This window comes from Tympanuchus pallidicinctus, unplaced genomic scaffold, assembly GCF_026119805.1.
Source record: "Tympanuchus pallidicinctus isolate F22 unplaced genomic scaffold, pur_lepc_1.0 scaffold3, whole genome shotgun sequence".
Lineage (NCBI taxonomy): Eukaryota > Metazoa > Chordata > Aves > Galliformes > Phasianidae > Tympanuchus > Tympanuchus pallidicinctus.
This window is the reverse complement of record NW_026294747.1, coordinates 80,335,322-80,400,346: the sequence shown is the minus strand read 5'-3', so window position 1 is coordinate 80,400,346 and position 65,025 is coordinate 80,335,322. Positions and strand designations below refer to the sequence as shown.

Below are 65,025 nucleotides of genomic sequence, written 5' to 3'. Positions count from 1 at the left end.
GGACTTAACTGGACAAAAATAATTGTGAAGTGCAGCTTATCTTGGATGGAAATACTATTTTTTTTACTGAGTGTCATTGCACGAATAAATGGACTGCATTTAAAAAAATAGTTGGGATCTTGGCACACTGTACTGTTCAGATCTCCCAAACAAGATGGTTCTTCGCTGCTCAGAATTTCCCCTTGTGAGCATCCTTCCTTGCAATGTTTTCAGCTGAGACTCTCCAGCTTCTCTGCTCAGTTTTCATAGCCTGGTTGTGCTGAGGGATCCTGTGCCACTGCTTTGGCACACGTGTCATCCATTGCTATAGATGATTTTAAACTACACTTGAAACATCATATTAACTATGTACGAGTGAGTCCTGTGTGATCATTTGTGCTTCTACAGAAAGTTTCCATGGGCCATTTACTAGCATCCTATCTGCATACAGTTTGGTCAGTCCTGCAGCAGTAACCGCCAGGAGCCTGTGAAAGGAGCAGGTTCTCACCCATGATGTTAACTGACAAATTTAGGCATAGGATTTTTTCTTGGCCCTGCAGTTGCTGTGTGGGGAGAGTCCTTAGGACAGTGTGAAATTCTCACCTGAAGCCCTCCAGCATGGGTCTGTCACCTTGTCTCACTCAGTCCATTTTCTGTCCCCAGCTGTGCCTCATCCATGCAGGGATGGGCTGAGGAGTTCCCAGACCACTGGGAGGTAAATGACTTCAGGGCAATGAGTGTGCACACCCAGACATCCCTAACATCCAGCTACACCTCATTATGACTTAAAGGCAACTTGACTGGTGTCCATATGTCTCACAAACAACATTCCTCAACTGCTGCAACTCTGTAATTGAAAACTGTGCCGAACAGTGTTCATCCAGCAATGAAATAAGATAAGCAACTTGTGATTGCCTGTTGGATGCATTCTGCACTGTGGTTTAACTAGGAGCAGGCTTTCCCTGGGAATGTGGAAATCGGATCACGATGACTTGGTTTCTGCTATTTCAAATTACCATTGCTCTCTAAAGAAATTTGGGTGCAAATTTCCAGGATACTGTGTTTTTCCCCAGAATAAGTAGAATTGTATGTTATTCATATTATCTGTAACTATTTATGGAGTTAATTGCATGTTTTGCACTTCTCATTGTTTTTGCCTTATTACATTTCCTTAAAGCTGGAACAAGAAACACTTTGAAGAATGGCAGTCAGTTGGGGGTAGGATAAACAGGAGCATCATGAAATTGAAGAGCCCAGTGGAAGAAGGGTCCTGCTGCATTTCAGCAATGAATAACTCCACTTGATTTAAGCTATTGGTTTAGCAGATTGACAGAAAATACCCCTCGGCTGCCATTTCCCAGGCCTTATCTAACTTATGGAGGATTTATTTTGTTAAATCTGATAAAGATCAGCTAACTATTTAGCGTCAGAGTATGGGAGAAGAATTTAACCACACAGCTGCTTTCATTTAGGCCATTTTCTGTAGTGTGAGGGGTCCAGATTTTCCCTGGACAGTTCACAATCTATTACACATGACTTAATGTACAATTTAACTTGGACACTGGATCTTGCTCTCAATACAGTGCATTTACTGACTTGTCAGCACCTCAGCTTTTCTTTACCCTCTGCAACACCCTCAGATTTGGTTCAGAATACTATATGTCAGTACTACAGTTTGAAAGATTGTATCTGTTCTCAAATATTTTCTGTCCTGATTGCTTTCCATGTAGAGTACTAATAGATTTTTTTTTCTTTTTATCAACTGGAGTAATTCAAGAATTGAATGCCAATACTCTTGTTGTACTTTGACTCTATCTTCCCATCTGTCCCTTTAATTCAAGAACATTGCACAAAACTCATGGCCAGTAATTAGGTATGGATTCTAATTCCACACCACCAAAGAAAATAAATCTTTTTTATTATTTCATTTGCAGCATAAAATCGTCATTTTAATTCAGTTTAAAAGCAGGAATGCAGCATTTCAGCATGCATCACAGAATTACTCACCGTGGATCTTGATTGTAGCACTTAGTTATATCTTTTTTCCTTTGGAGGGACTGGAATACATAAGTTTCACAATACAGGCTCCCCTGTACTCAAGGTAGCGAGCTTCTGTTTCAGTACTAATAGCAGCGTAGGAATAAACCAAAGAAAACGCGTTAACTAGCTGCAATAGAGGATTATCAGTAACAAAATTCAAAACACTATAATATACCTCTGGAGGAAAAAAAAAGAATTCATTTCCAGGACCAGCCTAGAAAATATGATCAATTTTAGCTTACTAATGTATAGCAGTAATGAAGCAAATCAATCCAGGTGTATGTTATGTTATCTGTGATAGATCATACAGAAGCTTTCACAGATCCTCCTGTCCTCTCTGGTACGCTATAGCAATAACAAGATGTCATCTGAGACATCTTGTCATGCAAGAAGTTACTATTGCAGAGCTATTATGGGGATCTGGCCCCAAAGAACCAATTCTCCCAGCCTGAGAAAGCCGGGAGGTGAGCCTGGAATTCTTTAGGGAATGAACTGCCAATAAAGGGCACAGAAAGAGCCTTCAAAGAAAAGGAAAATCTTCTAGGAATAGAAACTGGCAAGGGCAACCTTTCTTCTCAGGAAGCATTTTAACTTACTTAGCTGACTTGAGAATCAAAAGGGTTCTTTCATACTTCAGTATGAATATGCTAGGCAGCTCAGAAGCATTTTTCATCAAATTTATTGTTTTCATGTTATCTAAAAGACCCAAGTTTCTGTGGTTTAAAAGAGATATAGCTCTGTGATGCATTTGAATCTTGCTTTCTTAAGTAGGAAATTGTGGCCCAAACAGATTCTGTTTTGCCCAGTGCTCAAAATCTCCAACAGGAACTCTAAGCAGATTAGTGCTAAGAGCATGAGAGAGTTACAGCTCTCAGAAGACATCTTGAGTGAGGCATATAGGCTTCAGCAGCTAAGATTAGTGGTTCTCAAGGTTCTCGTAACTCCCTGGCTAATTAAGAGGCAGCCACATGGCATTTGTACACGTACAAGCAAACTAACCAGAATCAATGTACCATAATGAATTATGAGCCCTCTAATCCAGCAAGCAGCTGACAGAAGAACTGATGAAAGCCCCACCAGCACCTCAGTATTTCTAAGCAGCAGTGCCAGAATTGTCATGTGTTGTGATTGCCTATGTGTCACCCAGCTGGCAGCCATTAGGCTGACCCTCCCAGTTACCTTCAAGGGAAATACCCTCACCTCTGCTGTTATGGAACCAAGAGCATTTGGGCATCTTTGCAGATGGCAGCTCAGAGCTAAGCAGGTCTGGAAGTGCCTGCCTCACAAATCTGAGAAAGATTTTTTTTTTGTGGCTGGGCTTCTATTCTCAAGGCCATCTCTAGGAGCAGCATAGCAGAATAGGCTGCCACAGAAAGCAACAAAATTTGTCTGATTTACCTATGGCTGTCCTGTGAGAAAAACACCCTCCCACTGGGTTTGTTTTTGGGAGGATGTGATTCCACACTGGCTGCTTGCGGAGGTGATACTTTTAAACACAGGCTGAATTTCCTGGTGAAACATTTTAGCACAGCAATAGAAGGAGCTGCTGAACTGGTTAGAGTCAGAACCGCACCATAAGTCATCCACTATGCTATCTTCAGAGATAGCATTAAACCATTCAGATCAAACCACAAGCTAAGGCAAATAGGCTAATGTTCAGATCTGTCACTTACCAGTATCAGCATGAGTTGAAATTTCTTAATGCATAGTTTAAAGCAGTGTAATCTTACCATTTAATTTAAATACTTTTATTTTTGCTTCATTCCCTTGTTTTCCTTGCCATAGCTCCTTTAAGTGAATGAGGAAGAAATGAAAGAAAAGAGAACAAACTTTGGAAAGTCTTGTATTTTGAATCATGACTTCTTCCTTGCTAACTGATGTCCCATGTTTTTCTCAAAATGTAATAAACTGTCTAATAAACTCAATGTATTAATTTTATTAATAAACACAATCAACTTACATGGAAAATTTCAGAATTAGCATAGTCTTTCTTACGCAAAATACTCCATAAAATAAACATCTCGAAGTAAAGTCCTACAAAGAATCAACCTCAGGTTCCCATCTGGCCCTTTACTCACACATTCCTGCTGCCTTTGTTGACAGTGGGGCTCATGTGCCCAGGCAGGAAACCAGATTGACTGTCTGGAAGCCTGAAAACTAAGTAAGCAGAAGAGAAAATAAATAGCAAAAGGAGCAAGAAGATGGGATTTAATTACATATTTTTCTCTTCACTAGGACAGATGCTTGGACAGCCATCTTGCCCTCGCAGTCCAGCTTCCCAGTTTCGCTCCTTCAAAGAGACTTCCTTAACCTTCATACACTCATAGCTCACTGCATTTATGTTGCCTTGTGTTCAGCATTTACAGCTCCTTTGAGTGCTGCACTCAAAAGACAGAGCTCTGTCCCTAACGACCTAATACTCAGATGAGCAAACTGACAGGAACACAGATAAGAAGCAGTATTGAAATCAGAAACCACATGCTTGCTCACCCTTGGATGAGGCCTCTTTGTGTCCAGTTTGATGAGTGCTGATACGTCAGTGGAGCAAAAACATAAAAAAAAAACAACCAATCATTTGCTGCTGCTCAGTTGTGGTGCCTGCTCATAGAAAAAGGGATAAGTAATACTACATAGCTGCTGAACTACAGATGCAAACTCAGTTCCTGTGAAATGAAGATAGGAAAACCTGCCCTCGGAGATTTGTTTTCAATGAGCAAAGATAGATGAGTTAGCTTTTTAGGAATGTTAGTACAAAAAAATGGGGCACTCCCATGTTTTGGTAGAAACTGAGTTCTCTGTTGAGTTCTGTATTTGTGTCAGCAGTCGATCAGCCCCACAGCAGCTCTCAGAACACAGGAGGCCTGTCTGAACATGGAGCAAAGGAGAAAGTGAAACCAGAGAAGCTGAGGATATCCAGGCAGTTTTTTCACCTCCTCCAGTAAGGTGTAGCACTGTCAACTGTCTTACACCGTGTGTATTCCACAAGAATTGTTCTCATCTAAACAGTACTTTCCCAAACAGATTAAGTTTACCAGAACGCCAGTTTAAAATACTAGAAGTTTACGGAGAAATTATCAGCAAGTCTCATTATGCTCATAATATCATTATCCAGACCATTTTGTGAACTTGCAGTATGGCTTCAGCATTCCTAATGCTCAGTTTGTATTTTGTCCCATGACACTGAACCCCACAGTGCTGCTGAGCTGGGAGTGGCAGAAGCAGCACACGATGGAAGAGAAACCCTACGAGCCGTTGCTGTGGCCCCGCACTGTCACAAGCTGTTTGGATGCCCAAACTGTCACCTGTAAAGCAGCAGCATATTCTCCCGCTGGCAGCACAGCTGGCATATGAGAGGGAAGGAGGACAGCTAATGCCACCACTGCTTCCCCAACACATACAAAGCTAAGCTTACCAATCTTGGAGAAAAGTGATTCCACACAGATGACACTTAGAGCCGCATGAGCAAGTTGCACTGGGTGAGTGACAGCTGGGCAAGCAGCAGAACTTACGCAGGGGAAAAGATGGGGTGTTGGCTGTGAGGCAAAGCACTGTGCTCTTCCTTATGCCACACTGCTACTTTGGCTCTGCCGTGGCACTGACCAGATTCTGGCCTGGAGCCTGCAGTATGGCTCCATCTAGATTCAGAGATGAGATTCATCTAGATTAATCATCTTGATTAAGAGAAAAAATCTTTTTCCATTTTAAGAAAAAAAGAATTCTAGAACTTTTCAGAATAAAAGCAAAAGGAAATAGTAAGTAATAGGCGTTCAGAAAGTGTCTATTTTTTTTTTTTTTTTAAAGCAGCAGGACTACAAAATTAGGGAGTTAAAAATGCAGTACGTATCATGTATTATAAACCTGTTACCTGAAATTGCTTGATAAGTCTAGTAATCAATGTCAAAGCAGGTAAAATCTTTAATATTCCAATAGTTACTGTTCTCCACAAAATTAAATGAAATAACTGGCATCCGTATGAGAATGTTTTATTAAAAATACATATCTTCTGTTTCACATAAAAAGAATCCACATTGTATGTAACACAACTTTAAAAATTGGACAGGAATCACTTGAAAAAAAAACCAACAAAGAAAAAAAACAGATTCCCATAAGCCAGAGCACCCAACCTTTGACTGCATGAGCTACAAATTAAAATCCTGTGTTCAAGACCCAGAGTGCCTGTCCAGGAAGGAGCAGCTGGCCAGAGGCTGGAGTGCCAATGGTTCCACAGCAGCTCTTCCCTGCCATAGAGAATTGCAGGACATGTGTCTGCTCCAAGCACCAGGAACGCTGTTCCTCCCCAGGCTTACTGCTGGGTACAGCAGTTACCTTAGCAAGAGACCCACTGGAGTGGCACTCAGCTCAAGCACTGCAGGTTGGCCACCCCTTCTGTAAACAAGGTGAAAAAGAGCACAGCACTTCGAGCTAACTTCACTTAGGATCCAGTGGCAACTCACATTAATAGCACTGTTAAAAGAGACTCAGCTGTGCATGAAGCAACAGCCTTTTTGATGAATATTACCTTAACTACGGCTTGCACTGGAATCCATTAACTTTTGGATTCCTGCTTTTCATAGAGCAGACTTTTGAAAAGACACAATTTACAAAGCAACAAGTTATCAGCTCAGGCAGCAGCAAATACTAATTGAAACTTTAATGCATATAAATCAAAGTTGGAATGCAAAAGAGTTGTTACAGATGTCTGCCATCTAAACTACACAGAACAAAACACAGGCTGCACTTGCTGTCCGAAGAAAGCATTGGCCTGCCAGGCTCTGAAGACATTGAAGATTTGGGTCCTTTTAAAGTCACTCACAGATGTACTCATCACCCCTCCAAAACAGTCACAATGCTTTATAAATTTAGGTGTAAAAAGCATTCCAGACACTGACAATAAACAGACATTTACTGGCCAACTCATAACTTAAGCAAGGCACAAAGAAGAAAAGACACTGGAGGAGGAAGCAAAGCGATGTGAAATCACAAAGCAGCAGTCCCTGCAGCAGCAACAATGCCTGTGGTTAGACAGCAAGAGTAACAGTAAAGCAAAGTTCCATTTCAAAGTAAAAAAAAAAAAGGTGACCTTGCATGGCATTATACATGTTCTAATCCCATACAAATAATGACCTGATTTAAAAAAATGATCCTTCATCTAACATAATATCTTGTAACAGAATATCTTCTTAAAGGATATAATGTTTGTGCAACTTCAGAGGCCTGTCTTTTTAAGGATTCTTTATCATCTACACTGATTCCTCAGACTGCTATTTCACCAAGCACACTGTCACCTTCTGGAAGGGCTTCGTAGCTCCACTGGCTGTGCTGGGAACTTACAACAGAGATCATCTTCCTCACTTGGTCCACTAGCTTCCGAGGCCTGCTGGTTTGCACAAAGAGATTCCTCTCACTACACTATCATTGGACAGACTGTAACACAACAAGATTTGCCCAGGGAAGCATTTGTTCACATTTCTATTATAAAGGAAATGAACTGATTTTCAAGACCTTACAGGAGTTCACAGAAATAGAAATAAAGATCTCTTACTTCATTCTAGCAAAACAAATTTCTTCTGAGATTAATGAAATTCAAATATCTGTTAACCTCCAGAACGCTGCCAATCAAAAGAACTTACCATACTGCCATGACATCTTAAAACCCAAACCTCAATTTGCCAAAATCTCAGCAAGTCAAACAACTGCCTTAACTGTAACAGTGCCCAATGCACTATCATCAAATTTCTGAGTAATTTCAAAGTCCATACTGAAAAGCTTTGATCCCGCAGATTTGGCCCACTCTGCATTCAAGGAGGTAAAAATGAGTTAAACATACCAGGTTGGGAATTTATAACCCTTCCTCATATTTGAAGCATCTAATAACTTGTGAGCTCACATCTTACAGAAAATAGGAACAGGACACTTTCTCCAGTTGGGATGTGGAAATGTAGGAAACAACTGGCTTTTAAAAATAGCTCAGTGGAAAGGTGTGGGAAAACAAGGCTGAAAAGGCAAAGTCTTAATCAGTAATTAAATAAGCTACAGCATGAAAGTCCTGCAACAACTGCAGACTATAAAGCTTCCTGTAAACAGCAGTGGTAAAAAATACAAGTAACAATGAGTTTGTGTATATGCACATTAAAAAATAAATAAATCTAGATTTAAAAATCTCTCCACAGGATCACAATTCCCTTCTTAGAGAGACATTGTTACAGCTTGTGTACAGCATTCTAAAACAATCTTTCACAGCCTTCAGAATTCTTCATGGTTTTCCTAATCCATCTGTAGTGACTGACATTTCTCCCCAGAACAGAATAATACTTTAAAGCATTTCAGATAGATTGTAAGCTTGTTTGACTTGCAAATCCATCTTTCAGGTCTTGAAGATGGCATCCAAATAAAACATTCAATCTTTTAAAGAAATTTTGTTTTAAATACAAGCCGTCTCTGTTTTAATCTCAAAACAGATCTAGAGAATTTACTAACTTCTTAAAAAAAGACTAGAAAAAAAAATTCACAGAAGTTTCTAGTCTCCAGTAATTCACCAATAGTTCTCACAGTTGAGAAGGACGTTATTAGCTAAATCACTTATTCCTTTCAAAAGCTACTTTGAAAATAAAAGGTAATTTGACTCTACTTTCTACCGCAGAAGATCACAAGCAGGTGGCTTTTTGTGTGTGCACTGCAAAACAGAGAGCAGTGCTACAGAACTGAATTATCCTGACAAATCCCCTTTTCCGTCACGCAATCTTAAAACACACGCGTCCAGATGAAAGCTCTGCAACCCATTTCTTAATCACCTTCCCGCTCCCACTAATAACACACTTCTGACTACGCTAGGTTATTTTCTCATCTCTAACAAGAAACTTAATGAAACTCCTATATCCATTCCCACTGTGTGCACCTGGATGATACACGGCTGCAAGGGTCCATGTACACAGCTCCTCTAATGGGATCAGAATTTAAAAACGGTTCATCAAAATAGCAAAGAGGTTCAAACCTGCTTTGATCTCAATAAGCAGAAGGATGAACAGATATGCAGGACGACCTGCACGAACAGATAATACTGTAGTGTCCTATCCCAGCATTAGCAGCAATTTTTGTGTGTAATGAGCTCAGAGGAAAAAGCGAAGAAACAAACAAACAAACAAAAATTACGAAGGCTGTTCAAGGAAGAACACATGAGAACAACAGAGATACTGATCTCAAGTCTCCATTGCACTGCATCTTGGGGAAAATGACCTTACAAATGATTATACCCAGTGCAAGGCAGTAGAGACAATCAAGCCTGCAATTTGCACGGTTTGAGTGAGCTCAAAAATTTGACTTCCAAGACTTTGTCCCTTTAAGATGTGTGTGTCACAACAGGAATGTCAATTTCCATGGCAGAGAGGCGAGAGCGTGCAGAATATGGCTGAGAGGCATAGCTGTGCATGCTGGGGGCATGTGAATAGAGGGGCTGCCAGAAGGGAGAAGGCAGGCTCTTACATGCACAATACCACAGAAATAAAAGAACAGAAGTGAAAAACAGACCACCAGCACTGGCAATGGCGATAAATACAGAGATGTCAAAGCTAAAGACAGGCTCGTATTTTCTGTTCAGATAGTTGTTGTAAAAAATGACCCAGATTGACGGAGTGAGACAAATTGCACATGCGAGGAGGAACAAGAGGCCAGCCACGAGGTGGCAGCCCGCACTGTTCACAAGGCATTTCGCCAGTTTGACGTTTGGCACGCTTGATACAAAGGCTGTGTTACACATGCCAATCATGCAGAGAAACAGAGCTGAGACAGCAGTGAACATACTCAGTGGAAGGGCAAACTGAAGAACGCGCAAATCCAGCTGATCAACCGCCGTGTACCACTGCGGGTCATATATCACACAGTCTCTGCTCCCATCAAAGCGAGCACACTTGATCCAGAGTCCAGTGTAAATGGTCACATTCCTCTCGTTCTTGTTGTACGTGTACAGTCTCATTTGCCTCCAGTTTGGAAGCAGAACTGCTGCAAGGAGTCCGGCCACTGATGCTGTGCCACTGAGGAAGGCCAGCACTGTTGCTGCATGAACATCCCTGCAGCCCATGCCTGCCCACAACACACGCCTCCTGCAATTAAACAGAAAAATAAAAAGTAAATCAGTAGGTTCAAGTTTGTTGATACAAAACTGATTACAGTTGACTTATGCTAGCTGAATCGAGTTGGTAGGCAGCAACAGTGGCACCTTTCTTGCTCCGTACACTTGGGTGGTGATAACACAACCGAGTCCCTGCATTAATGAGAGCACAGATTATTTCACAGCCCGTTATGATTGCTCAGCTGACAGAGTGCTAAATAAGTCTTCAAAACCAAAAAAGAGCACTTTAACATGCAATTCTATGCAACACTGAAGTGTGCGTCACTGTGTGGGCTTTTACAGAGGCTACCAGGAGGTCAGACACTGAGTTAGCTGATTTAAGAAGTTCACTTCATCTCAACTGGCAGCTCCCTCTCTGTACTCTAGATGCAATACCAGAGTGCATCTCAGTCCTACCACACTGCCACGTAACTGAAAGGGAACTGCTCAGTACCGGCATCATTAGGTGAGGCACGAATGCATACATGGGCAGTAACCCACAGTTTAGATGGGCCAAATTCAAAGCTGCAAGCTAGTGAAGAAAGTGCTGCTGAGTAATTTACTATGACGCTTTTTCAAAAGCAATTAAAAATTCTCCTACACAACCCCTGCTTTCCAAGCCCTGTTTCTGCCAGCCAGTCCTGCATTTTGGTTGAGTTCCTTATTTTTGAATGAAAGAATTCTGAGTGCTTCTCTTGGGGTAGGAAGGAAGAGATGTAGAAAACAGCTTATTTTCTAGTTGGAGGATATCAAGAAAAAGTGAATTTGTACGTATGTTATGCACAATTCCCCCAGCAGGGGAAACTTTTTTACAGCAACCATGTGAGCAGTAACAAATCCTTGGTTCAGACAGTAAAAAAAATATAGATTCAGTGTACTCACCAGTGGTGTATTCAAATCAAGAGAAACCTCAGAAGCTTTTAGAACCAGGAAAAAGCTGTTACTGGATCTAGAAAACAGAGCATGGAGAGTCAGCATTACATTTGTTTTATGCAATGCCAACAACAGTGTTTATACTGCAATTCACAAATATGAAACTCCAAATGTGTTTGCATTAATCCAACTCTTAGAATTTCCTCTTCCATTTAAAAAACAAAACCAAACTACTGGGTTTTTTTTGTCCTTCTCCCAAGGTTTTTCCCGAGGACTCCTTCTTATCTACCTGTCTCTGTTTGAGAAACAGATAAGAAAGGTGGAAAACAACTACTTTTCTATGGATGTTTTAAAATTCAGGGATGCTCACCAAAAAATCCATATAGTTACACAGAATCAGGTTAGGTTCCCGGCTCCACTTTCAAAACAGGGAGGAAAAGATGAATCATTTTTCATGTCAAAGAACAAAAGAGAGTCTGAATTGTTTATTCTTGTGGGTCTCTTTTCCTTCCTCTACACACAAAGGTTTGAAGGAAAAGGGAAAAAGGCAGGAAACACTGGTGATGGCTTTTTAGTACCTGCCCAGCACTGTCCTGAGAAAGAAACCCCACCTCAATTATCTTTTCACCCACATGTGGGAACAGCAACACTGAGTTCCAAAACCAGCTCTGCAGGTCCTAGTAGGAGAATCACTTCCATGCTAGGTAGGTAGGGTGTCAGATCTACAAGCATGTTATTGTGCAACTTCAAGGACCTGAAGGTGGGTTTGCTGTGCCAGCACGCACAGAGACATGAAGTTCACTTTAAATCACCTACGTCAAAACCTGAAATATAACATTCATACAGACGTGGTCTCCTGGGGTGAAGCACCAAAGAAACTTCTATCAGACCATATAGGCAAGAAAGGCTTTACAGCATTTACTCAATTTTACCCCATTTTTTTTCATTAAATAAGGAAATAAACTTCCAATGCCAAAATCCTCCAATCTGAATGCTATTGTATATGAGACACTAAGGGCAGATAGGGCCAATTCAGGCATGCACTGGACTCCAGCTAACACGCTAAACAACCACAGCTGCAGAGGCTGAATGTTGCAATTGCACAAACTACTCTGGCAGAGTGCAGAGGTCAACATCACCACGTTCTGCTCCACCAGAGCAAAAGTACAGTTTGTTAATTTTTTCTCCTTGAGTTCAGGACTCAAAAAAATAAAATACAAAAAGTATTACTGAACAGGTGGAGTATTTCTGAGCAGCTTTCAAGGTTTCTGAGCACTGTGCTATAACGTAAGCTAAGACAAACATGCAGATCTCCCTCTGGAGGTTCACACCCTCAAAAGCATCAGCCAGTGCTCACGAACAACCATAATTAAGTAGAAAATTAAGAGCCCGGCCCCTCCCATTACCAGATGGATACCTGTGGTCACCAGCTGTTGAAATGCACACATATAGCACAGGCATGGAACGTCACGGAACACCCACCTCAGCAAGACCTCCATTTCTGCAAACACAGAGTTCCTCCCCTTCTCTGTCACAATTCAGGACACCCGTGTTCTCCCTTCTCCCTCCTGGCGGTGTTGAACAACCACCAACCTCAGGCACCAGCCCAAGGGAAGAAAGCTGCTTTGGCCAGGGCAGGTGAGGCCCTTTTCTGCCTTAAATGTCAGACTCCAGGTTCTCACAGCCAACGCACCTCACAGCTCTCGTAACTGATTCGTAAGAACTACCAATCCCAGTGCCCCTCAGGGACGGATTTCACTACAGCTCCTGTTGCGAAGATCCATGTCTAAGGCACTAGAGCTGTGGCTTGCTGACCAGGAGGAGGAGCCCTGAGCAGCCCCGTTTCTCCATAACTAGAAGCGGCCGATACAAAGTAACTGCTGCCAGTCAACGCTTTTTTTCTAAAAATCTCTCGGTTCCAAGTTCCACGAGCACCCCGTTAAAAATTAAACCCTGACGCAACAGACCGGACGCAGCATCCTCAGCTAAGGCACGGGGAGCTTTAAGAAAGCCGACGGCGCCGGGTTGCGTCGACCGGACGGCGCCTGCAGCGCAGCGCCCGCAGCCCGGCCGCACGGCGCCCACCCCGCAGCCCGGCCCACGCGGCTCGTCCGAGCCGCCTCCGCCTCCCGGCCGCTCACCTGGACGTCAGGGCGCGGGACCGCGCAGAACGGGCATCGTAGCCGAGCTCCTCCCTCCGGAGCGGTCTCTTTCCTCTTCCCCTCGCGGGAGGCCCGTCGCACTGCGGGATTGCAGTCCGGCGCCGCCGCAGTGCCGGCCCCGAGCCCTGCCCGCGACTACAGCTCCCAGCGACCCCCCAGGGCGGGATCCTCCCCCTAGGGCGGTGCCCGGCCCGCCTGCCGCCGTCCTGCGCGGCACTACCGTAAAACGAGGAAGATAATCGAGCTGCTAACGATTGGTAGGAATAAAGTTAGCCCTCTTCACAGCGACTGCTTTATCAAGGTTCAGAAGGGCAGGATTGCACTGGTACGCTCACAGAAACTAGAATTAAGTTGAGAAGCACGTGATTTACAATAAGACGTGAATTCCGTCTTATTGTAATTGCAATCAGTAAAAGACATCTCGTACAACAAACGACTTTTATTTTAACATTTTACCTTTTAAATGTGCCGCTTGTAAAATCCAATCCCCAAAACACGGGGCTCTGCTGAAAAGCAGCCTTCATTTTCTCCACCACACCTCCACAAAAGGGAGAACTGCCAAATTAGGTTTGGGAATATAGGATCAGGGTTTACGTAATGAAGAAAAGTACAGCAGGCACCAGCAGGTGTGGAAAACAAACCAGCAGGCATCAGCCTTGCTTTTCCATGCTCCTACATGTTGCTTTCTTGTGACTGACTACTTATTTCTGTTCTCCTTTAGGTCTTTAAAACTAACAAAAACCTACCATCTGTCAGAGCAGCAGTACCAGTTCACCTCTGAAGCAATGGAACCTGGAAAATTCCTCCATCAGAGATTTCCCCAGGTGCCTCTGAGATTCATGACAAAAGGTACAAGTAGTTCAAGTTGCTCCTTTGCTACCTCCATAGGTTTTATTTCTTCTGTTCATCCGTGTGTGGCAAACAATATTTCAGGGTTCATCAGTTGTTAGGCAATGCTTTGAGCTGCACTTTGTTCTCTGCTTTGTTCAGTCAGTAGTCAGCACAAATCTGAAAACCTGCTCTGCTCAGCACTGCACTCTACCTAAGCACCAAAAGGAACTGAGGCAATGCAGTAGAGAACTGGGCAGTGATACTAGAGGGAACAAAAATAAAAAGGAAGGTCCATGTAGCAATGAGTTCACAAACATACAAAAATATATTAAAATCTAGTCAAGAATGCTAGCCTTTATTCATTTGTTCTCCTGAACTGTGTAAAAGTGATAGTTTCTTTTTCCGATATTCTTCATTCTCCTGCTCTGCTTCCTCATCTAGTGATCTTCTTATGCATGCTTTTAGTTCCTCAACTCCTTCTCCAGTATATGCAGATATAGGAATTATATCTCTGAAATCAATTGTGTTCTCAGGAATCGCTTCTTCCTCTAGTAAGTGTAAGAAGTCTGAAACATAACAGTTCAAGAGTTAGGAAAAGCTGATACACTGAATCACTACAAAGCCCATTGCATTTAGAAAATAAGACTTTCATCAGTTACAGTAGAAAAACATAACTGGAACTAGTGTAAGAGTACTGTTTGCTTAATTCATCTTAAAAAAAGCTGTCTCACAAGACGAGCACTAACAGAGCTCTTGCATTATCACATACCAACCCCCACATGGGCCATCGTACAAAGATGTGTACAAAGAAATCCCAAGCTGTAGAATATGCAAGATGTGTGTAAGAATCAGGAAAGCTTAAAACCATCCTTCAGGAAATAGAAAGGAATTCACTGCAATGTAACAGCAAAATGGTCAAAAGCCTACACAGAGCTGCCCAGAATCTTCACGCGCCTTGGTCAAAGCCATGTGATAAACTGTACATCTATCAGTGTCTCTAAGGGGATCCTGAAAGGTCACCACTTGGTACTCATGATACCTAAACTGGAAATTACAATTAACTCTCCCATAGCTGGGCAAAGTCTTTCAGGATCTCTATTTTAACAGCAAAGCCAGCAATAAAGGTACACAGAAACAGAGATCATCTATGTACAGAAATTTGTTTTAAAACATATACAATCTGTGATTCTGTGAAATAACAAGTTTAATAGCCAATTTCCATTAAATTTCAAACAACAACTTGCCAATGCAGTGTTACTCCAATCTTATTAGATCCGTTAAAGATAACTGTTGGAAGTTAATTTACCTTCAGGATTCTGTAATTGTTTCATAAGTTCATTCAGGTTATCTTTTGCACACGGCAAATCCATTTTATTAATGGCAAGCAGTGCAGGCTTTGTCAGAAGTTCTTCATTGTACAGCTCCAATTCCTTAAAAGACAAATACATTTGCCTGAATGAGTATTGGTAGCTTAAAAAGTGCTGCTTCAATTTTACGTATACTCATTTACTTAGTTGTCTAAACAGATTCAACGTCTAGGCAGCTGTAAGGGTTACTCAGGGACTCAAAAGCAGATGTATTAAAAGAGCCTGATACAAGGAAATGTTCAAACTTTCAGTGATCTTTTGTACTACACAGATAATTCAGGTAAACAGGCTGGATAATTCTGAAACATTCCCTATAAAGGAATGACGGCTTTCTTTTTATTTTTCTGTTCATAAAAAAAATTATGTCTATGAAACATAAGGAAATTCTTGGGACAGGTTTCTGATTCTAAGGATTTTAGGCACAGATAGTGATTTATACCAGGAAAAAAAACATAAGCATGACACACCTAAAGGTAAACAAAGCAACAAGCTGGAATTCTGAAGACCCATCATCTACAGCTGTAGAACAACTGAGAAAACTGCTAAACTTACACAATATAAGCTGCATCATTTCAATCAGAAGCAATGATAAAAAACAGAAAGAATGAACGTCTGCAAAGCTGAGGCCTGTTGTTTCATCTCTATTAGGCTATACAGTAAGGGTGTTAAGGCAGAGATTTAACTACGCTCACATATTCCTACTTCCAGAAGGCTAATGCTTTGGAGAACTGAAAAAGCTGCATCTTTTCACCTTCACTCGACCATGACAAAGATCATGACAGATCAATGATGGAGCTGTTAAGCTCAAAGTAAAGCACTTTCATCAGACAGTTAAAGATTTTATCACTTATGAGAATGCTAAGCTTTTTAATTGAGCCTTGTATTATAAGCCTAGAAAACACATGAAATTTAAAATTTCTTCATTAAAACTAATGCTTTCTTGGCTCAATGCACAACTACAACTGACAGGATGATAAGAAGTTACCTTAGTTAGAAGCAATACAGTTTCAAAGGCTGTTCTGAATTGAGTCTTATTAGAGAGCTGAAACCCAGCGATATCAACCTGAAAAAGTTACAAGAAACAAAACAAAACACAACAGCTTAGCATTATGAAATTATGCTACAATATCAAGGCTCTCTCCAATAGCTACTCTGTGGTACAACCTCTGTGAACATGTCCTCATTCCTGGGCAAATAACAGAGGGAAACTACACTCCAAAGAAAAATCACAGGCACTGGAAGCACAAACGAGTTGGGTCTGGGAGGATGGTTCTCAAAGCCCAGATTTTCAAACCCTTCCTTATGGGAAGACTGGGGCGAGGGGATTAAAAAAAAAAAAAAAAAAGAAGAAATTACCCACTAGCCTTAATTATTACTGGAACACTTCACAGCTCTAAATTAATTGTCAGGTTTTAATAATAAATTCTGCTTAAGGATTTAATGTAGCATCAGACAGTTGTTTATGCTCCCTATTCTAATAACAAAATAATAGCTATATTTATTATAAAGTATCCAAGTTACAAATGATTTCTGAAATTCCAACTATACTGTAATTAAGATGCATTGTATTTACTACCGTCTTTGATTTCAATGTGCTGTGTATTTTATTCAACTTACAACTAAGAGGAGGTGTTTGGTTCTTTCCACATGTTTGAGAAATTTGTGTCCCCTCCCCTTGTTCTTATGTGCACCTTCAATCAGTCCCGGGAGATCAGCTACTAAAATCTAGGAAAACGAAAGTTTCAAATAAAAGATTTCCAATATGCACAAGTGATTTTAAACTATTCATGTCTACTACAACTTTATATAAACAAAATAATCCAGACAAAAACCACAAAGAATATCTACTGTGAAAGGCTCCTTTTACAGATACGTACTCCTTGGAATTGTGTGGGGGATCAGTTCTCTGGCATAACACATTGGTTTTTCTCCATACATCAAAAACCCATCATCAGAAGCAGACTGAAACAACGCTACTATTCCACAGTCATCCTGCTCCTCATGTTCCCCCTCTGTTTATTTATAACTGTCTAAAAAGCAGAGGCATAAAAATGTCTCTGCAACATTTACCTAAGAGTAAAACACATTCTAGGAACTGGGAAAATTGGGCTATCAAGTACATACAGAATTCAAACTGTCACCAGAAAAGAAAATGAAGTCTGCTCCTCGTAGCTACAGAAAAATTGTAATGTCAAATACAAACTCACTTAGCACTGCTCCCCTGAACATGAGAAGCTGCAAGTATTTATCTTCTGCTCTTCAGCTGAAATGAGATGTTTATTAGTATACCAGCTGCCAACCAGAGCCCAGCAAGAACTGCCAAAATGAACAGGTCTCTGCTGCTTGGGAGGGCTATGTACAGCTGTAAAGGAGAGCTAAGACAGACTAATAAAGAGCAGAATATTAAAAAACCCCACAGCTACCCATTAACCCACAGGAAGCCAAGACAGAAGAGGGCAGAAGTTATGGCTCGCACCTATCTGACAGCCATTTGGACAGCAGCTGGATTCAGTTAAACAGGGTTCAAAGCCAGCACACAATAAAATTTCAGCATGCAACCCACCTTCTGCTATGAGTTGCGCTCTCCCTTACCAGTCCCACTAACTTTTTAACCGTTACCCATTTCCCAAGCACTTCAAATGCCTTGCTTCAGAATTTTCCATCTACAGGGATGTGAGATACAGGTGGGTGAACTGCTGACTTGGAAGTAGAAATAGGGAGAGAATAACTACTGGGTTGGAATATAAAACCACCCACCTCCTGACGTTTGGTTTCATGACTTGAGTTGTATTCCAAAGAATATTTTTATAGAGCTCAACAAAACTCAGATTCTCTCAAAACAGCACTTGCTTCAGGTATTCTGGTACAATACGTGAAAGATTCTGACAGCTTTCATGACCTGGTGCTATGAGCTGAACCCCAAGCTCATACTCTCTACATTTGCACCACTGTTATCAAGACTCTTTTGCAAGTAGTACATAACTCAGGTGGCCTTTACTTTTTTTTGTAATGTACTAAAATAAAACACAGTGCTACATATTTCTTTAGAAACCTCGATGTTCTCTTCTAGGAAAATAAAAAGATACAGTGAACTGGCCTCCCCTGAACGATACAGGACAGCCACCTCACACACTGCTCTTAGTTGCTCCCGCTGTTTTGTTTTCAGCAGTTGCAATACTGCGAGCCAAATTACTTCCTCCCACTCACAGATGCTCAGTGCAATCAGTCACTAGTTCCCTTGATTTTAGAAAAGAGGTATGTTGTACATATAGCTTTTATATAGCACTCAGCACTGATGTTTAAAAGCCACAAAATGCAGAATCAGCCAAGATGTAAAGGTCATTGGAAATGATAAACCAGCTGCAGAAAAGAATGTCAGTACGAGTAGCTCTCCTGCTGGAACATAACACTCCAGTAAAAGCAAGAGTTCCTGAGTTCATAGCAGGTAGTTTTTCAAAGGCTACAATATAAACTTATTATTTGCAACACAGTTTTCTAGGATGTTACCCATAACAAGCAGATAAAATGAATGAACAAAAAGTTTCCTTTAGCTGTTTGAATCTAGGAGTAGTAGAGAACGGCCCACTTCAAAGGAGGTAACAAAACCTTCCCAGAAAGCTGCAGTTCATATGTTGCATAGACTGATGGGTTTGTCTCAACTTGAATACAAATTGACTGAAAACCTGCATGTTTTTAAAAGCCTGGCAAATTAAATCTCCTTCCTTTAGCACAATAATGCTGAAGGCTGGTAAATGAAAATTTCAAGTATCAGCTACCAAATCCCCTAAGATTATTGCTTCTGAAGGGGGAAAGAGGAGTTTGCCTTTTCACATCTGAAGGGTAAGCTTTTCCAATTAACTCATGTGAAGACCTTTTATGCATTTGTCTTTTATCTTTGAAGTGCTGATCTCAGTACCTCCTGCGTCATACAGACACTTAGAAACAAAGCTACATCAAAGATTTAAGCTTGAGGAACAAAAATGTTTACTTAGCCCTATATGGTCCAACTCTGTACCAAAATGTGCTAGTAAGAACCTTATTTTGCATTGGTATTCCTCTCCAATGTTTGAATCCTCAGAAAGCATTCAGAGCACCCCAGAATTACCTGAAGATGCCAGGTAAAATTGGGATCACAAAAAGCGAGGCAGTCTGCAGCTACCACAAGGGAAAGTGGACCCAGCTACCCCTTAAGGATCACACTATTCTGGCTGTTCATGCAGTCACTCTCACTTCATTTTAATTTTGCTTTTTATTTAGAGAAAAGAAGTTAATCCAGAAAGGCAGAACAAGAAGTTATAGTAACTGTATTCCACTTCATTCACTACTATGGATCTGCAGCTGCTGGATAAAGTAGCTCCTATTAAAATTAATTCTGAGAATAACTCATTCATCCCTGAGTCATCCCCACATAGTCAAAATGTGCCTTTTGTGAATAAAATAGCAAGTAATTTTTTGAAACATTTGATCAGCTCCTAAACTTAACAGGAGTAAGCTAGGACACAGCAATCTCACTCCCAAACACAAACTCACAACTTTGAGATTATAACGCAGGATTAAAATCACAGAAAAAAGGCAGAGGAAAATGAGAAGCCATTTATTAAAGTGACTTCAGACCAATTCAGCATGCACTGCACTTGACTATAGAGCCATCTTATTACTGGTTTTTTTTGTTGTTGTTGTTGTTTAAGATTTTCTCCACAACCTCCCTTTAACCCATGTAATTGTCTTATGTATATAGATATATCCAGAAAACTCTACAAGTTAAGTTTCCATTTCTTTTTGAAATGCTGTTAAGGAACATAAATAACCATTACACACAACTTAAACAACCAGAACAAACCTTCATACCAACCTGTTTAAAATCTTCATACATGATCTTTCCTAGCTCAGGCTGTATTGTTGTAACTATGACAAGAGGGAAAAAGAGGAGGGGAAAGACACAAAACTTTTAATTACTAAAAAAAAGTTAACATTCAAAAATATTCAAAAGTTGCACAACTTTCTGACTTTAGATTTACATGATACAAGTGTTCAGCAGCAGAAAGGGCAAGCAGAATAAATGGAAAAGGAATATAGAGGAAAAAAAACAAAATTGGAGAACTCTGTAACTCAGTGGTTCATCAGATCTTGGCACTGTATGCAGTATTGATCCTCCCAGACCAAAGAGGGAATAGAGGAGTCAGAAATTGTTAGACTCAAAATGGTTATTCAGAGCATGGAATGGCTGTCAAATTAGGAAATAGGAGAGAGCTAGAATTCTTCTTTAAAAAGACTGTAGAGAATCAGGAGCTACACGAGCAGGTCAGTAGAAATTACCAGAACTCAAATCCTTGCACATCTCTTCTGTAAACATTTGGTGCCATCATTACAAAATATGTGGCAGCCAACTCAGAACACATAAAAAAAGGGGGAGGTGTTCTTCAAAGATGCAGTTAAAACTTCATTACCCCTTGCCAAAGGCACACGGTTACTCAAAACAGTCACTGATGGACAGACCAGACAACTCACTGAGAATTATTAAACATGCATAAATTGGAAGTCCCTACATCACAAATGTGAGCTCACACAGGGGAAGTATCCAAAGCATTTATTATGTACTTCTCTGCAATCATCTGCTTTTGGTTCCATTCAGAAGGCTGCTAACATCTTCAATGTTGCATGGGTATCACTTGTGTTTTCACCTATAGTACTTCTGTACTCTTAATTATCAGAAACATGAAGATCATTTTAGGACACGCAGCATGTCCCAGGAAAACACAGGCTCTGTAGTCATGCTATTGTTAATGCTCGGTATAACAGTAGCTTACTCAAGAGTAACTTTAAAACAGAATTTTTGGAGATGGAGAGACAGAGTAATGGAGATCAGACTGACCAGAAGGATCAGCGTGGTGGTTTTTTATTGTTCCATTTAATTACTTGCAGAACTGATGATGATGCAAAGGCCTGAATTTTTTTTTATCAGCATATCCAGAACTGAAGTCTGGAAGAAAGGGAAGGAGGGCAAACATCCATAGTCTTCATATGTGAATCTACTATAGTTATTTCAAAGTGCTATTTTTCATTCAGTTTGTTTTGCAAGTCATCTGCTTAATTAAGTAACTTTGACTAGCCTCCAATTACTTTCCTCACTAATGTCAAACACAAAACCATCACATGGACCTCTCCTCATGCACGAACCCCTCCATGTGATTACTGGATGTTTCTGTAGATTTCAACACATATCTGTTTAACACACAGCATCTGAAGAGACAGTGGGTGAGGACAACATCTTTTCACAGGTAGAACTCTGGAAAAATAATCTAGGCAAAATACAGGCAGCAGTAGCACAGCACAGCAAATTACTTTTTAATTAAAGAATGTTCAGATGGCTAATCCTTAGAAAGGATAATAATAGTGTATCTTTCAGTAGATACTCAAAACTGAAGTCTTACTCTGTTGCAAGAACAGGTGGTAGCTATTTCCAAAGATGCTTATGCAAAAGAACACGATGCTGCATATTCAGTAGAGTGAGGGCACTGGTCTCAAAGGAAACAAAAAGGGATGAGACTAAAGTAAATCGACCTCGCATTAATAGCTTCAAGCACTACGGATGTGTACATGTGAACAACTGAGGATGTAAAAGGAACTAGTTACTGAAATGGAAAGCTATTTCTAAAGGTATTTGGTATAATTCATAATCTGTGCAACATATTTAGCAAGCAACATGGTTATCTCCTATTTTTTATTATAAACTTGTAAACCTTTATTATAAACCTTCTTCTCATGAGTATTACAGCATTAAAGATAAGAGTGTGAACTTACATGCATAATTTGCAATCTCAGGTTTGGCCTGAGAAATCTTGCTTAGCAATGATGATTTTCCTGCATTTGGAAACCTAGAGGGAAAGTCAGAATTTATACAGTGAATAAACACATGTGATTCTTGTATATTTTATTACCCAACATACTGTATTACTTAGTTAAACTCAATGCTATAGATTAATTCACGACCTTTTAACACCTTTTTTAAACAGTTACTTTCTTTTTTTTTTAAAACTAAACTTGAATCTTTTTGTTTTTTTTTTTAATAAATTTGTTGATGCATTCCAGGGCTGCAGGAAGTATGTGAGGCATCTGCATAGATTTTTAAGGTAACAAAGTCGTACGAGTGATCCTGAAATTACCACTGCTTAGCCAAGAAAAGAGAGAGCTCCAGGATCTCATCAGCATAAATACCTGAGAGGAAGGTGCCAAGAGAGAGAACACAGCTCTTTTCAGAGTCAGGAAAGAGGCAGTGGGCACAAAGTGGAACACAGGAGACTGAACACTAGGCAGCACCTCCGTGCTCTGCAGGTGACAGAGCAGTGGCACAGGCTGTGTAGAGGCTGTGGGGCCTCCTCCTTAATCACCTGGATGTGATGACCTGCTATGGGTGGCCCTGCTCATTTTAAAGAATTGTCTGAGCTGTAAAGGCCACAACAATTTTGATCCCTGTCAAACGTTAAGTTGTAGTCAGAGTCTGTAAGTTTTCTTATAGCAACCTGCTCCACACAGGAGACCACACAAGACTTATATTCCACCCAAGATCAGTTACTCAGCACAGTGCTTCACTGCAACAGGGATTGAAGAAAATGGAGTCTGCTTGCAAATGATTATTAGTCACAAAGGCGTGGCTACCTCAGAATACATAAAACTCTGTAGTTTTTGTAGCCATACAAAAAACTCTGTAGTCTCCACATAAAGACATGCAATCATAACCTGTTTGCAAGTACAATTAATACAAAAAATAAGACTAATATTAAATTAAGGGGCTTTATGGAGGGGCAGTTATGATAGGCTTGTAAAGGCTTTCCTCAAAAAGATCAGAGACACAAAGACTCTGTTAGAACAGAAAATTATTCAGGGTAATTTTAATGCTCTCTGATATTGAGAAGTGCCTTAAAGACAGCCTGGAAAGTTACTCTGGTCATCTCCTCAAGCATGTATTTTGCTTCCACTGAAGCACAATATCCTCTTTGAAGTTTAAATTGCAACCTACACTATCCATCACAATCTGCACCAAACTTGAGGCCCCTTCTAATGCCTAGATGCTTTCAGACCTGATTTAATAGCACACCACTTACAAATCTACTGAAGTACAAGTAACAAACTCTACAAGATCAAAGTACAATCACAAATTATCAGAGATTGATTTATACTCTCAACAAGAAAATAATCATCTCCTCAAATTAAATGATATTTATGTAATGAGTTTTAAAGTGAAACCGTCAGATAAAACATAGGCTAAAATGTAAGGTTAAAGAAGCACCACAGAACTCCTATATTTTACACAACTCTAAAACCAAAATATTCTGTATAACATAATTACTGGAGATTACTTGAAAATGATGTAACTAATATTTCTGTTATTATCAGGGCTACTGAACTATTTCTAATAAATGAAAAAAAAAAAATCCAGCTGTATTTAGGGCTCCATTCTGTGAGGGAATATATAAACTAAAGTACTTCAGCTTAAAACCAGTTGCTTTTACTTTACAATGTTTACTGATTTTTTTTTTTATGAATAAGGACTAAAAGGGAAAAATAATGCCAAGCAGACCGATCCTTACACAACTGTGGTTTGTTAAAAGCTCTGTCCAAATAAATGTTTACCTGTGTTGTTAATAAGCAGCAACATTGAAAAGCACCAGTCCAAAAGAAATACAAACCCTACTGTTCTAGCTTGTAATTTTTTCCTTCCCACATTGCATCCAGTTTATTGGGAGAGTGGGCTATGTAGCCTTCGATATTTTCTTTAAGACTATCTACTGAAAGGATCCACTTATGCCAGTATCATACAGTGGAAGAACCAATATGGATACTGCTCTTGGCTTTGTTTGATACCTGCCACTTAAACTACAAACCTTCGCTAACAGTATTTTGAAAATCATTGCAGTTGCTGAATTCATGTTAAACTGATGACCACGATTAACAAAGCATAACCAACGTTTTCTGAATTTTAGAATTAATTTTAATAGGCTTTAAGTGCTTATTTTCACAGACTTGAAGTAATTGAAGTGGCAAAGTTACAACAACACTCAAACTCCACCTCCATAATTTCTTTCAGATCCCTTTAGAAATTTAGTGCTTTAATTTTTGATGTCAGTTCTCAAACCACAACACAGAACTGCAGTACTTACCCAACTAAGCCCACGTCGGCTATAAGTTTCAAATCAAGATGAACAATTCGCCTCTGACCTTTGCAAGGCAAGAAGTTTGTGGCCAAAGTGCCACCAAGACCTCCCCGAGCTGCCAGGAATCTCTCTCCTGCTCCATTAAGTTCTCCTGAAAATAAATCAGTTAGTGAAAAAGCATAACTTCCTGCAATGGTTCAGGTGTGATTTCCCATTTCAATGAAGAAAGAATCTTCCATGCTATTTTATAAAGAGGCATCTCTACTGATGCCCTTCCTGGTTATCAGTAAGTACTACTTTTTTTTTTTTTTCTTTTTTTTTTTTTTTAAATAATGAACATTTTAGATAACCTGAAATACTGACACTCAGCAAGGATCTTTATTTTTCTAAGCTATGTCATAATTCAGTAAAGTCAGTGGGACGCTTCACTGAGCTTAAGGACACATCATTAATCCAATAATAGACCATTATGGCTTCCAGCCACAGGGAATTGTTGCAACAAATGTTCTGCTGCATACAGCGCTACAAATTAACTATCACTAATTTCTGGAAGGGGCCTCTGCCTGTCCAGCATTTTCTAAGTATAATTTTTGTCAATTTCTGTCTGGCCAACAACAATAACAAAAAAAAGCAAACACCACATATTTTGGGATATGTGTAGCATTAGAAGTCTACAAAATGTCGAGAAATATTGATAAATGAACATTATATACTAGGATATATTAAATGAAAGCACAAGTTCTTACCAATCTTCTTCCCATCATCATCAAGAACTGAAATTCCTGGTGGCACATGCACTTCACAGTCCTTCCCTTTTTCACCTTTCAGTGCTTTAAGGCTGGGAGACATTAAGCCAGGCTCAGTAACTTAAACGCTTTGCTATGCGGGAAGGACAGATGCTAACAACCAAACGAACCTGCTGTTGGCTCCTGTTCCAGCCACAAATCGCTTCTTTGGGAACCTTGCCTTCACGCTCTTTAGGGTCGATCTTTCCTGGGCAACGAACCAGACATCGCCACCTCTCCCTCCTTCCCCGCCCAGGCGAGGATAACCCATTCCACCTGTCCCTCCTCTCACATACAGCCGCAAATCATCGATGAAGTTTCCATACTAAGAAGGCACAAAGCTTCGCATCAGCACTTCATTCTGTTTAGCTTTCATTTTAGAGCCACTAGATAAAGCCTGGATAAAATGCCTCACGTAGCTCTTTTTTCTGGCAATGAAGTTCTGAAAGCAGACACAGAGTAGAATCACAGAATCCCTAAGGCTGAGAAGCTCTCTGAATGACCCGGTCCAACCTCCAACCCATCCCTCCACACCACACCCACAAGCTCTCCGCGCAGCCCTCCCGGACACCGAGCGGTGCGAGCAACGGCCGCCACGTCCTTCTCAGCAATGGGCAGCGCTCAGGCCGGGCCACGGGCACAAAGCCCTCGCAGGGCCGGAGCCCCAGGCGTGCAGGACGGCGAGGCCTCAGGGGTGAAAGCGGCCACGGCAGCCACGCGGAGGGCCGCGCAGCCGCTAGGGCCGCCCCGCCCGCGGCCGCCCCGCACTGACCCTCCGCAGCGCCGCTCCTCCACACCGCACCATGCTGCAGGCCACCGCCTCCCCGCAGGCCCGGCGTGCGGCAGTAGAGGTTCGGCTCAACCCCCAGCAGCCGCCATCGCCGCGGCGGCGCGGTGAAGTGGGGCTGCGGTACGCATGCGCGGCCCTTCCCGCCTCGGGGATGCCTCCCTGCGGCTCCTACCTGTTACGTGAAGAGAAGAGCGGGTTACGAATGTGTGTTGTGCCACCTATGCTGCTATCAGCCCAAAGGAACGTTCACCCAACGCCCAGGGTGCGACCCACCGTCATCCGAAATCTAGAAAGAAAACTCTCCAACTGCAACGTGGTGATCGAAGTCGGCATGCCTTTATTCCTCACAGCAGCACCCGGTGACACGACAAGCAAGCACACCCCCTCAGATTCAGGTTCTGCATTCAAACAGTTAAGACATATATATGCAGTACTTTTGCATACACATTCTTTTTCAAGGACTGGCTAATATATGCTAATGTCCCTCTGGGCGTGCTCACTAACATCTAGGATGGTCAAGTGCCCACCTGTTTCTTCCCCATTTTCTGCCATCAGCTTCGTCACAGAGACCTTTGGCTGATTTTCAACCGCTTTTCTTCAATTTGGAAAATCTCCATTGCTTATTATGCCATGGTGAGCAACATTTAGAGTGATATAGGTGGAATCCAAGGAAGATGTCCTTGCACCTTCTCGGTGTAGAAGATGGAAGTGTTCTCTTACGACTCCTGTGCTTCTTGTGAGGCAAAATCATTGAGGTGAAAGATAAAAGTATCCTATTACGTCGGCAGTGCAAAATTGTTGAGGAAAACATGACCATTCACCCACTGAAGTTGAAATGGAAAGTTTTAGAATCATCACTCACGGATTCCTTTTGCTGAACTAATATATTGGTTCTTAAGCTAATGTGCTAATCCCTATTGCGAAGCAAAGCGACCTATATCACCATCAGGTGCCATCTTAAGAATTTACCTGACTTTTTTCATGGCCTAGAGCAAGATTTGGAAAGGATTTACAATGTATAAGCAAAATAGGAGCTACATAGTTTAATTCTTCTGTGTATTGTTGTAATTTATTTTGGACACAATAACAGGCCCAATACCTAGATTCAGAAACAAGACAAAACAATAAAACAGTAATAATAATAAAACTACCTATATATAGTTCCATATAGTCTTTTAGATGGGGCAAAGGAAACTTGAATCTGCTAAAATTTTAGAAATAAGTGAGGAAAAAGTTTATTTTTAAATGAAATTGGGAAAGGATGAACAAAAAAAAATAAAAATCCAAACTCCTTATATTTTCAGTTGACCCCTTCTGACTTGAAATTCTATTTATTGTGCAACTGGATTATTCAGAAAAGTGTGCAGAAGAAGCATGGTTGATGGGCCTGGCGGCTGATGATGATCTTGATTAATGAAATAAAAATATACTTCAATTGAATAAAATTTTACAAGATGCTGCAATATGAAATGCTATTTCTTTTTTTTTTTTTTTTCTTTGTCTTGTAGTGCCATGGTCAGTGGGATTTTTAATAGTATTTTTAGAAGGCCTGAGTAATTTTTATGTTCCCTTTCTTTCCACCTACATGTACAGTATGTACAAATATAGTCAAAAGCTTTTGACTCAGTTGATTATTGCTGACCTGCTTCTTCTGCTACTTCTTGTTATTTTTGCCAATCAATTATCTATTCTTTTTCAGCTTAAAATTACTTCAAATTTCTACCAAGTAGATGAACTTGTATCATACTGTCATGGAATTTTAAAAGCAGAAGATTTTTCGGTGATATAAATGAGAGAGCGGGAAAGGATGTGACCACCTCCTGTGGAGCCTCTGATAAATCCCTCAAAATCAGAGCGTGCTTGTCCTGAGCACGTGAGTGGCAGAACAGAAATTACTACAGCAGCAGCAAATGCAAAACCCCCTGCCATGCTTTGGTAGGGATGGCATCTAAAATGCTGAAACAGGTGTTACATAAAAGCTAGTAGTTGTTTTTTTTCAGTGCATCTTTTAAGGATGTTACAATCTCTCTAGAGAACATCAGCTTGCCCTCCAACTTTAACTTTTATCTGAGGTATCCCAGTGTGCCCACAGAGAACAGACTGCCTGTGTGCTGGGTGAGGGAGCTGTTGGCAGAGGTCAGGTCATGTCACGAATTGCTCTCTGTAGATCCCCATCTCTCTGTGTGTTAATTTTGTGAAGTTCGGTCAGCTGAACCTGTGCCGTGATAGCTTACGTACAAGTATAAGACAGATGATCTGCCCAACCAGAGATCTGTAAGTCTGGTCTAAATCACTTGCAAAACTTTTGGGAAGTAGAGATTTACGAGTCAAATGTGGTTTCAATAAAAAAAAAAAAACTTCAATAAAACATATAATATCACCTGGAAAGAACGAAAATACAGGGTCAGGAGAGGAGCTGTGAAGTGAGATAGCCATAGATAACATTTGAAAAGGAAAATGTCAGTCATAAAGGGCTGGTTTTTGGATACTTGATAATTTTTCTGTAGTCCTGGTAAGATTAATAAGAGCACACTATTGAAATCTGGTGATGATTTACCCTTGGGAATCACCGTAAGTCCAGAGAACATCTCAGGACATATATTTCCATTTAAAGTAAGGAGGTATCAGTGTCATTGCTGAAGGAACTTAAAGCCCTCAGGTGAAAGCTCATTTGGGGTACTGTGGAAGTTTGTAGTTGTTCTATAGTTGAGCTAAGGTGGAACTGAAGTAGAGAAAGAGTAGGTGGGTCACCAGAAAGACTGGGAGCATTTTGTACAAACAGATCGGGCTCAGCTTGTTTATTTCAATAAAACAAAAACAGGAGATATGAGTGTTCTCTATAAATATATGAGGAAAATAAAAATGAAGGATGAAAACCATTTAATTTGCAGGTCAGTGTTGATACATGAATAAACAGATACGAACTAGCCATTAATAAATTTAGTCAGAAGATTAGAAAAATGTTTCCAATCGTTACAGCAATCAAATTCTGAAACAGTGTTTCCTTGGAATTAGTGGGAACAAAAATATACCCACTTCTGATGTGGTACTTGATAAATTGAGAGGCAATTGTACAGCACAGTTTCTACAGTGGCAGGAGCAAGGCTCTGTGATTCAGGAGTGCCTTTCTGTTGCATGTTACTATGCAAATAAATAGTAAAAAGAGCAGAACATTTTGTCCAGATTTGAGGTTGTTAAAATGGGAAGGACTTGTCCATCTGATCTGAACAATAGGCAAGGTTCAGGTGTCCTCACTTATGTAAAAGCTAGATTGTACTACAGTAAAGCATATGATGTCAGCATTATGTAGAAAGAATGGAAAAGGAAAGATTGAAAGGAAAGATTAGCAGTAGAATGGTATGTGAGAAAGTCATGGAGGAGTTGCAGGCGGCAAGAAGGCTATCTGCAAAGTTCTTTCAGGATAAAATCATAATTTCCATGCTCTCCTTGGATACCAGTGTAGGTACATCTAATTACTCTGGTTTCTCATGCTACGTTCTTCCTCTTTTGAGCTAAATACTCTTTGAATTTAGCACTACTGCATCATTATAATAGAGCTAAATTAATTCATTGTGAATCATCGATGACATTACTGCATCAGTGAACAAGAGAAGGGCAACTGATGTCATCTATCTGAACTCCATCAAGGTCCTTGGCACAATCCTCCACAACATCCTTCTCTCCAAACTGGAAATACCTGGATTTAGTGGGTGGACTGTTCAATGAGGAGCTGGTTGTGAGGTCATACCCAGAGAGTGGTGCTCAGAGCCTCAAGGTCCAAATGGTGCCCCTTAGGGCTCAGTGCTGGGGCCTGTGCCCTTTAACATTCCGTACAAGCAATGAATATACAGATGATATTGTATATCCAAGAGCTTGACTTACGTAGCTATTACACTAGAGCAGAAAAGAAGGACGTTCACCCTATCCTGGGTTTGGGTGGGAAACTCTGGTGGAGTGGATCACCAGAAGAGCTCCCTCCCCACTGGTGGTCAGCTCTTAAATGGGTCTGGGAGAGGTGCAGCCAGGCTCCCCCCCTTCCGGCAGCACAGGAGAATTGCCTTCACCTGTGCTCCATGGCTGACTCAGTGCTCGCCTCAGGTGGTCAATCAGAGGTTCAGGCCATGGTTCAGCAGTTCCCATACACACTTTCATCAATGACATAGACATTGGGATTGAGTGCACCCTTAGCAGTTTGAAGATGACATCAAGCTGTGTGGTATAGCTGACACATCCAAGGGACAGAATGCCATTCAGAGAGACCCTGACAAGCTAAAAGAAGTGCAGCTAGCAGATCAGGGAGGTGATCCTACCCTTCTGTTCTGCACTGTGAGTCCTCACCTGCAGTACTGTGTCCAGATGTGGAGTCTTCAGTACAGGAGAGATGTGGATCTGTTTGAACATGTCCAGAGGAGAGCCACAAAAATGATCCCAGGGATAGAATGCCTGTCCTATGAGGACAGGCTGAGAGAGCTGGGGCTGTTTGGCCTGGAGAAGAGAAGGCTCCTGGGAGACCTGAGAGTGGCCTGTCAGTATCTAAAGAGGATCTACAGGAAAGAAGAAGGCCAATTCTTTAGCAGAGTCTGTTGTGATAGGATGAGGGGTAATGGTTTCAAACTAAAGGAGAGATTTAGATAGTATATAACAAAGACATTTTTTTTCACAAAAAAAAACTGGTGGTGAGGCACTGACACAGGCTGCACAGGGAGCTGGTGGATGCCAATTCCTGGAGGCACCAAGGACAGGCTGGAAAGGGCTCTGGGAATCCCAGTCTAGCTGTAGGTGTCCCTGTTCATACAGGAGAGGGTTCCTTCCAACTCAAATGATTCATAATTCTTTGATTATGACTACTGAGAGTGATGGAGTCTGTAGCTTGTCAACCTAACAGACCATATCTTCCATGTGTTGAATTTCCCTAACACACAGCAGGAGGTCAAACCCAATAATGGGCTGATATGTAGAGTAGTCCAGGCATGATAGCAGGGCTGCTAACTAGGATTAATTCAGTCATGTCATCAATTAACAGCTCAACCTGAAAAACCTGAAATTAAAAAAAACCTGATCTACATATATTGCGAATAGAAGGTATTAAATGCATTGACTTCAATTCTGGATTTGTTTTGACACTGAGCAAAGGTCACATCAACAAATTCCTACCATCAAGAAGTTAAATAACATTTCCTTTGAAACGTGCCATTGTGCACTTTCTGGGACCTTCTATACAGCTAAGTACATGAGCACACACATGAGATACTTCAGATGCTGCTCATCAGTGTTGCGGAGGGTGACTCAATTCTTGATAGTCATTGAATCCCGTTTGTGTCAGGGTGTGCAGATGTGTAGGCACACAAATATCTGTAAATCAGCCATACGAAAGACTGTTAGTGTTTCCAAAATGATTTAATATGTAGTCAATACATATTCTGAGTTCCATGCTCAATAAAGCTTTAGTTCCTGCTATTTCTGTTCTTGCTGCGTTCTTCAAATCCTGGATATGATAGCATGAAACTCACAAAAGTTCTGCTACATCAAATCACAGTCCTCCGTTTCTTTTCTGGCTTGATATAAATAACAAGGCAGTGCATTGTGTCGCCAGCATTAGCAACAAGAAACCATAAAACTTCTTTCCATGAGAATTTTAAGGCTTTCAGCCACCGTATTTAGTATTTGTACTTTATATGCAGTTTTTCACAGTCTAAGGAAAAAGAAACATGCATGGAAATATTTGGAAGTGAACCGAAATCATTGTAGTGTCACAGCTTTATTTTAAAGTAGAACTGAAGTAATTAAATAATACAGGTTGATTCTCTTCCCTTGCCTTTACAAACATGCAGAAAATGCTTCCTTACAATGCCATAAATGGAAATAAAGGTTGAATGAAGTAACTGTATCAGCATATCCAAAGTTCAGATGCTCCCCAGAATTGTTGTATTATTTCTGTCAATGTGGTTATTCTTCTTATTAATAAAGGAAGAGATTTTATCACTGCTGGGGACAAACTCTTCAGTACTACGAAGTGCCACTAGATGGAGATGCCTCAACTGCAGTGATGAGAGGACTGAGCTGCAGTGCAGCAGTTCAAAACTTGTGCTAGACAACTATGGACGTTGGAAGAATTTTGGAGGAAATGTTTTGGCTGTCAGTTGGGTAGCTTAAAATCACAGAAAGTTACCTTTGACTTTTTTCAGTCTCCTAGGACTAACTGTGTGAAACACTGTGCTGATGTTGGTGAGTTTACACCTGGTGTGCGCTGCACCTACTGCATTCCTCCTGAGCCCCTGCAGAGTGAGGAATACAGCACAAATTTTCTCAAAATTTAATTCATATTGAGGCACCAACTGAAAAAAAAGCTGCTTTCCTATGCAGATACACAGGGTCTCCTACCTTAAGGTCTTTCACCTAAGATCTGAGGGTTTCTGTAGCTTTGGGATGTGTTGGATTCTACAGATTTATGTTCCTGGATCTTGCTGTGAAACAGAAATTTTAATGACAGTGCTTACCTAGTAAGTGCAATCAATGTCTTTCTTCACTGTGCTTCTTTAGTTCCACCCTGCATACTTCCAGGGACATCCTTCACAATTGCTAACAACCGATAATTTTGATCTCTGACAGTTTAAATCCATGGCTCATCTGTGTAACAGGTGGCACTCTCCCATGGATGATCCTTCTGTGCCTGACTGTCAAACAGAACTGATGGCATGAGGAAAATGAAATGTGTAGGTCAGCCTTCAGAACCATTCTTGGCCAAAGAGGTGAATTTTTAGATTTCATCAAAGCAATTTCATAGAATCATAGATTCATAGAATGGGCTGGGTTGAAAAGGACCACAGTGATCATTTAGTTTCAACCTTCGTGCTTTGTGCAGGGTCACCAACCAGCAGACCAGGCTGCCCAGAGCCACATCCAGCCTGGCCTTGAATGCCTCCAGGGATGGGGCATCCACAACCTCCTTGGGCAACCTGTTCCAGTGCCTCACCACCCTTTCTGTGAAAAACTTCCTCCTAAATCTAACCCAAACCTCCCCTGTCTCAGTTTAAGACCATTCCCCCTTGTCCTATCACTATCCACCCTCATAAACAGCCGTTCCCTCTCCTGTTTCTATGCTCCCTTCAAGTACTGGAAGGACACAATGAGGTCTCCCTGAAGCCTCCTCTTTTCCAAGCTAAATTTGGCATAAATAGAATCTTGAGAGAACATTGCTGATGAGAAGGCACTTGAAATAGTGGGCTGATTTTTTTGTTTGAAGAATTTGTCCTAAGGAAAAAAAAAGTCCCTTTACATTTTGGTTACTACAATTGTGTTCTGGAATATGACGGCAAATTTATTAACTAGATTAGGAGATGTAATTAAGAAGTGATAAAAATAAATACGTATGATGAAGAAAAGGGGTTGAGGACTGCGATCAGTGGCAGTTGGAGCAGAAGGAACCACTGTGTTTGTGGCAGTGCTCACACACCTACATGCCTGGAGTGGGAACTAAACGGCAGGAAGGAACTGCTGTAGTGGCAAAGCACCTATTTGCTTCTTTATGTGCCATTCTAATTTTACTGCTTTCAAATCTGCACACTGCCTGTCAAATTTTGGCTGTTCCTCTGCAAGCTGAATCATGGCTAATAAATTTGATATTTCATAAAGGAAAAGCTTTTCTTAAGTTAAACACTGAATACCAAAAGCCAACTTGAGCTTTCTTAAAGGTAGGTTCCTTGCACAACCTGCTTAGTGCTGCAGGCTCCTTGGTTATTAATGCTGCCCTAGAATGTGAAGGCGCTAACATAGCTTTAGCTTCTTTCAAATATACAGGGAGTTCCCATGTAAGATAGCTGTGTTCCAGTTTCCTGGATGTTTTCTTCTGTGTGGCTGTGCAGGCATCACTTTGGAACAAGGCGTAGAAACTGTTTGCATTGCTAAGCTGGGCAGGCTTCCTGCAGATTGCTGGTTATTCTGAGCACTGCTGTTTCAGAGCAGATCTGTATCTTCCTTTAAGTCCTGTGTACATTGTTTTCATGGCAGAAGTCAGTACATTTTCAGTTACAAGAACAGGCTGTTCCTGTCACGTTCTGCTCCACCAAAGCATGTTATGAAAGTGAGATAGAACCAATTTTACTGCATGTTGGTCCATGTTCCCATCAGCCACGCCTTCCCATAGCAAAAGGACCTTCTGGAACTGAGACCGTTACCAGTTTTACATGCCTGAGTACTTCAGGCATCACTCTGTTATATTATTTTTCATAGATGGTAATGTACTGCATAGAACAATAAAGTTTGAATTGTGTTCTTGAGCTGCTGGGTAACACTTGAATTCCATAAAGGAATTTGAGTGCAGATCAGCTCCAGGAGCCCTCTCCTGCTGTATGGCAGACTGCACTCTGTCAGGCAACATCTCAGCAAGGATCTCTCCTCACTCACAGGCTGAACGAGAGCTGTTGAAGAGAAGGAGCAAAGCTGTGAGGCTGCCCACATCCTGCCAGTGCCTCAGACCCTCGACATCAGCTGTGAGCACCAGAACAGCTTTATAAAAAGACACGTTCTGTACGGCAGCCACCAGACAGGTGACACAGAGCACTTGGTCTTCAGTGGCCTGAATGCTACTTGTGTACAAACTATTTGCCCCTTGTTGTGATAGAATGATTGCATGTGAAAAGAAGTTGGTTTTCTACCTGAGCTTTCCATGCACATATTTGCCTTTGGCTTCCAAGCATGGCTCTGCAGAGCAGCTTTGTTTGCCATTCCTCTCACCACAGAACACTGAAACACTTCACATCCACAGATCCTCACATCACACAGGACAGATTCTGGTGTTCTATATAAACAGACAAGGAAATCTCATCACTAGTAAAAGCCCCAGGGCTGTGGACAGAAAGACAAGCAGTTACATCTGCTGGGTTTGCTCTAACAAACTTTGAACAAACCCCAGTGCCTTTGAAGGCAGAAGGCTGATCCTTCCTTAAAGAGATTGTCTTCTTTGCAGAGCTAGAAAACACACAGGCGAGATATGAGGCAGCCCCTCAAACATGATCTGCGTTTCAGAATATACCCCAATTCATTCCTTGGTGATCCAAGGGAGGATTGCAATATATGTGCCGAAAAGTTTGTCAGAAAAAACTGTATAAAAATTCAATCATCTGCTTGTAAACAGCTGTGATAACCTTCCTCTGCAGAACTGTTATGAGCAATCTGTGCTGAATTAGGCCCTGGGTCAGACATGCAGAACTGGGATCAAAAACCCGGCTGGCTGAGTGGCAATGCCTGAGCTATCCAGTGAGGAACGCCAGGACCCAGAGAAAGGAGTTTGCCCCAGAGATTGGCCTTGCACTAGCAGAGCACTGAGATCACAAGGGCTCAAAGGCTTTTATAAATTGTAATGCCCTTGGCTCCCTGATGCTCCTGTAAAATAAAGCAGTGTTTTTAACCTTGTTTTGCCAGCAGGACGTGGAAGTTATTTTACATAGTGTAACCAATCTGGCTTCTCTTCAGTTTTCAGCACCTGCTCAGAGGTCCTGGCTGGGAACTGAGGGACACGAGCTGCAGCTTGCAGGACTGGTGTGTGTTCAGGGTCTGGAGGGGCTGAGTGCCATAAAACGGCTTGGAAAACTCCTGTGGAAGCCAAGGGATGTAAAAAAGTAATAATGGTGTAACATCAGCCTCAAAGCAGGGAGCTTCTGCGAAACGTCAACCGGAGTACTGGGTGCATACCGTACCGCGAACCACTTCGTTGCTTTGTTGTTTTGATGTCTGTCCTGGCGGGCAGGCGGGACTGCAGGTAGGAACGGCGGGTTTGTAAATGAGGAGGGCGTTCATATTGCCGATCAGGGGAAAGATCCGCTCCCGCTTGCGCCGTTTTCCCCCTCAGCCCCGCTCTGCCCTGCCCACACGCGTGCCCTCCCCGAGGTGACAACGCCGAGCGCAGGGGACTGCGAGGAGAGCTGTGCCGGTCGCAGCCCCGCTGTGCGCTGCCCGCTGCTCTGCTGCTCGCAGCTCCGCCGACACCGCTCTGCCCGCGCCGCGCTCAGCCCCGCCGCCCAGCAGCAGCCAGGCGTCCGCTGCCCGGTCGGGAATTGTTTTGCCTTCTCTCCGGGTGGCTGATTACCGTTGTTTCAGCACTGGTGTTCTTCAACTCACTACAGGAACGTCGTGAGTATGACTGCCACTACAGCTTTTTAGTTACTGCCTGCGTGAAACTCGTTTGTTTTGTACTGAGTGGTACGATAGTCGTACTGCCTGCTGAAGTGTAGCGAGCAAGTGAGGTTTGAGAAGGGAGTTAGGTGGGTGGGAGCCTGACTGGGATCTCTTCGTGGTTAGAAACAGAGTGCTTCTCTGTAAGAACTGAGTACTATGCGGAACCAAAAAGCATAAATAATTCGTTAGGGTGTAGAGTATAGAATCATTAAGGTTGGTAAAAACCACTAAGATCATTTAGTGCAACCGTCAGCCCATCCCCACCTTGCCCACTGACCACGTCCTTTGGTGCCACATCTACATGGTGACTCCAGCCCCTCCATGAGCAGCCTGTTCCAGTGCCTCTCCGCTCTTTTGGAGGAGAAATGTTTCCCAGTATCCAACCAGAACCTCCTCTGTTGCAACATCAAAGCCAGGTGAGAATGGAATACACGATGGCAGAATCACTGTGACTTTGTACACTTTCTTTCAGGTATCATCTTGGAGTATGGAATTCGCATGGAAGAGAAGGTGGTATCTTCAGTTGGGCTGTGTACTGATACTGAATCTGGTTTATGCCAATCTAGACTATCTGAAAGAAGCTCCTGCAAGCTTGGGTCAGATTGACCACCAGTGCTGGGAGGTGTCATCCCAAGGGCTGGTGGAAATGAAGAAACTCAAGGTAGCGGATCCGGTCATTGCTCTGTGGGACTTCATGTTATTCCTAAAGGAATCCCCCAAGCCCAAGCACAATGAACTTTTCAATGATTTGGCCCAGAACTTTTGGGATATGTATGTAGATTGTGTGCTCTCAAGATCCCATGGAATGGGCAGAAGACATTTAGTATCTCCCAGATATTCTTCCACATACTCACATAGAACTTTAGAAGGTAACTATAGGATATGATGTTGGTCTGTTATGTACTACCATTAAAGCAAACTACTGTCTCATCCTCATCCTTGGTTGTTCCAACAGTGCAATATATTAATTCCCAGGTTTTTGTCTCTGCATGTCAAATGTAGTTGTATCCTTCAGCAGTAGCTAATTTCACAACATACGAGTCAAAAGTTGTTAGAGCACTGAATTTCTCTATGAGGTGTAAATAATGACAGGTATATATGGGACAGTGTGAATAGACGCTGCATGCTCTGTTTATCACTGTGTGCACGTGAAGGATGTTACAGTACTAAAAGTTTTCTAGTTTTCAGACTTAAGTCTCAACTTCAGGGAATCACCCCTATGTGAGAAGGGAAGCACAAAGCCCCAGCAATTTGAACCCTGCTCTTCTCATTGAAACCACTGACATGTAATGTGAGCTCATGGTCACTGAGTGACCAAAGCAATAGATTCTAGTCATCCTGGTTTGGGACGAATCTGAATTGAGATCATACAGGTGACTGCCTTAGATCTTATTATCCAGCCCTAGATCTATTAGCTTCCTTCTTCCTCTGCAACAGACATATTTTTTTCTTTCCTAATTAACCAGTCAAATACTTTAGGCTTCCAAACTGAAATGGAGATCATTTAATTCCAGCACTCCAAGCCATAATGCTTGGAAAATAACTGCCTTTCTCTCATAATCTTACAAGGTCTGCTTTCACCAACCCAGTTTAGGTCAAAAGGGGAGGACACAAAGATACCTCAGCAAAGCAATGTCAAAATGAAGGAGGACAAAAGTACAACATTTACTGTAGATGCTTAGGCAAATCAATCGGTGTGGTTCAACTTTTTTTTTTTTTAGTGTTACTTTTGATGGAAACCCAATATATTTTTACAAATTAAGCAATGGAGAAAATGTCCACATGCATATTTTATAAACTGTGTTTATGTACAATCAACTTTAGTTGTAAGAATTGCAAAGAGTGATGTCAAGCTGAAGAGAAGGTTTATGTTCATTGTAATGTTCCACGCAGCCTAAGCTATGTATTTTATCACTGTGTAGTCTAAGCTATGGATTAATTAAAGTATTTTTCTATGCAGCAAGGTCTGTAGAATAGTCATTTCCTTGCCTACGAACACGTTATTTGCAGAACTTCAGTGCATTAAGAAGGATCATTTGTCTAAGACTGTTCTTTACGTACACATTCATGCAGGTAAGGAAGGGGATACAGTCCATCACTGTCATGGCTGGAAACATCACATCTGAGGAGACTCATGAGTGAAGTGGTTTGAAAGTGCAAGACTGGCTTGACTACAGTTCACAGCATAAGAAAACATCCAGCCTAGCAAAACTAATCAGGGGAGCTTAACCATCTAGTGAGCACAGCATGGCTACAGTGAAACGGGTAGATTTCTTATTGGAGGGAACACGGGTAATAAACACATGAATTAAATAGAGTTGAATGACCAGTTAAAGAATTGTGAGAAACCTATAAAATGCAGAACATTTCAGCTAGTCTTCCTAACAGAGCTAGAGAAACCACTGGCACAGATACACTTGATAGTGAGCCGTTAGCTGAAGTCCTGATGCCAAAGGCATATTCAGGAAACAAAGTGGACTCGAACAAACACCATGGATACTTTATGCAGTGCAGATACATAACGAAAATGAAACATTGGGTCTATTTAAATGAAGGTTCATCACCCTGCTCAAAGAAAGAGACACAAACTGCAGAGTATTGTGTGCATCAACAGAAGATGGAAATCCAAACAGTAGAACTGCTCATCGTGGATCAGGGCAACCAGCCACTAGCAGACAAAACCTTTAGACACAGCATGTGTTTGTACCATGCTGTATAGGATATTTTATTAGTATGTCATCCCCATGTTTACATTAGTTATGAATATAAAAAATATAACTTTACTCTCAAGATGTTCTATGCCATTTATCAGGGCTATAAGAAATGTTTTATCTGTACCTAAAATAAACACACAGTTGACTTAAATATTAAAAGCACTGCTCAGAATGCTGTTTATCCTACAAGAACCTAATCTTTCTTGACTGTGTCCAGCGTTTTAACTCTTTTTGTTCTTTTTTAAGGCTTCTTCACAGAAAGGTATCTTTTTAAGAGGCAGGCCTTTATGGGCTGGTGGTCCTTCGACTAACTGAGAAGGTGTACTTCCAACTGTTACTAAGTGACCAGATCCAACCTGAAAAGCAAAATAAATGCATTGCAGTTAGTATTTAAAAGAAGATGAGACTTAAACCAAGAATTGGTCTTTTGAAAATATTATTGAGAAGGTAGAGATGCATGCTGAAATGTTCCAGGTCTACTTAAATTGTTATTTATACTAAAGTCACAAACTGTTCCATCAATACAAAGGAGAAGATAGAGTGATTTTATAACTTTATATACTCTGCTTTTCTGCTTTCATGTTTGATCTTACTAAAAGAAGAAAAGAACACCAAGCCTTTATTACAGTACAAGTTTGTTGTGCAGTGTTATTTGGATTTGTACATAATATCAGCCACAGTTTTTTGCTATATATTAACACTTAAAAATTCAAAAAAAGTACAGCCTGTTTCTCTGAACACAATTGCCTGTATCTGAAAGAGACATACTGAAGATGTTTGGCAAAGAGGAGAAAACAAGATTTTTCCACAAAAATAAATTGCCAGCAATATTTGACATTTGCCATACTTCTAAGGAATGCAGACAAGGAATTTCATCTGGTGTTGGTGATACATTCATTTTCCTAAAAGACACCTGCAAAATGGTTACCTGCTTCCTTGCTTTTATCTACAGTTATTGCAATATTGACTACAGAATCATGAAGATATATTTTTGTTAAATTCTCTCCCTCCAAAGAAATGAATTATTTTATCATGAAGCCCCAAATAAAACCTAACCACGTGTTTCTCTCTACTAGCAATTTTCAGAACGTTCATATTTGTATCTACATCTTCCAGATGCTTTCTGAAAAATATTGCTGATTAGAAGTCTTCTTTATATATGCACGTAACTACATTTTTCCATCCTATATCTTGCATTACTTACTGTTGTGCCCAAGCCTTTAATATCAGTAGAATGGACTGCTCCATTTTGAGTCTTTGATTTAGATTTGGAAGCCTCTATTGATTTTTCCTGAAGCCTTTTTGCTTTCTAAAGATAGTTAGAAAAAAAAAGGTGAAATTGTTTTAATCAGAATGAATTATATTATTTGTACCTGTCAGAAAATACACAAACAAAATGACAAAACAAAGGAGGTAAAAATCTGTTGGCTTTTCATTTCAAGTATTCTCCCTGTGGTTTGTGACCCTTGTGTACTGAGGACCTGAAAACAGAATAAAGGGACATGGCCTCACAGTGACCAGAAGCAAATAATCATTTCCTGAAACTCGTTGGCTTTAATCTTCCGACTGCAGCTTAATATGCTGTTAGTCTTTATCACCACAAGAGCACATTCTTGTCTTTTTTTAGTATGTCATCTCCCAGGATTCCCATATACTACATATTTACACAGCTAATCAGACCCAAGGCTATACTGTGCCACGAAAGCGTTTATACATCCCAAATGTAAGATACAGCATTTTATTTTCTTGATTTTCATGAAGCTTGAGTCAGTCCATCCTTCAAGACTGTCAAGACCTTTTTGAATGGCAATCCTACCTCACAGCATGTGGATTGTTTCATCCAGTTTGGCATTATGCATGAAAGTGAGAAGAATGCATGCTTATCCAATATCCAGGTTGAGAATGTTATATTACTGTCCTGCATACAGATGTGTATATACACAGATACATGTACGTATGAATATACACATATCTATTACTCATCACCAATCTGTGTCTATAATCAGAACAGTAGAAGTATCAAAGATCATATTGCTCTGCCAATACAGCTCAGAGTTCACTCCTCTATGTTTGTATGAACATAACATTTACTGCATCTTCTGCTTGAATAACCTCATCATTCGTTAAGAAAAGCGTTAGGAACTTCCCAATTATTATAACTACACCATGAATGCACATTTTGTTCCACCAGATTTTTTTGTTGTTTTGTTTTTTACCTTCAGTGCTTCATAGTTTGATGTCCGAATTAAGAAATTTTCCCAAGATTTGTTTACCATTTCTTTCTGCTTATGGACAGCACGAATCTGTAATATAAAGCAGATTAACAAAATACAACACAAACCTCTTTCCATGAGCTTTCCTGAATTCTTTGCTTGTGCTGTTAAGATAGTACATCTATGTCCCTTTATGTCACCTTAGCTCATCCCACTCACTTGAATTTGGATGACAGTGCTGTAGCAATATATTTGTTCTTTAAAACTTCAGGTACGCACCCCCTTAAAAACAAAAAACCCCACAAAGCTTACCTTCTGTGCTGCAAGGTAACTTTTCCCTTTGTTTTCTAACACATGTTGGAAGAGCCCCAGATCTTTCATGACTGATTTTGTATATGCTTACTCTCAAATGATGAATAACAGAGATGGCATCATTTCTGGTGACAGAAGTGCATGCATGACATTCCCTCCAAAACACTAGCATGAGATTTGAGACATCTGTTCCAACTGGTCTTACTTCTCAGAAGGGAGAAGAGGATGAGACAGTAGAAAAGCGACAATGCCTAATGCCTGCCTTATAACCGAGGCTGGACAATGTTTATAGCTGCTTGCTTTCAGGATGCTAGGAAGAACAAAGCCCCACTTAATGAAGTAATGAAGCTTTGTGAGCATTCAGCCAGAGGAGTTTAAAACAAAGGCTTACATTTCATTTTAAGAAACAGATATGTTAACAATAAGTACTTCAAATTGTTATCTGCTACAGACAGGTGCAACTCTTGCAGTAACATAATTAGCATTTCTCATTATACCATTGTTGATACATCACTGATAACACTACTTTATTTTTTCATGTTACTCTTTAAATAGTGAAAAAAAATATATACAAACAGAGAACTGGGGTTAATTGCATTTAATTTAAATTTTATGCTGAAATATTAAAGTATCTTAAAGCAATGAATCCATTTAGGATTCTGAATATTTTATAATACAAAAATCATTAATCAAGTTGACAAAAAAATTCTTTGGATTTCACTTGCATAAATACTCCTTGACTTGCCTGTGTGTATGTTTTTTCCTCCTCTTGGATATCTTGCTGATGACGATTTTCAAGCAGTTCAGTCTGGTAAGCAGTGACCATTTTTCCAATATTTTCGGATACTTCTGAAATAACTTTCAGTATTTCCTCATCTGAACCAATAGGTCTGAATTCTTCTCTTAGTTCTGCACACACTTCACTCCAAACTTCTCCAACCTGTAGATGGAACACACACAGCATGCTGATATTTATCTCTTTTTTCTTTATTGTTGCTTACCTTCTCAGCATCATTATGCGAGGTTAAACTTCAGTAATGCTATACCAAATTCATTCAGAGTAATCTGCCCCTAAGCCCTTCCCACCCCCAAATTCACCCCACACAGACTGGTCACCATGAATGCTGATAACTACAGAAGAAACAGAAATACAAGGTACCAAATTACAAGAGTGAAGAGTCTTGATGGCTTTTTTTTTTTTTCTGTAAAATCTCAAGTTATGCATGTTATCAGAGTAAACTGTAACATGAGACGTAAACAGAAATTGGAATTATCAACTAAAGGTCAAGTATCACTAGCTTCTGACCATCTCAGCTCTCACAGACTTCTTTCCTAAGCTGAAAATTGGGCTGAATTAAAGCATCTTTTAAGCAGGATGGCCCCTACAAAACTTGTTATGAAGGGAGTGTATAAATAGGAGAGGGAACAGCTATGAGGATGGATAGTGATAGGACAAGGGGGAATGGTCTTAAACTGAGAAAGGGAGGTTTAGTTTAGATCTTAGGAGGAATTTTTTCACCCAGAGGGTGGTGAGGCACTGGAACAGATTGCCCAAGTTGGTTCTGGATGCCCCATCCCTGAAGGCATTCATCCCTGGAGGCCAGGCTGGATGTGGCTCTGGGCAGCCTGGTCTGATGGCTGGCGATCCTGCACACAGCAGGAGGTTGAAACTGGATGAGCATTGTGGACTTTTTCAACCCAGCCCATTCTATGAATCTGTGATTCTTGCTTCCTGTAGGCAAACCACTCTGATACTTTACATTTGACAATATGGATGGGTACTGAGTGTGGGTACTGAGTGTTTACAAGGATGGGAAAGCACAGAAAAGCCTTCATCAGAATATGTTTACTGTGATCTTTAGTAGCAAAACCTGTATATATGCTGACCCTGCACAAAGAGGCAGGCCAGCTGTCCAGTCCCTCCCCAGCTCCTTACCCCACTCCTATTTCTTGAGCTGGCAAGCAGTTAAAACTACTTTTTTTTTTTTTTTCCCAAATTATTCTTAATTAGCATTGTTTTCTAGCCTGGTTCACTATGCAGACACAAATATTTGTAGAAATACAAAAGAGCCAAGAAACGCTGGAATGATGGAGGTGGGATAATTTCCTTTGATGCCAAATACCTGTTTACAATTTTATAGAACAACAGGTGACTTGTGACATAGATTACAGCTTGTGAAGGGCTATTTCTTTCTCACATCCTGAGATAATTTGCTATTCTTGTAAAAATATATTCAATAGAAATACGTCCTTCCACAACACTCACCTTAAAGTCAATATACCGCCGTATGATAGCAAGTGTGACAAAATCCTTAGAAGACAAACCAGGCAAATTTTCAAAACCTAAAGGAATATTAATGATCTCAGTAGTGACAGTCTGATCAATTTATCTTAAAATATAACAGTCTAAAAAAGACACCACCTTATTTATATATAGTCATATGCAAAATCTTCATCACAAGTACATCAGTAAGTCCCTCTTCCAATCCTGAGCAGGATTTAGGTGATAAAATCCCTCTTTTCTTAATAACAGATTCACTTTATACCAGCTCTTCCCTTTTGAGCAGATCCAGTGACCTTCCAATTGCTTGTAAATCCAGGTTAGCGCTGCACTTGCTATGGTTATTTCCTTTTTTTTTTTTTTGTGGGACTTTGATTTGGCTTTAAAGCAGACGAACAGTTGAGTGTACAGGTCACAATTTCTCCAGATGCATTTTAGCACAGAGTTTGTGAAATATCTAACAGGAGAATGGTATCACAGGATCTCCAACACCTTGTTTCAAAGCTGAGTAGTGAAGATTATCTCCACCTCATAGACTTGAGATGAACATAATGAATCCATCTTAAAAATGTATTTTTAACAATATGTGGGAAGGAATAAGAAAGAGTAGTATGGTTGCTGGGACTATACCTCATATTTTGTGTATGCTGAACATTCATTCTACTCAGTGTTTTAAAAAACTATTTCTATATAGCCTATTAAAGCTATTTCTAGATTTCAACATACCATCTGTGTGATAACTGGAAACACAGCATCTGTTTATTATAGCATAACTACATCGTGTTTTGAAGTTAAGACATTTCATAAATAAAGATCAATTCACACTGGAACCACTGTTACAGGCTGCTATGAAGCATAACTACACTAAGAAAAAGATGATAGAAAAAGACTATAAGAATTCTTAGCCTTATCCACTTCCACATCATTTCAGTACTTCATAGGAGACTTTAAAAAGTACATAAGTAACATGAAAGGTATGTATAAATACAGAAGAAAGCTGGAACAGAATCGCATGCCTTTTTGATTTAATGAAGAATTCAGCTGTGATGATCCAAGATCAACATTATTAACACTAATAAGAAGTTGGGTTAAAACAGAGAAAGAACTGGCCATAGTTTGTTAGAGACACTGAAGATATTTTGAAATCAGCTGGTTCCTAGGGTGGCCAGGGAACTGGTTGAAAGCAGACTCAGAACTATTACTCACTATCTTTGAACCCACTGAGGACAGACTTGAAAAGAACAAACACAATGCCTATTTTTAAAAAGAAAAAAATAGAAGACAAGGAACAGTGGTTGAATCCAGTTTGGGTAGCTAAGTGGTAACAGTCGAAATACTAACATCCAGCATGAAGTAATAAAAAAAGACCGTGTCATTCTGCCTACTATTCTGTACAGCCAAGCAAGAAGGCTTATCAAGTATCTACTTTGGATCAGGTTTTTAGACAAAGGTGTAATAACTATTTATATTCAATGGGCAAACAACACATAATTAGAAGAGAGTGCAGCAAATTGAAGCCAAAGAAAAGAATGCAAATTAAAATACCAGTTTGAAAAACTATTTTAAAAACACAGAATGTAATTCAGTAAGGACAAAAGCAAAATTCATAGAAAAAGTCAACTGTTCAGATCCAGATGTTAGATGACTGGAGGCTGTACAAGATCACACATATCAAGTGAGGAAATGCCATTGTGACAATAGCAATTGTTATATTATTGCCAGTATGGTTATTTACAAGATGAGAAATATAGTTCTATTAGGCTGTGAGGCTTCTGCTGGAGTATGTTCAGTTTTGGGACATGACAGATCAAGAAGAATGTGAATCAATTGAAAAGGTTCAAGAAAATGATGAAAATAATCAGAGGCTATTCTAGGAAATGACAACTCTGGGTAAAGAATGCAGAATGCAGTACTTCTAATGACAAGAGATAATATACGTGAAAGATACTATGTGCAGGAAAATAAGTGTCAGAACATTTCGATGAAATTTTCAATTTGATTATTGAAAGCTTGCTAATGGTAAGGGCAGCAAAACATTGGTGAAGTCTTGCAATCCCCATCAAAAGAGGCTTCTTAGAAGAGGATGAGCAAGCATCTAATAATAACAGACTATTGATCATCTCAAGTTCCTTTTTTTTTTTTTTTTTTAATATTAGAGACTTGATCGACTGCCAGTGAACAAGTTTTATTTAATGACAAATATGACACTGAGAAGGCAATTCATTTGTCTTACCTAGTTTGCACAGTAATGAATAAAGTTTTGCCCGTATGTTTTCTGAAATTTCCACAATGGCAAAGCTGGGACAGCTGGAAGGCATGGGGATGACCTCTTGCTCTTTCTGGAAGCTGCCAGCAATAGGCCTCTTTACATCTAAACGTTTCAAAATATAACAACAGTTGAAGAGGCAGCATGGACAGTATGTTCCCAAAGCTATTAAGATTAGAGGAAATGCTATTTTAGTCATGGAGAAAAAAAAAAACAAAACCCACACACATCTTTGGCTTGCAGCTACTGACATTATCTCTTCTGTGGTGCCTCCTCCAAAAGAAGGTAGTTCTGTCTTAGACTGTGGACAATACACAAAACATTTCAACAATCTGCCCAGAAATTTGGTCCACGAAATATTAATTAGCTTGACTAGAGATTCGTGGTATCACGGCACTCTCCTTTTCTATTTTTACAATATATGAAGAAACAATGTCATTTTTGGAAGAAATTAAGTAATTTTCCAGCATTAGAAAACCAGTTTAAAGTACCTGTAACGGTTCATTTTTCCCAGTTAATGTAGGAAGTGCCATCTAGCGGCCAGACTCCAATAAAACATAAATGAAGTATTCTGACTTTGCTGAGAACTGCAGCATAAACGTATAAATATTACAGTTTACTCTCATCAGGATTCTGGCATCAAAAGCAAATATTTTATTTTTATATTTATTTATTTATTATGTGAGCAGCTTCACTAACAGTTTCACATGTATCACAAAACTTACCAGCAATCCTTCCGTATCGATCACGTTGGACTCCCAAGTCCATTTCCTCCTGCCTCCATAGCTGTATTAGCAGTTTAGCTGCTGTTTGATCTTTCTCCCCCCGCCAAGCACTGATGTGAATAATGGTTTTGGGATTGTCACAAAACTCACTGAGGATCCCAAGAATTACATTGCACAAGTTTTTTTGTTTTAACTTGGTGAAGAGAAAAGGAAAAAAAAGTTTCAATTTGTCATAGCACAGAATTAATCTACATTCAGATTTAAAAAACAAAAAGAGGAATTCTGTAATATGTAATTAAGTAGAAGCTTTTAATCACAGATATTTGCCCCCCAAAAAAGGTGTCTAAACTTTCAATCTCTCAGGGTTCTTGCCATGCAATGTTCCATAAATCAAGGAACGTGAAGGGGAATTTATGTAGGATCATGTGAGATGCCTGTATGTCAAATTACTTAATAGGTACCTCCAGGCTCACATGCAGATGAATTAATGTTTTTGATGATGTGCTACTACCAAGATTTATATTCATAAGAAACAGACTCAGAAGGCAGAGACAGTACCATAGAAGATTTGTTTTCTTCTGTGGCCAGACGTTTGAGCAGCAGGAAAGGGCCTTCAGCTTTGTGAAATGCTTGAAGTGAAATGCCAGTGCCAGACACAAGCCACAGATCCATAAAGATAGCTATTACACTACTTGTAGCTGTCATGTTGCATGTACAAAATAACTTTAAACGCCAAAACTTTTAAAGCCTTGAAGAGTATACTATCTCTCCTGTTACTAACTTCAATATGAAGAATGGAGGTGCTTTTCTAGCAGATATGTCATTCAAAATAAAGCATAGCTTGAGTTTCCTTGCAAAAAAAAAGTCTCGGTAAATTTAAGACTCTCTGCCAACTGCTTATTTAACAAAAAAGATACACGGAATATCTTTCCAGTCATTTCAGAGCAGATATCTGGTGTGCAGATTACATTCCTATCTCAGGGAATTATGCAGACTGGCCTTCTTGTCACTACTACAACAGTCTTAGGAGATACCATTAAAAATACATTTTTCCATGTTGTTTTACTACTCTTTCATTTTGTAATAAAAATAATAAAAATACCTACTGCCAGCAAATCCAGAAGGAAAAAAATGCCCTGTTGTTCTAGAAAATAATCCTCTGCAATGTAGCATCCAATGACACATGACCTTCAACAGAAATAATTTCAATATGTAGGAACATTTTTATGTTTCAGAGCATTCTACAAATATTCCATTTATTTTCCTGAATTACATAAAAATACTTAGTATTCAATAAGCTTAATACCTTTAGGGAGTAGAAGAAATGATTTTCATATACTTGCACTTGTGTTTTTTCATTTACACTGTGTAATTAAATAGAACCTATATTACCACAATTTCTTTTCCTGTAGGTGGCACACCTTCCTCAGAGCAGCCAAGAAATTTGGCAAGTTCATTACAAACTGGATAAGAATAGAGATTTGAACTAAAACTCAGTAAAAGTGCTAACATTAAGCTATACGATATTACTGATCTGGCTCACTGTAAAGTTGTGTAAATATTCCTGCAGTAGAATCACGAGAGTGAGACGATGAAGACTTTCTTTGGGCAACAGGGCTGGCTTCTCCCAGCTTAAACCAATCATGAAAGCAGCACTCATAATGCTATTGCTGTCTTCAATAATTTCCAGATTAATGCAGAGACTGAAGGGTTTGCCTGCATCACTGAGCTGTCTGTTATCCCAGACAATGATATTAAATAGCTTTCTGTATATTTATCAAACACTGACTTCAAACAAGTTAACTTTTGATTATCCTTTTGTATCTCTGAAAGCAATTTTTGAAAAATTTCTAGTCCAGTATAGGCAGTATAGGCAGTCCACAAACACTTCTAATGCCTGCACAATTTTTTGCTAACAATGGTCTATTATCAATTCGTGTTCACTCTTTGAAGTAATTTAGAGACTCCAACCAGAAACTTATTTTCTGGAAAGTTTAAAGTAGCTCTGCATTGAAGTGTCAGCAGGTCCCTGAAGGCACTCAAGGCCAGGCTGGATGTGGATCTGGGCAGCCTGGTCTGGTGGTTGGCAACCCTGCCTGTGAAAGGGGAGTTGAAACTACATGATCATTGTGGTCCTTTTCAACCCAGGCCATTCTATGATTCAATGAGGCCATTCTGTGCAGGGAGTTGTATTGCTGTGTAGGGACAGGGAATTAGACCATCTCACTGTGTCTAAGTAATTTATGCAAAATATCTCTGTTATTTTTGTATTCTTTTTTAATTAGTCAACACTAACTTTTACATGTTTTAAATGAAAGAAGGACCTATATTGCAGAGAAGGCCATAATATTGCAGATGAAAAATCCATAAGCTGCTATTTTTAACAACTGCCACTGCTAAAACACTTCTTTACTAACCACAAGCAGTCCAGTGCACTGAAAAGGAGACGATTGTGGCCCAGTCCACTGTGCAGCTTCTTTGGATCCATCTGAATGAATGGGATAAGTAAATCCACTCCTTCATAGCTGAAGAGTTCCTGTTAAAAATAATTAAAGCAATACTTTTCTGAAATAATATTTACTAAGTAGCTACACATCAGAAAATCAGAAAGAAAATTTTACATTTAAAGTGTATATGTTGTAATAAATTTGGCCTCATACTTAAAGTGGGATATATTTCTCATAATTTCTCATAATAAACTTAAAAGAACTATTCAGTACTGCTTAACTGATAATCCAATTCTTCAACACATTTTCATACTTTTATTAAAAACATGTAAATTAGCAACTATATAGGTGAGACACTTGCTAATGGATTTCTGAGGGATTTTATTTCTAACAGCCACACATAGCAGTTATCAGCTCTGACCTTCTAGCAATGAAGTACAACTGGCATCTGCTACTGATTTAAGAAACAAACAAACAAAATATTTTCTGTTCATGATGAGGTAGAAGGATACAAACCTTCCTGTGGACATCATTTTCACAGAGAACAGACAAAATAAAGAATATATTAGCCTGGATTTCCAGCAGAATGGCATCATCTTTTTGTTCCAATTTGTTTGCTGTATACTTCAGGATATCTACAAAAGAAAACATTTCATACATGTGCATGTTCTATATGGAAGTCAGAAACCTATCTGATACATGAGTTATATTGCTAATTTTGCTCTCATTAAGATCTGAATGTTTTCACAGTTTTTTATTTTTATTTTTGGTTTTGTTTTCAGAGGAGTTTAATTTTCAGCTGAGGATATAAAATATGTTGTTTCTAGGCTTTCTATTAGACCATACTCTGAACTCCAAACAATCTTGCCTATTTGTTCCTTTCAGTGCAATTCTTTCAGAGCTGGAAAACTGATTATTGCAAGGTAAGAATTTAAAATAGTATCAGAACTTAAAAACTACATATGATAGTAGGAATTGTTACTGAAAAAAAAATCTAAATAGCAGTGATTATGAAGTTTTATACTGATTGTAATCCTCATAAAGTTATTTACTTGAAAATACACTGGTTTTGATTTTCTTTCCTCTTGATTCTTAAGAGTTGTGGAAAGTCACAATATAGAAACAGACTCACAACAGGATTTCCTACAGACAGTACAAATAATGTGCAACAAACACGGTATAATGACAGAAATAATAGGGTCAGCTTTCATTTGATTAAAAATCAAACTACTTTTTGTATTTAGGGTACACACCTACACACCTAATAAAACACATTGTAAGAAAAGGCATGAAAATTCTCAGTGTCTAAAGAAATACACAATAAGCAATAATATACAGTAAGCAATAAAAACCTTGCTTTACCCAGTAGCTGGCTAATAGCTCCCTGGTCACACAAATTAAGGCTCACAGCATCATCATAAAGGGATACAACAGATTTCAGCACTCTCAGACTGTAGCGCATTTGAGCAAGCTTGCTGCCACGACCACCTGTTCCATGGAAACTGTTACCTTGACCAAAGAAAGGATCTGCGGGGCAAACATAAAGAGTATTTTCATTGGCAGACAACGTATGTTCGTAATAATAACGTTCCCAGAATTTTCCATAAGTAAAAAGAAGGCCTTGCCATTGCAAGTAAGCTAAAACCAGCAAACAAATATCTTACTGCTAAAAAAGCTTCCTGATTGAAATAGCCTATTAGGAAGCCATTTTGTGAAGGGCTATACTACATGCAAAAAAAAAAGTTTGATTTTGATTAACATTGAAAATTATTAGGTTTTTTTTTTATTATTATTATTTATTTTTACTTTATTAGGTTAATAAGGGGCATCTTCAAAGTTTTCCATTTTTCCTTTCTGCCAAAGAAATTAAGGTCAGGTGAGTTGTGTGCTGAGGTTACTGTGGTATGAAAGCCATGAATGTCTACTGACCTTGACCTATACACCACTCTAGAAACACAAGGAGAAGAGTATTCGCTTGGCAAGACAAATATTTATCAATTAACAAGGGAGCCACTGAAGCTAAAATAGCAATTGCATGAAGCTGTAATTCCTCATATTGGGCAGCAGACCAGTCATGAAATCCAGGCTTTTTATGTGGTTTTACATAATCCAACAAAGCTGGCATCACATCATTTTCACTGAGAAGCTGCAGATTCAAAAGAGAAAGAGATAGCTACAGGTTTCACATGCAAATAAGAAAAATCTTTATAGTTTGCTTTATCTATCCTACATTAAAAAAAAAATTATTTTTTATTGGGAAAGGATGTCAGGAACAGTACAAGTACAGACAAGCTGTGTTTATACTCTGTAGCATTCCCAAAGTCTGTGGTTTGTAAAACTTTATTATGCTCTTCAATTGTATCTCAATAATGCTTTGCAGCCACTTGTCAGCTCATTTTTCTAGCACTGCCTAGGTTTGCAGCTTCTCTAAAACAAACCACACTCTGCTTTCAAACAGCAAACTTGGCTTGAAGTTACATATAGTGTCTAGTTCTGAATTCTTGATTTAGAGAACAGTTTGTTTCAGTTTACTGGACTATGTCAGATGAACAGATAAATAGAAATCGTGAATTTTTTACTTATTTTCTTTTTTGGCTTATTGTATCTTCTGTTATCTTAGAACTTGCCTGTACAGCATGCGGGTCTTTAGAAAAGATCCCTATTATGTTAAACAACAACTTCTTCATCTCAAAGTCTTCGTAAGAGTAGGTAAGTTTAAGACCTTTTAACAAAGGATTGGGAATTTTAGCTGTGAAGGAAATCGATATGTTAATAGATACATTCTGACAGTATTTCAATTAAAAGAAAAAAAATACTGTGATTACATAGTATGAAACTTCTTACCTTCAGTAAACGTTGCAAGTACTATTAACAGCATTGTAAATCCACTTTCCTAGTAGGCATTCAAAAATAAATACATTAATTGAAACAAATTGCTGTAAAATTAAAACTGATTATTTAATTTTGTTTTCTCTTTTTCTTCAGAACATAGAATTTAATGTATTCTATAGCAAAAAAAAGAATTTTATGAAAGAGTTCAATTTGGACACTGTACAATACTTATTAACAATTCTTTAAAGCCATGTCTCACCCAGCAAATCTGAACTTGTATGGGGAAGTCCCAAACACGTGCTCACTATTGTAATCTACCACACAGGAGAACAACATTCTCAGTGCTGTGAGATTGAGGCTTTTTTTTTTTCTTCTCTTTCAAAAAGCATTTGTGCACACAGAACTTTGTACATCAAGGTCATCACAACATACAATTTCAGCTTCAGTGCTTTACAATTAAGCTTACGAAAACTGCATGTATGAGCAACTTAGATTTACAAATATGATAGTGCTACTAGACAACCAGAAGGATAATCATGTCCAGTATCACTATGGACAACAGGGGTTGTCCACAGAACACACTGGAGACAAAAGAGCTGTTTCTGAGATGATTGGAAACCAGGTAAATGTAGTTAGTAGGACACTGCTCTTGAACAAAACACACATTAAGTTGGCCTCAGCACTCAGGCAAACTCATCACAGGGCCTTCCACCACCACACAGCGTGAGCAGAGGTCACACTATTTATTTTTAGTACAAGGACTTAAAATGCCATGTCTTTGTTATTGTTTCTTGTAGGAAAAAAACTGCCTTGTTTCTGCAGCCATGTAAACAATTTGAATGCTTTAGACATCAAATATCTTTCTGCGATAGTATGACAGACATTCCTCAATGTGAGTGATAAAATGGAAAAAATGAATGAAGAATCTGTAATCTTCACACAGACTGTACAATCTATTTGGCAATATAGTCAAATAAGAAAATTCTGCAGAGGTTTAGGTATGAATTCCCTGAAAATAACCCATTCCTGAACAGCCAGTTGATCAGTTTGATCAGCACAGACAGTAATTTGATTATTTAGTCATTCTGCTTTTATACCAGCATCCTAAATCTCAACTGTAAAGCAAGAGAGTAAAAGAATATCAACAGCCATAAAAAGTTGCCTTCTATCAGATTCCTCATGAAAACATTCTGGAGCAAAAGAATGACGCATCTACTTTTTAGACAAGTCATGATAATGCATTTAGGGCTACATTTAGATGATGTGGTTTTAGAGAGAATTTATCTGTCTCATTAACTGGATCTAGTCAATTTTCTTTTCAGCATCTTATTTAATCTGAGGTCATTTTTGGAGGTCATTTCTTACAAGGCTAAGGTACTTCGGTTAAATTTGGGCTATCTGAATACAGCTGGCACTTTTGCATCTTCAGACAACAAATAAAACATAGTGCAAAACTCACTGCTACAGAATGGCACATCTAAGAACATGTACAGGAGCACATTAAAAATATTAGCTAGCATACCAGACTAATGACATACAGATTTGTAATCTCTCTGAGATAGAAGGAGCAGCAGAAAGAAAAAAGATTTCTGGTTTAGCAGACCTAAGAGCTAAGCACTGAAGACAGATTTTAACAAACAGAAGCTTAACAGTGAAAACTATTTAAATATTTAAAACTATTTAAATATACAATAGAAAAGGAAAAGTTACCAGCCTTAAAAATACAATTATGAATACTTACAATCATAGATGCTGCAGAGTTTTCAGCTACTAACGTGGCAATCACCAGGAGGTCGTTCCTTAGCTGACGATCAGAATGGCGAAAACCCTTTATGAGCCGGTCCACAAATGCTTCCTTCAGTGCACTTACAATAAAGTGAAAAGCATTTTACTCTCTCCTTATTCTAATTTTAGACAGCTCTAGATATAAGGATCCTCATTCAGCATCATACTTTTCAAAGTCTTATTGTTAAACAACAACAAAATATGAAATGAATTCTTACGTGTACCACTAGAAACAAGCATATATGCACCTTAAGCATATATATGCACCTTGCCTACAATTTGTATTTCAAATTGCATCTTCTATTGTATGTGCTATAATGACTTACTTAATTGAAAGACATAATGCTTACTCAATTGTGGATGTTGTTGAGTGGTTATTGAGAAGAGATGATACAATCCCAAGTAGCAAAAACAGTGTAACTCACTGAGAACTCATTACCTACCTCAGCAGAAGATTTAAAACAAAGCCTCAGATGCCATAATACAGACTTGCTTACTAATTTTACCACAGAATCATGGAATGGCTTAGGTTGAAGATTATCTAGTTCCAACCACCTGCCAAAGGCAGGGTTGCCAGCCAGGGTTGATCAGGCTGCCCAGGATCCCATTCAACTTGGCCTTGAATGCCTCCAGAGATGGGGCACCCACACCTTCTCAGGGCAACCTGTTCCATCACCCCACCACCACTTATAATTATGCAACACAATAACAGTGCTTTAGGTTTCTCCAAAATTACAACAGTAATTCATAAAATGCTTCACTGTACTTACTGTATACATTCCAAGCTAGTGAGTTGATTAACAACTTCTTCTTTTGAGGTATTTTCTAGTAGATTCCATAAGATTTCTGATGAGCGGAACACCAGCTGTCCTGAGGGATCAGTGCCATTTAGATACGAACAGAGTCTGCTGGCTGCTTGAGCCTTCATCATATGTCTGCAATTTACTCCTGAAATTATGAAAATCTGAACAATTAATTCTAAGTAGGTCAGTCATTCTTCTAGAGAACAAATGATCAAGGATAGTAAGACTGTTGAAAGAACAATCTGTACTAACCAGAGCTGGAGAGGTGCTCAAGAGCTTTAAGAACCCACAACTTCTCAGTAAGTTGATTTTCAACTAATGCTAGAGATAAAACAAGAGTTTCTGCCAATCCTCCTAATTCAGCCATCTGAATCTTATAGTTTGCACTTGTTGGCTGGTAACCTGCACATAGAATAGGTTTTATTACAACACAGTAAATTCAGATTTTTGGTTACTTCATGAATCATTCATCCTTTATCAAAAAAGGATTGAGATGGGAGTGGCGTATTTCTTTAGATTTAAATCAATGGAAAAAATCTAATAAAACAACAGGAGCTGATTATATCTGAGTATTAACAGTGCCTAAAGCATACTCAATAGACTTACCTTCCAGAAGACTAAAATGTTATATAAATACATAAATTGCTTTCTAGAATGACAAGAGCGAAACGATGTGCAGGGAGAGGTCTTCCTTCTTCAGGTCATGCCATACGTGCTGGTGCAGGACCTAGTTCTTTTCTTTAGTCTCTGCACTAGAATTAATGCCTTCCACTATCATATTACTTAAAGCATGTGAATCCAAACTTTGATTTACATGCCTGAATTCCTAATGCATCCCTGGTTTTACTTTTGCCCATGAACATGGGAATCCATATTTTATCACTGAATTACAGAGGAAGGGGGAGCGCAGAGAATTTACATTTACACATGTTAACTTGTGAATGTAAAGTGTATCTTAAATAGCTTAAATATATATATTAAATAACACAAAACGCAAATAACACACACAGTGAAAGGCTGTTTTAATTAAGTATAAACTCTCATAGGTTCTAAATGGTATCATTTTATAAATAAGAGAACCTTATGGACTGCTCTAGGAAAATATCAGCTCAATTTCTGAGGGAAAGTTTCAAAAGATCCAAGGAAATATTAGCAATTGTGAAAAAGTACAGTAGATAAAACAGAATATCACTGCAACACTGTCTGGCATGCCAGCATCCAGCGCATCCAGCAATAGCAGCCTCCCACATCTCAAAAAACAGAGCAGACCAGAAAAAATTACAGGTGGCAAGGTAACAAGTATTATTAAAGGCACTGAAAAGCTTACTTACTAACAAGTTCAAACAGATTTGGCATCTTGACCTCGTAAATATGTGAATAAGAGGGGATAGCACAGACACATAAAATGAAGAATGCTTAGAGATGAAGAATTTGATTCACAAAGTCAGACTGAAATACTTTTTTTTTTTTTTTTTTTTAAATGAGATAGCACATTATTTCCTAAATCTGGAGAAGAAAAATAAAATCTCTCTGTCTTTTAACATTCGATTATGTTGACTGAACTATTCATAGACACACAGCTAAATGCATACATAGGCACACACACCTACATGCTCGTAGGACTTGGAATTTCTCCTGTAAGTTAAGAACAGATTTAAATGCTTCCATGCTTCCAGAACCTTGTGAGGGCTGTTGCAGTGACAGTTTCCTTAGGCCTCCAGAAATAAATGATGACTAGCCAGAGGGCCCAGGAGCTAATGCTACACCATGGGAACACAGCAGGGGGGCATACTGAAGTCCAGCAAGCTACCTCAGCTGCGCTCTGGATCCACACTGCACCAATTCTCACCTGTAGCTTGGCCACATTACAACCTAGTATTGCCTTCCAGCACTGATCATGTGCCCCTCTAAGAGGGGATTCATGCCTGACTTTTTCTTGTAACAGACTCTGACGTCGTCATAAGGAATACATAGTAGTGCATTCTGACTAGTTTGCATACATATCCATACTGCACAGGATCATGCCTGAGCTCATCTGCAGCCATACCCAGCCTCTTTCTGCAGATAAGTTCCAAAATTTATTCAGAGCCTATGCTGAAATTTTTCCATAAGGACATGATTAAAATTAGATGGGTTCAGAAGTTGCTCCCTTATGAGCAACACAAAAGAAACCAGAGTTGCTACCTATACATAGCTGAAAATTATGTTTCCTTTCTTATAAATCTGGTCCTAATTAGTCTTTTTTCCTCTATTACCCATTTTTTCAGAGAGCTTGTGACTGCTTCACATCTTCTGAATACTACTTAATCCTAGTTGTATAACTGTAATAAATAATTCATTGCACACTGATGAAATAATTTAATACTTTGAGTATGTATGTCTATAAAGATGTATTAATTGTACACTCAGCAATGCTACATACTTAATATAAGAGTGACTATGGTTATATAGAAAAAAAATCACCTAATTAAAGGACCTATTTCAAACCAGCTGGCTACAAACACAGATTTCTTCTGACATTTCTTCTTGAAAACACTGTGTTTTACCTGGAAGTAGTTTTTTTGGCAGCTCCATCTTATAAAAGCTAATTATACACTTACAGATTTGTATTCTAACTCGAGAACTTGGCACCCTCATCAAATAACCTGCCAGAAACAGAAAAACAAAATAATGTACAAAGTTAATAATTGTTATAGAAATTCACCATCATTCCATTTTCAGTACTTAGCGTTTCCTCTGGCCATACCCCCTACAAATCTTTCTATTTTGCGAGCAGTTGGATTATAAAATACTCCAGGAACCAAAACCCCAACACTGAATACGACAAAGTAGCCTTGGAGGAGTAACATAAGTTTTATCCAAAAGTGACCTCCTCTGCTTTATGGCTACAGATCCTTATGAGACAGGATGTTATTCCAGAAGGTACTCAGGAGAAAGCTACTACACCAGGCTGCTGTCATCATGTCAGACACTCTTCAAGCAGACATGATATGACACAATGGGAGCATGAAAAGCATTCCTTTTCCACAGGATAAAAAGAAACCCTATGAGACCTACCAGGGCCCAGCATAGATCATATAAATAAAATTTCAGATTTTAGTATCTCTTTTTGGACAGGCTACACTAAGGAGAATCTGGAACTATCTGAAGCCCACAGCCCATTCTTTTATCTACCTGGGAATATGAAAATGAAGACTTAAGAATGATTTCTTTGCCATCGATTTGAAGGACAATCTTTCTTCCATTTGTGACAGGCTAATTGTGCTACCCTGTACTATTAGAACTACTGATGGATACCTTGCCATCCATACTATTGATGGAATCTTTACCGTCAGGTGAGTTGATAAGTCAGTTTTGCTTCACATACTGCTTTTGATCTACAAGACTTGCAATACTTCCTTTGAAAATCACAGATATCACATGCAAGGTCATTTAAGAAGATACTGTGGTACTTAGATATCCAGTGACACTGATAGATGAGTTTGACACTTTTTCCTCTAAAGGTCTCTTAAAATGGATAGAAACTTAAAGCTCAGATGCAAGCCAAAGGTTAAGGTCAGGAACTGCTGCTCCTAGTAAGGCACAGCATTACACTGACTTGCTGTACTTTGCCTTTGTAGGTGATAAAACTCAGGCTTTCAGGTTTTGAAGGCAGAAGCTGAAATTTAAGAGCTACTGTTTCTAACACCTTTATTCCATTTGGTTTCAAAGACTAAAAGGAACATATTCCCCTTATCCCAGACTTCAGTGTAGTAATACACACATTTCTCAGAGCAAACGGCAATCAAACAAGTTTGATTCAAACAAGTTTAGTTCTTCAACTGTACTGATAAAGTTATCTCACATAGCTTCTGACATTGGCAAACAGGTAACTGCTAGCTAATCCCTGGGTTAGCTGCACAGCAAAATAAGAGTGGTATCTAAAAAGCACAGAGTACTGACTGAATAATCAAAATAATTGATGTGCACTTACTACAGAAGTAACAAGCAATTAAAATTGTGCTAATAATTCAGTTCATTTTATATATTGATGGTGTTATGGCATCTCAGTCTACACTCACCAAGTTGTGCAATGGATTTTGAAACTGCCGCAGAATAGTTTACTTCATCTGATAATTTCTTTTTTTGAAATGGCAAACTACAAAATGAAATAAGGAAATATTACAAGCATGTTTAAAATACTGCAGAAGAATATTTTAATATACCACCAGGAAAGCTCAACGGTTTTTTTTCCTCTCCTTCCTTCAAGCATTTTTGCAAACATGGACACTTTTTGCAAGACAAATACATCCTCTGCCATGCTGTTTCTACACTGAGAGCTCCAGTTCCACAATTTGGCAACTTCATTTTGGCAAACAGTAGTAGGTATTTCACAGAGAACATTTCCATAATTCATATTTGGCATAATCAGAAATTCTTTGAACAAACAAATGTCAGTTAAGTGTGGAAGATGGAATCCTCGAACAGAGGTACTATCAAGCTATTGCAGAGTCTCACTATGAAGAGATATAAGCAGAGATGGAAAACAAGATCATATCCCCGGGCAAGACCTCTAGAAATAGATGAAAATAAAACCAATGAACTGACTCAAAATAGTCCAATTACACATTCATTTTTAAAAACAGGATATTAAGAAATATCCAATAACACTTGCAAAATACTCAAATATGACATAAACATGTAAGAGCTAAAAATTCCCTAAGAGTACACATTACAATACCATGCTGAGGTCTGTGCTGCTCACAGTGCAGAAACAGCTTTCCGGTAGGTTTACCTCTGTAAACACAGCCAGAGAAAAGGAGAGATCGAGTAATAGAATAAATGTGTGGGGTGGGGAAGGGTGGGGGAAGAAAAAGACACTGAAATAAGAGGGAAGACAGGCAAATAGCTGCAGCTACAAAAAAAGTGGAAAATTCTGCTATGAGAGTTCTAGTATCAAAAAGGAATTGTTAAATTGCAGCTCCTCCCCTAGTTTCAGGCTTCTCTTTGTCATGTTAAGTAATGAATTGTGGGGGAATTTCCATAATATAACAATTAAAGTAAAACCCAAGGGCACAATCATTCAAAATATATAAACATAACTAAAGTTGCTGAACTACTACAAAAACCTACCACTACACTACTCACAACTACATTTCATTGACTCTATATCCTCATTCCCAGTTTTGCCACGTTTCTGCCACACACACACAGGGAAATGAACCCCCATGATGTACTTTCTCATTCTCCACTGTGTGGCAGCAAAGTAAAGCAGTATATCTGCTTTTTGAAGTAAAAGATTCAGCTCAAAAATGTTACTTTTACTAAAGCCAACAGCTGAAAGAAAGCTATGCAAAACCCTTTTTGAATACCAGCTCACTCATTTACTACGTGGCATAATTTTTCTCTTCCTTGTTCTCACCAATTGTAATAGCTGACTAACTTGTTACAAAAAAGTCCATGAGCAACTTATAATTTACAAGTTCTTCAGAAGAAGGAGACAGGTATGGACAAGTATGGTAACACCTGAACTCTATTCTACTAGTAATTTGCAGTACAGCATGACAATGAAGATGTTAAAAAGTTTATAAAACATGTTCGTAAAGCAACTTGAAATCCTCCAATTGCCATAACATTTCCTCTTTTGCAACATGGCCTGTCATTTCCCAAAGCTTACCTTCAGCTATTTAAGTGTCAGTTTTTTAAACTCACTGAGAAAGCTCATTTGAAACATCAAAATACACTTCAGCAAGACTTAACAGCTGAATCTCTTGAGGGCAGCAGCCCTAGAATCACTTAACTCTAGGCAATGAAGCACCTTGGGGAGTCTTACTTCCAAGTAAGCTGGAAGTTTTGCATGATGTAATATGTGGCTCCACTGATTCTTGGCTCCTGAATTGTGTCTTTCATGCCAGTAGAAAATGGACTCTAAAAACTGTTCATGAAAAGGAAGGGTGACATAATAGATACCTTGCAGAAGTAGATGCCTTCTATTGCAGGTGCCATAGGAATACAGGAGTTCTTTTAGAAACTGTATGAATGTGTTAACAAGTAGTGTTTGAAATCTATAAAAAAGCTTAGATACTTACCCACATAACTTAATAAGTTCACATACGGGCTCAACAAAAGCTTCTTGTTCATTCACTTTTTCTGCACACAGGTTAAGAATGTCCATTATTTGTGTTAAATCCTTAATGGGCTTTTAATTTAAAGCTAAGGAAATCCAAATGTTTGTTTTGCTATGAATTAAATGAAGAGCTTGGAAACTGTATCATATTTCAAAGACAGAACCAAGAACAACCAAGGCCAGCGCTTTTAAAGTTAGAAGAGTAAAATGAAGCTCGTGAGTCTATACTTTGATCTTTGGAAGCAGCCTTCCTTTTACAGAAGTGAAACTCCCACAGGTCTCATTTAGCTTTTTTCTCAGCTGAACTCACTGGAAGTTCAGAACTGGGTATCTAAAAATATAGGACAGAAACATCATTTAGGTAGATTTAAAAATCATTTAGGTAGATTTATCTATCTAAATTCTGTCTGAAGCAGCATTGTGGTATTTAAATCCTCTCCTAATCTAGTCCCATAAAGCTTGAGAATATGAACCTAAACATATATTATCAAATTTAGAGGCACAAAATCAAAACAGAACTGGTCACTGGAACTTAGAAGTTACTGCAAATCAACTTACTCATGAATACTGACTGTAAGTGCTTAGCCACAACTCAATTATGAAGTAATCTGAAAGCTAAAACCATTGTGGCAATTAATTGAACTGTATAAAATTAATCACATTTTTCCAAATGCCCACATTTTCCCTAGTACTTCCAATTACTCCCTTCAATTTTACTGAAAACATACAGAAGTTTCAGATGAATAGTCTTCGTTTTTCTTCAAAGACTGTACAGCTGAGATTCCTCTATTTAATATTGTAGCAAATGAATCAGGCAACCAGGAATCCTGCTATCCTAACAACCTCAGCTGTATGTGCATAAGATCATTGATGAGAGCAGACTTGGGTTATCACTGCTCTTCATGTACAAACAAGAATGGTTTGCTGAAAAGACAGAATATTACCATACATAGCACACCACAACTTCAGTATTCTACAGAGTGGCAAAAAGGATACAAGCCCATTTTCAAAAGACTTGACTACCTTCTTGAGAACTTTCAGCTGCTCATCTTCCAAATCGCTCTTAAATATAAGAATGGAAAATAGCTTTTAATTGCAGTTTGCCTCAGAACATCAAATGATTATATTTGTCCCCTTTAATTTTAAATGAAAGTGGAAACCAGATTAAAAAGTCACAAGACACAATGAAAAGCGCTTTGCAAGAGAATTAAATTCTTCATCAAGCCACAAGCTCTAAATACAGAGTTTGTAACTAAAGAGACTTTAAAACTGCATCTCTTGTTCAAATGTGTGAGCTCTTTCTACTACATTCTTTGGGATTTTGTGAGAGCATACTGCAAAAACCAAACCTATATTTCCCATGACATAAATGTGAATAAATGTAGCTATAAATTGCTTGGAACTGAGCTCTACCGCTGTTAGGAAACTGCCTGCAAATATGAAGTTAGAAATGGCTATGTCAGTTTGCCAGGGCACGCAGTATTCATTCCAGCTCTCCTGAGCATCTTCACACTGAGCAAGAGCACTGCAAATTGAGTCAGGCCAGAAAGTTATGTCAGGAGACTACAAGCCCAGAATCCTGAGGGCATTTCATCAGATACTCCATATTGCGTAGAGAAGCAACAAACTACACCATCCAGAATATTCTTCAGTCTGTAAGATTATTCTGTGTCAAAAGGGGAAAAAAAAAAAGACATGGACTAGTTCTCAGCAGGACTTAAAAAGTGCTATAAAAACACCAATCAGTTCTTATTTGAAGAATGTAAATTATTAAGTTTTCAGATCAAAGTGACTAATGGCATAGTGACTTCAGCCTGTCAAATCTTTCTGCAAACACCAAAGACAGTCTGGTAGACTATGAGATACTGTTCTCCTGTGTGCCCAGGAGGTTGTATTTGCTGTTGAACGCTGAACTTTGAATAATGATCCTTCTGGATCACTAGCAGTTAACCTGGGGGGTTGGATAAATTTCTGACATACTTTCAGTAAGTCTGTACATACTTCCATTTTTCAGGTATGGGCTTCAGCAGTCTAAAACTCCAGATAAACCAGTAACTGTACATCTAGCTTCTGAGTGAGCATTTGTCTCTTTTGGAAAAGTGTCCCTGTAAAGATACACAGGGATATTTAACAGACAAAAAAACTCATAGGTATCATTTTCCATTAAAATGACTATCTTCAGAAGAAGCGCTATTGCACAGTTAGCTCAGCTTTGTGCTCTGGAGCCCCAGCCACCAAAGCAGGTGGTTTCCTGGGGGCAGGTACAAACGTGGTTGTGTCAAATGCTTTTCTACACCTCGTTATTGCCAGTGCAGCAGAAACAACGTTTTCTCGGCCTTACTCACGGAGCTTGCATCTTCCAGCAGCTTGATGGCGCGGTTCAGATCCACCGGCCCCACCTGCGTCTCCTGGAAAAGTCACACTTCTTAGGCATGGCTGTTAGACCGCGCTTGCAAGGTGCTTAGACCCTAAATGTGCAAGCGCCACCTTATTCCAACAGCAAACGACACGCGGACGCAGGATAACATGCGTGCGGGGCCGGGCTCCGGGCAGCTCACCTGCACGGCGTCTGAGGCGGCCCTGCGCCGCTCTCCGCTGCAGCGAGAGGGACCGAGGGCCGGGGAGCGAGAGTGCGCCCGTGAGCCGGGGGGCTCGGCCAGGGAGGCCATGGATCAGGCTGCCACCCGTCCGCCGCAGCGCGGCCTCCGCTGTTGCCATGGGAGCAGAGCGGCTCCGCCTCCCGGCACCCGGGGTAAGGCCCGGCCGGGCGGCCCTGCGCCTATCAAAACAGGTGATAGAGATACAGACAGATCAAAAGTCTTTGGCTGCAGGGGTGGCTCATATTAACATGATTAATCGGCTTTCATTAACAAGTAATTTTTAACTCCTGTGGCAACAAAGAAATATTTGAGTATGGCAGTAGGTTTATTTAGAAGCTGCGGTAGCTGTTCAAATCTCCTGATGGTTTTTATAAGAAATGAAAGATGAGAAGAAAAACAAGAAAGAAACCTTGATGACTCCAACTACAACCACAGCACTTCTTGCTCTCTATTCCCAGCCTGCGTGCTACACCACACATATAATACCTGCCCTCTTCAGTAATGTGTGTTTACTCCTCACGTATGCTATGCAGCTCTCCTTCCATCACAGTGAAAATACTCAGCATAGTAGGTGAGAACTCCAAGCTAAATGCTTACAGGAAACTCAGTGACATCAGGCTGGTGGCCGCCCACTAGTGGGGTTCCACAGACCTCCAGTTTTGGGCCAGTTCCCTTTAATGTTCTCATAAATGACTTGGATGAAGAACTCAAAGGAATGCTAAGCAAGTCTGTGGGCAACACTAATTGTCACTAGTGTTTATAAATATCTCATCGCTGTTTATAAATATTTGAAGTGCGGGAGTCAAGTAGATGGTGTTCAGTGCAGTGGTGTTCAGCAACAGAAAATGGGGCAACGGGTAAAAACTGCAACACAGGAAGTTCCATGCAAACACAAGGAAAAAATTTGCTGCCAGAGTGACAGAGCACTGGAGCAGGCTGCGCAGAGAGGTTGTGGAGTCTCTTCTCTGGAGATATTCAAGACCCACCTGGATGCCTACTTGTGTGACCTAATGTAGGGCACCTGCTTCAGCAGGGGATTAGATTTGATTATTTCTAGAGGTCCCTTTCAATCCCTACAGTTCTGTGATTCAGTGATTCTGTGAAAACAGGAGGTGCTGTTGACTCCTCTGAGGGTAGGAGAGATCTTGCAAAAAGATACTGGCAAACTGGAGAGCTGCACAATTCACCAACTGCATGAAGTCTAACAAGAGCAAGCGTCCAATTGTACTGCTAGGATGGGGCAACTCTGTATATACAGGCTGAGGGACAAGAGGGTGGAGAGCAGCCCCACAGAAAAGGATGTGAGGCAGTTCTGGGGGAAAACATGAGACTGCAGTGTGCCCTGACAGCCAGAAGGTCCAGCCATACCATGAGGTGCAGCAGGCCCAGCACTGCAAGTGGGTGAGGGGAGCGGTGGTCACCCTCGTCTGCATGGTCTCACCTCCAGCACTGGGTGCAATTTGGCTGCTACAATATAAGAAAGACATGAAACTGTTCCAAAGTGTCCAAAAGTGGGCTACAAAGATACTGAAAGTTCTAGAGAGGAAGATACAACAGCAGCAGCTGAGGTCCCTGAGTTTGCTCAGTCCAGAGCAAATGAGCTGAGGAGAGGCCTCATGGCAGCTGCAGCTCCTCACATGAGGCAGAGGGCAGTGCTGAGCAACAGGGCCCGAGAGAATGGCATG

At 39.8% G+C, this 65,025-nt stretch overlaps 4 protein-coding genes across 8 annotated transcripts; 1 reads left to right on the top strand and 3 right to left on the bottom strand.

The window, feature by feature from the left end:
• Positions 1-5,986: 5,986 nt before the first annotated feature.
• On the bottom strand, positions 5,987-13,304 carry CLDN12 (claudin 12). 3 transcript variants are annotated; one of them, XM_052696734.1, is made up of 3 exons: positions 13,138-13,304; positions 11,006-11,072; positions 5,987-10,115 (listed from the first exon to the last, which is right to left on the bottom strand). In XM_052696734.1, exon 3 carries the CDS (start codon positions 10,091-10,093, stop codon positions 9,356-9,358), a length of 738 nt encoding a protein of 245 aa, XP_052552694.1. In that variant the 5' UTR covers positions 10,094-10,115; positions 11,006-11,072; positions 13,138-13,304; the 3' UTR covers positions 5,987-9,355. The 3 variants fall into 3 exon arrangements, with proteins under 3 accessions (XP_052552694.1, XP_052552696.1, XP_052552695.1); XM_052696736.1 differs by lacking the exon at positions 13,138-13,304 and adding an exon at positions 12,690-12,996; XM_052696735.1 differs by lacking the exon at positions 13,138-13,304 and adding an exon at positions 12,479-12,683.
• Positions 13,305-13,582: 278 nt separating this feature from the next.
• Positions 13,583-26,205, bottom strand: GTPBP10 (GTP binding protein 10). 2 transcript variants are annotated; one of them, XM_052696733.1, is made up of 10 exons: positions 26,066-26,205; positions 25,425-25,618; positions 25,255-25,346; positions 24,515-24,659; positions 22,158-22,231; positions 20,209-20,261; positions 16,974-17,081; positions 16,342-16,419; positions 15,296-15,419; positions 13,583-14,555 (listed from the first exon to the last, which is right to left on the bottom strand). In XM_052696733.1, the coding sequence occupies exons 1-10, from the start codon at positions 26,096-26,098 to the stop codon at positions 14,338-14,340; spliced, it is 1,119 nt and encodes a 372-aa protein (XP_052552693.1). In that variant the 5' UTR covers positions 26,099-26,205; the 3' UTR covers positions 13,583-14,337. The 2 variants fall into 2 exon arrangements, with proteins under 2 accessions (XP_052552693.1, XP_052552691.1); XM_052696731.1 differs by having other exon boundaries at positions 25,425-25,735; positions 26,066-26,181.
• Positions 26,206-35,573: 9,368 nt separating this feature from the next.
• FAM237B (family with sequence similarity 237 member B) lies at positions 35,574-38,215 on the top strand. Of its 2 annotated transcripts, none has more exons than XM_052692535.1 (2): positions 35,574-35,840; positions 36,729-38,215. In XM_052692535.1, the coding sequence occupies exon 2, from the start codon at positions 36,744-36,746 to the stop codon at positions 37,140-37,142; it is 399 nt and encodes a 132-aa protein (XP_052548495.1). In that variant the 5' UTR covers positions 35,574-35,840; positions 36,729-36,743; the 3' UTR covers positions 37,143-38,215. The 2 variants fall into 2 exon arrangements, with proteins under 2 accessions (XP_052548495.1, XP_052548493.1); XM_052692533.1 differs by lacking the exon at positions 35,574-35,840 and adding an exon at positions 35,857-36,211.
• A 12-nt stretch (positions 38,216-38,227) lies between these two features.
• CFAP69 (cilia and flagella associated protein 69) lies at positions 38,228-63,555 on the bottom strand. Its single transcript, XM_052692519.1, has 23 exons — positions 63,299-63,555; positions 63,086-63,148; positions 61,737-61,802; positions 60,703-60,812; positions 58,696-58,772; positions 57,181-57,279; positions 54,887-55,036; positions 54,602-54,779; positions 53,788-53,911; positions 52,059-52,107; positions 51,842-51,963; positions 51,144-51,360; positions 50,577-50,741; positions 49,731-49,849; positions 49,185-49,303; positions 47,874-47,955; positions 46,768-46,960; positions 46,010-46,147; positions 43,762-43,838; positions 42,241-42,435; positions 41,187-41,273; positions 40,175-40,279; positions 38,228-39,326 (listed from the first exon to the last, which is right to left on the bottom strand). Exons 1-23 carry the CDS (start codon positions 63,407-63,409, stop codon positions 39,192-39,194), a joined length of 2,781 nt encoding a protein of 926 aa, XP_052548479.1. The 5' UTR covers positions 63,410-63,555; the 3' UTR covers positions 38,228-39,191.
• Positions 63,556-65,025: the final 1,470 nt, after the last annotated feature.

Bases quoted from the DNA above. Each gene is read 5' to 3' on its own strand.
- CLDN12 (XM_052696734.1), bottom strand. From the start codon at position 10,093: ATGGGCTGCAGGGATGTTCATGCAGCAACAGTGCTGGCCTTCCTCAGT.
- GTPBP10 (XM_052696733.1), bottom strand. From the start codon at position 26,098: ATGGTGCGGTGTGGAGGAGCGGCGCTGCGGAGG. The intron at 22,232-24,514 runs GTAAGTACTGCA...CTTTCCCTCTAG, and splicing joins GCCGACGTGGGCTTAGTTGG to GTTTCCAAATGCAGGAAAAT. The intron at 20,262-22,157 runs GTAAGTTCACAC...CTCTTGTCATAG, and splicing joins TGAGATTGCAAATTATGCAT to TTACAACAATACAGCCTGAG.
- FAM237B (XM_052692535.1), top strand. From the start codon at position 36,744: ATGGAATTCGCATGGAAGAGAAGGTGGTATCTTCAGTTGGGCTGTGTA.
- CFAP69 (XM_052692519.1), bottom strand. From the start codon at position 63,409: ATGGCCTCCCTGGCCGAGCCCCCCGGCTCACGGGCGCACTCTCGCTCC. The intron at 54,780-54,886 runs GTTAGTACAGAT...TCATAATTTCAG, and splicing joins TGAGCACCTCTCCAGCTCTG to GAGTAAATTGCAGACATATG. The intron at 42,436-43,761 runs GTGAGTGTTGTG...TTCCATCTACAG, and splicing joins GGCGGTATATTGACTTTAAG to GTTGGAGAAGTTTGGAGTGA.